The sequence below is a fragment of the Nematostella vectensis genome, chromosome 15 (genome assembly GCF_932526225.1).
Source record: "Nematostella vectensis chromosome 15, jaNemVect1.1, whole genome shotgun sequence".
Taxonomy (NCBI): Eukaryota; Metazoa; Cnidaria; class Anthozoa; order Actiniaria; family Edwardsiidae; genus Nematostella; species Nematostella vectensis.
Genome location: NC_064048.1, coordinates 4,935,332 through 4,997,768, shown reverse-complemented (window position 1 = coordinate 4,997,768; position 62,437 = coordinate 4,935,332). Strand labels below are relative to the sequence as shown.

At 39.2% G+C, this 62,437-nt stretch overlaps 5 protein-coding genes across 9 annotated transcripts; 3 read left to right on the top strand and 2 right to left on the bottom strand.

Moving 5' to 3' along the window:
• Positions 1 to 4,735: 4,735 nt before the first annotated feature.
• Positions 4,736 to 14,226, top strand: LOC5522352 (copine-1). The gene is made up of 7 exons (XM_048722632.1): positions 4,736 to 5,282; positions 6,163 to 6,710; positions 7,504 to 7,732; positions 8,537 to 8,701; positions 11,512 to 11,772; positions 12,164 to 12,286; positions 13,180 to 14,226. Exons 1-7 carry the CDS (start codon positions 5,046 to 5,048, stop codon positions 13,420 to 13,422), a joined length of 1,806 nt encoding a protein of 601 aa, XP_048578589.1. The 5' UTR covers positions 4,736 to 5,045; the 3' UTR covers positions 13,423 to 14,226.
• A 3,060-nt stretch (positions 14,227 to 17,286) lies between these two features.
• Positions 17,287 to 32,503, top strand: LOC5522221 (gamma-aminobutyric acid receptor subunit beta-like). Of its 3 annotated transcripts, none has more exons than XM_048722973.1 (9): positions 17,287 to 17,489; positions 21,688 to 21,832; positions 26,644 to 26,861; positions 27,206 to 27,288; positions 27,433 to 27,561; positions 28,197 to 28,261; positions 29,031 to 29,180; positions 30,113 to 30,274; positions 31,155 to 32,503. In XM_048722973.1, the coding sequence occupies exons 2-9, from the start codon at positions 21,713 to 21,715 to the stop codon at positions 31,452 to 31,454; spliced, it is 1,227 nt and encodes a 408-aa protein (XP_048578930.1). In that variant the 5' UTR covers positions 17,287 to 17,489; positions 21,688 to 21,712; the 3' UTR covers positions 31,455 to 32,503. The 3 variants fall into 3 exon arrangements, with proteins under 3 accessions (XP_048578930.1, XP_032223523.2, XP_032223522.2); XM_032367632.2 differs by lacking the exon at positions 17,287 to 17,489 and adding an exon at positions 17,835 to 18,097 and having other exon boundaries at positions 21,691 to 21,832; XM_032367631.2 differs by lacking the exon at positions 17,287 to 17,489 and adding an exon at positions 17,837 to 18,097.
• Positions 32,504 to 32,892: 389 nt separating this feature from the next.
• Positions 32,893 to 51,090, bottom strand: LOC5522222 (allatostatin-A receptor). Of its 3 annotated transcripts, XM_032367633.2 has the most exons (5): positions 50,686 to 51,090; positions 50,066 to 50,133; positions 37,832 to 38,264; positions 36,508 to 36,815; positions 32,893 to 34,775 (listed from the first exon to the last, which is right to left on the bottom strand). In XM_032367633.2, the coding sequence occupies exons 2-5, from the start codon at positions 50,086 to 50,088 to the stop codon at positions 34,361 to 34,363; spliced, it is 1,179 nt and encodes a 392-aa protein (XP_032223524.2). In that variant the 5' UTR covers positions 50,089 to 50,133; positions 50,686 to 51,090; the 3' UTR covers positions 32,893 to 34,360. The 3 variants fall into 3 exon arrangements, with proteins under 3 accessions (XP_032223524.2, XP_032223525.2, XP_001642107.3); XM_032367634.2 differs by lacking the exons at positions 50,066 to 50,133; positions 50,686 to 51,090 and adding an exon at positions 47,244 to 48,167; XM_001642057.3 differs by lacking the exons at positions 50,066 to 50,133; positions 50,686 to 51,090 and adding an exon at positions 41,292 to 41,963.
• A 1,999-nt stretch (positions 51,091 to 53,089) lies between these two features.
• LOC5522223 (neuropeptide FF receptor 1) lies at positions 53,090 to 55,453 on the top strand. Its single transcript, XM_001641917.3, has one exon. It carries the CDS (start codon positions 53,688 to 53,690, stop codon positions 54,813 to 54,815), a length of 1,128 nt encoding a protein of 375 aa, XP_001641967.1. The 5' UTR covers positions 53,090 to 53,687; the 3' UTR covers positions 54,816 to 55,453.
• Positions 55,454 to 57,493: 2,040 nt separating this feature from the next.
• LOC5522353 (neuropeptide FF receptor 1) lies at positions 57,494 to 60,180 on the bottom strand. Its single transcript, XM_032367720.2, has one exon. It carries the CDS (start codon positions 59,075 to 59,077, stop codon positions 57,905 to 57,907), a length of 1,173 nt encoding a protein of 390 aa, XP_032223611.1. The 5' UTR covers positions 59,078 to 60,180; the 3' UTR covers positions 57,494 to 57,904.
• Between the last annotated feature and the right edge of the window lie 2,257 nt (positions 60,181 to 62,437).

Genomic DNA, 62,437 nt, shown 5'->3' with positions numbered 1-62,437 from the left:
AAAAATGCAATCAGTGGGAGTGTGAGAGTCAAACCCGGGCCGCTTGCGGAGACAAATGTCCGCACAGCTAACACTAACGTGACATTGCTGGATCGAACTCTAGCTAAAATTAGTTTTAATGCTATTGGTATCGTACCGTTCTAAAAGTTTTTGCTTGCATGTCAAATTTCAGCGCATATTCTTTCCGGAAACAAAATAAAATACCCGCAATAATTGATCACGCTACTGTCATATAATGTGTTTTATGCATGTTAACATTCTAGAAAGGCCCAAAATCGTTATTTGATGAATAAGCGAGGGCCATGTGTTTGTACAAATTTTGTTTGATATTTATTTTAGCTGATTGGGAAGAAATAGTGAAAAATTAATTTGTGGAAATCTATCTTCTTCGATTTTATCCTTCTAACAGAGGCTTTTTTTTTATTACCCTGCAGGCTTTTCCCTTGTGTTTCTCGGACTGGAAAGTCGAAACCGGAAGTATACATATGATCTAAGGATCGCTGTGTTGCTAAAGCACAGAAAGACCACAAAAAGTTTACGGATGATCCGAACATCCGACGATCGAGTGACACAGAAATCCCTCCAATAACTCGTAAATGCTTTGCAAGCATTCACAAGTTAAAAAATAACCACGAAAAATATAACTCGAAGTTATAAGTTTTTTATGATGTTTTTTTTGAGGGAGTGCCTCGCACGCCTCATATTTTAAACATTCGCGCAGTCATCATTTTTTTTATTGGACTTCACAAATATTTCAATCCAGTTGTCCGCTATGTGAGGTAAAAATACAGAGATTGTTGAAGGCGGGGCTGTGAAACAGTGTTTGTTTTCTCCGTTACTGAGGAGAACTCTGCTTAGAGGTAAAATTTACAGAGTTTACAGAATTTACAGGTTGTCGGTGTAATGATATTCATATACTGACATAAGGTCTTAAGAGGGTGTCCGCTATATGGAGGGTGTCCGTGTTATGATATTCATACACTAACATCAGGACTGATGGTGTCCGCTATATGGAGGGTGTCCGTCTGTTATTACGTTCATATACTGACATCAGGACTTTAGAAAGTGTCCGATATATTGAGGGTGTCCGTGTTATAGCATTGATTTGTATACTGACATTTGTTTAATAACACTAAAAGACAATCATCAAAACATTGCCTATTATATACAAAATATACCCTGCATTTCAGACATTCAATCGTCCGAAATTATGAACCATCACTGAGGATTAACAAACATAATCAGCACCAAGATTATAACCTATTACGTTCAGTTCACATTCACAATCAGCAAGAAAATGTTTTCTATAATGTGGGCCCCCGCCCCTCGTCCAAACGTGGGTGAAATAGCAGGTTACCTTGACAACTGCTCCCATGGCCTGTTAATAGTAGGATACTGCAAGCACAAAGGTATCCTGAGTAGAAACTTAGTGCATTTCATCTTCAAGGAGTTAACGTAAACTCCTTCTTTTATCATATTTAGACGATCAGGATTGTCTAAATCGGGATATGGATACTCCGTACATTTTTATAGGGGTTAAAAGACCAATGCAAAGAGTAATTAACACATGTATGAAAGTAAGCTCCAAATTGAAATTCCTCTAAAAGCTGTATACGCCAAGCGGCGGTTTCATTTCTTTTAAGATCTTAGAAGGACAATAACGTCGCCAACTGAGAAAAGTTCAATCAAATATCATTAAAAAATTATCAGAATTCAAAATTGTGGATGGTTATTTAGAAGTTTTCTTGTAAATAAATCATTTTATTATGTCTACGATAGTAAGCGCGCTCTTATTGGCTATGGGCAGTTTTTGATAATTTTTTTCGGAGGGGTTTTTGTTTAAATAACCAAGTGACTTGAAAAAAAACAAAAAAAAAAAAAAAAATCAACCCCCCCCCCCCCTCAAAAAAAAAAAAAAGAAAAGAAAAGAAAAGAAACAGGTCTTAGAAGGTCTTAGAATGCTGACAAGATTGTGCAAAAGAAAATGTTGACAAGAGAAAAAAAAAAACAATCTGACGAGCCGGCGAGCGGCACCGATAGCCAAGAAATACAAAGCTCAAATATATATCGACAAACAAACACAAGAATAAATAACCAGGGGAGCAAATACCAAAAAGGGTCTCTTTAAGATACTACAGCTTCTTTGTAAATGCCTTATTTCCGTCAAATCACCATAAAGCAGCACAAAGTGTTTGGAGTTTTCGTTTACATCAAAAGTTTGTTCTCTACATACGATGGAGTTTTCACACCAAATAGTCAAATTATGCCGTGAAGAATGATGACATAAGTAAACCTTTTTGCTTCGCTTTCCATTTATTTGTGCCCACGGATCATTTTCTTCTTTTTACGTCTGAAGGGCTATTAAAAACAACATCTCACACTCCAAAGGTCTATGTGGTATCTTGTCTTCGTCTTAGTTTAATGTTTTCACTCTTTTAGATTTTTTTTATTTGACCATGGTAAGTGTTTCTTGTTTTCCCGCCTTTTTTTTAATCGATCGATATTTGCGCGAAAGCAAAAGTCTCATCATTGTAATTTTTAAAAGCCACATAATAAAACTTTTATTAACCTCGCTTGCTCGGACTGTACGGAGAAATATCAGATCTCAATCTTTCAGCACATATCAAGAAGATTTAGCCAAAAATTGTCGTTTTTTTTCCAGACGCGGTCACTTCGATATAAGAAAACTAATATATTCCTTATTTGGAAAACCTGCATGATTCTTGTCATTTTTGGCTGCCGTACCGCAGGTGCTTCGCAAACTTTATGAATTGTATTCAGAAGAGAAAAAACAGTGACTGTGACCATCTTTACAGTCAATAGAAAAGGCCTCTGAAAAGACACAAAAATGCCTCGGTACTAGGCCCCTAAAACGACAACGGTTTCTTCATATGCGGCCCTCGGCCTGTGGCCTTGGGCCCTACATTCAAGACCTCGGTCTGATATTTCTCCATAACAGCCCTTGCGCTCGGTTAATAAGTAGTTAGTATTTTCAATTATATAAACAAGAACAAAGGAGAAGTTGGTCAACATTCTTTATTCCGTTTATCCGTCTTGCGCTTTGTTTTCAAAAACGTAACAACATGTTATTACCAAGAGTACAAAGCATTTTAAGGAAATAATTCTAGCCAAGGCATCACAAAGTGTCTGGCCTTTTCAAGACTGGCGAGGTTCTACCATCGATTGGCGGTAGCATAGCACTTCGTGTTCTTATACAATCGCAGTCATAATGTCTTGGAAGTGCGCGGAGCATGCTTCGCGGCGGAAGAGGCTCCGTTAACCTGATCGCGCGCGGACAGTAACCATACGGCCGCTTGCTCTCGTGGAACTCCAAATAAGGATATGTAGCAGTCACTAAAGTATTGAACCTCTCTCTGTCTGGTCTGGCGATGCAGTCAGAACACAAGTGATCTTCATCTAAGACTTCACAGAAAATCCTTCGCCGAGAACCATTTTTGCAAAGCTGCTTTTGAGGTCGTCTTCTTAATAAATACGATGACGTGCATTTATCCACGGGTTTAATCGAGCTCTGATTGCTTTGTGGACGTGTTGGTAGGACATAGTAACCGCCGGGTTTGAACTCAGGAGAAGGAATTAATTTATAGTCAGGATCGTTTTCTTTTCTAAGCAGTTCGAGGAAATTTGAAGTCGGAGTAGTTACGTGGTTACTACGAAGTCTTTTATCTTCCCAAGTGTGTGTATAGAGACACAAACTCCCTGTTCGAATTGCACTCACCTGTCTTCCTCTTTCCTTCTCTCTTTTAAATGGATTACCTTCGCTGCCTGTTCGCTCCATAGCAAATTGATCCGTTCCATTGAGGCAGCGACTTTCAATCTCTCTCCGTTTAGACGCTAATGTTTAATTTTGGTTTTCAATTTTTGACTTGGATTTTCTGAATGGTGATTTTCTGTTTGCTCAGGATGCTTTATTTTTTGTTGCTAGGATTCTCATAAAGGCTAACACAAATCACCTGTCGCCACATGTCACTTTAAATAACTCTCGATTCCTCATTAGCAAGTCAAATGTTTCAGTCTCACAGAAATCCCCTAGGCCCTATGAGAACCGTAAATTTTATGGGATTTTATAGAAAAGCCATTTTCACAGGATTTTACATTTTATAAGATGATTGCTCAGGGTTTTTTTGTTACAATTTTGGAAGTTTATGTTGGCGAGAATAATATTATAGTGGGATTTAGAAAAGCCATTTTTACCGTAGTTTACAAATAGAATACGACGATTGCTCAGCATTTTTGGTAACAATTTCGGCTGCTTGCATGGGATAGCCTGGTTTAATTCGCCAAGTTTTCCCGTATTTATCGCTTTGTTGATTCGGTGTCTTTTGCTGTGGCTAGCCTGTGTTTTACGCTTTGCGCCGAGTTGTGGTCGCCATTCCCGCGCACATCGGGATACCTGTGGCGTTTTTTGATGAGGTATTGTGATTTAAGATGAGTATCCAAACAATGGCAGCGCTGTGCAAATGAACCGACATTTCCGAATAGTAAAGTCACCTTATAATTAAGGAGTCTATTATATGTTCATTCAAATCTTTTATTGTACAAAATCTTTAAATTTGCACATGAAAAGAATACGCTTCATGCCTTCTTGATTCGTTGTTCTAAAAGCTTTGTTGTTTATATTGATTAATAAATTGCAAGATTTTTTAACATTTCTTTAAAATAACATATTACGTGTTTTATTGAAATCTAATTTAGTTCAAATGTTTTAGCATCTAAATACAAGGTATTAGATATTTGTGAAAGTGCCCTGAGATGTAGAGTAATTAAGAAGGAAAGTCGCAAAGTTGTGACAGAAAATGCACCCTTAATCTCACGGCATGAGTTAATGAGTAGCTTATAATAAGTCAAATTTCAGCCAAGCACGAGATTATAGCCGAAGAGATTTGGTTTCCAAAGCGACAGGGGATTGCTTTAAGGATGTTTGCATTAAACCCCCTTTGAATGGAAACGGGAGCGTCTACAAAACAATGTTTGGTTTAGCAAATATACATCAGAACTTCAAGCCTTCGTGAAGCTTGCAAAGCGTTATGAATTTTGTTCAACACTCACTAACCCCTAGTGATGTCAAGCATGCGCCATTGAACAGGAGAAAGACTGCATTCCAAAACAGAAAGAAAATCGAGATCTTTGTGCAATGTACTGACCTGGTTCAGCTCGACAAATTCTCTAAGAGCGACCCATTGTGTGTTTTATCGGTAAAGAAGCTCGGCCACTGGACGGAGTTTGGACGAACGGAATCATTACCAAATAACTTGAGTCCTAAGGTGAGTTGTGTTGCTTGTCAGCTCTACATCAGTAAACAAGATCAAGGCACTTAGCAAGATGAATAGCCTTGATTGATTTGAAACGCAATTCTATCTAGAAAAGAATTTAAAACTGCAGGTCTGTTGATTAGCTGCTTCTAGATGTACTAAGCATATCTTCACGAAATGAGATAGTATGGTTGTGTTTTATAAATATTTTATTGATTTGTCAATCGGCCTGTAATTTATCTAGTTCTTTAAAAGAAGACAATTACACTAACTACTAATTGATTCAGTGTTTTTTTTTTAACTTCTTGCTTATGATGACTCGTTGATATTATTATCATCATTTGTTTGTCTTTTCCAAACTGATGGACTCGTACTTTCTCCTCAGTTTTTCAAGTGTTTATTAGTAATAAAGGTAATGAGAATCTGATAATAATGAACTACGTCGCTCAATTAGTAAACCGCGTTTTGTTTTTGTTTTTAAAAGTTCGACCATAATTAATGTGTGGCCATCTTTTCTTTTTATCAGTCTTTGACCTGTGCTTTTATTGTATTCTTATTTACCGTAATTTTTGTTTTTGATTATTTTGTTTTGTCTCGAAGAAGGGGCTTATTATTGAGGGGCTTATTTTCAAATTAGCCGTTGAAGGTAGAATGATGGTAATGTCGATTATAATATAATGATGATGATAACGATGATAATGATCGATGATGAATATGAGAAGATGGATATAACAATGATATATTGATCGGAACAATTCACCCTATAACAGTTTTTGATCCCTCACTTTGTCCCGGATTTCGCTCAGTCTCTTTAGCCTTTCATGCTATCTTTCTCATCCCATGGCTACCGACTGAAATTCTTGTTATTTATTACTGTATTCCTCCCTTGAAGTTCGTCGAGTCGTTTGTCTTGGAGCCCTCAGCCTCGCTCTACCCTCGTCTCCGCTTCTCACTCTACGACCTTGCCAACTTCACCTCAAAGGACCTCCGCAAACACGACTTCATCGGCTGCACCGAAATTGACATAGATTCTTTACTGTCAGCGGAGTCGCCCTATGTGCGCACACTCCGAGTTCCCGGTGACATACAAACACGTGGTTTTATCAAACTTTTCTACGAAGAAGTTCATACAAGTCTTACGAACGTGCGCTTTCAAATAAGCGGAGTTAACTTGGAGAAGAGAAGCTTACTCAGTAAATGGGATGTCTTCTTTGAACTGGAACGATTACTTCCAGGTGGTTTCTATCACCCTGTCTACAGATCAGAAATAGTGGCGCGGACGTTGGACCCGAGGTGGTCTCCTTTTGATATTTATTTACAAAAGCTATGTAATGAAGAAGTGACAAGAGAAGCAGTGATATCATGCTGGCATTATAGCAGTAGTGGTGCGAATACCCTTATCGCGAGTGCGCGGTGTCCTGTGGAACATTTAATTAACAGGTACTCGCAAATGCCCTATGTACAAGCGCGTACATAAGGGGGGGGGGGGGGGGGGGGCGCAGGGTGAGTGTGCTTCCTCCCCCCCCCCCCCCCCATTGGCGGCCAAAAAGTCATTTCTTATTGAGAATTATCCAAATACTATGCTTTTTCTAATGATACCTATCACTGCGTTACCTCCCCGCCAATCCTGGTGCACCCTGGGTTCCAGGTTGTTTTTGATTATTTTGTTTTGTCTCGAAGAAGGGGCTTATTATTGAGGGGCTTATTTTCCAGGAATTTTACTTATTAAGTAAATCAGTGTTTTTGTTATCATATGCTTTTCACTAACACGATAGAGAAACGCTGTACAACTAGGTATGCTGCGTAGTAGAACAGGTACCAGCCCCTCCCCCCACCCCCCTTTCACTTTTATTAGTAAAAAATACACCAAATGCATGAGACATTTTATCTAAAACACAGGGTAAAATGCCTTGAAAGGACTTTTTGGGCCTCCTCCTGTTAAAACTCCTGGCTACGCCACTCTGGCTTTAAATGGTCTGTGGGCTAAAAAAAACATCAATTTCCATCTGCTGATTTTGGGAAGCTACTGCCATTTTTTATGGATTTAGTAACAATTATTTCAAATATTGAAGGAAAATCATTAGGACGTTTGACCAATAAGGGCTGTTCATTTATTGTATGACTAAAGAAACATAGGTGCAATGTTTTGTCATAATTCCGTACACGTATGGTCGTGGCTTTAAATTCCGTCGCTTATTACATATCTATGTTTTACCTCCGTAACCTCTGTTAGGAGTATCAAAGTGCTTCAACTAGTCAAACCACAAAAAACCCAGAAGGCTCGTCGCGCCGGCACCGCGGGCTCACTGCGGATTGACCACTGTCACGTGGACAAACACTTCAGTCTCGTGGACTATATTAGAGGCGGATGTGACGTTACAATTGCATGCGCAATAGACTTTACGTTGTCTAATGGAGACCCTTCATGTCGGAGCTCACTTCACAGTCTAGGCCATGAACATGTATGTAACGTTATTGCTTACTTATATATACTTCCGTGATCAAGGGGGCCTGGAATCCAATAGGGGACTTGCGCTAAGAGATCACGTGACTGTTGTGTTGGGCAAACTAGCGGCCTCTCAGGCTTTTAGCGGCAAAAAAAAGCAAAAAAAAAACAGCAACTTATTCAGCGCTTACGAAAATAAACCAGAATTCTTTAATTCTTCTAATCTTTAAATTTTTAGAGATTCTACTTCTCCGTCGTTCTCTGGTGTGACGGGCGCATTCATTTCTGATTTTTTTGTTTGATAATGTTGTTTTGAATTTGCCACCCAAAAAGGTCATGTGATCTCAAAGCGCCAGTCCCCTATCCTTTTCAAGGGTAGCTTGGGATTTTATCAGATGCGTCAAAGACGCTTCAGTTACGCCGTGTGCAACTGGTCCGTACGTTGGCTTTGGGTTGGGAGAGTGGGATGTTGGGGGTATTTTGTTTATATAACCCGCGTTTTCTACAGTTTCCACTTGAATCCGCCAAAAAAACGGCGCTTATCCTGTATAACTATGGGTGTGGACATGACGGAAAAACATGACATGACGCCCATACACAGCGCAAGGATGATCAAGGAAAAAATATCTTAAAAAGCAAAAATCTGGGTATGCGCATTTCGGCCTCACGTTATTTGTGTTTCAAAAATCAGTCCGGAATACAAGGAACCGATGGTCATTGTAACAAATTGTGTCTTCCTTCGCTATCTAGAATTGCGTATTTGCCAGGTTTTTTCCGTCATGTCATGGGTGTGAAGAAAGCCTTATCTTGTCTTTATCAGAATGAGTATATTGGCGCCCTTCGAGCTCTCGGCCCTGTTTTGATGCATTATGACGACGACAAGCAAATACCCACGTTTGCATTTGGCGCCAAAAGTAAACACGGAATCCCATACTGCTTTGCTCTGAATGGTGACGAAAGTGAGCCTGAGATATCCAGCATAGAGGTGAGTCAGCGGTTAAATATGCAGAGAGAGACATTCGGATTAACCTAATGCAAGAGCGGCACATTTGGAAACATTGCTCGCCGCAATAAACGCACTTCTTAGTGCCATAATTTCTCGACAATTCTTATGTGTTTTGGTCAACAAATCAATCGGACTATTTCTAGTTGTAAGTACTCGGCTGTCCCACATCGGATACTACTATGGATTTTCATATATCCAATTTACAGTTTACTGTGCGAATTATTATTAGTTCTATTAGCAAGTTTTCAAAATGAGGATTTACTTGAAAACAATTCGACATTGGATTTGACTTACTTTTTTTATTTTATTTTTTGAAAAAATAACCCTCAGCCCTTAGTTATATTCATCCTTAATAATTCTAAACCTCTCCAAGACACACTTCTTTTGTAGACCAAAACATCCTAATTATTTACTTAAAAACGTCACTACCTCAATTATGCGGGAGTCTGTTGTTAAGATTATGAGAGGTATTCAATGACAGTGTTTTTGTAAAGGTTTTTTTGTTGCTAAAATTTTTTACCCATGCGAAGAAAATTTGACATGTAATAACTCAAGAACAACTTTGAACTTCATATGCAGGAAAAATATATAATATATATATATTTTTATTTTTTTATTTTTTTAATCAAAGAATTAAGTCAGAAGACAGGTATTCATCGAAAGGCTAGTTTCTGTATGCGGAATTCGCATGGTAAAACAAAACATTTGTTAATTCTCAAGAAGTCACACATGTCAGTCAGATCAGTGAATGATGCCTATCAAAAGTTGAATTAGAATGGTTTGAGGAGCGTTTGCGGTTGTATTTAACGCTAAAACAATAGTGCACTGAAGGGGACGATTGATTCATAATTCAAATTGCCCTTGGAGATGAAGTTGAGAAATCATCACAACAAGTAACACTTCCATAAATGTTTTTGCTAAAAACTCTAAACGGAGGCAAGGAATAATCAAGGAAAGTTCAAACTGATGTTAGAGGGAATTGACAATCACGTTTCAGGACTCCCGCGAATTGAAACGAAGAAAATATGTCAAACAATAAGAAGTTCTGCCAAACTTACTGTACTTGAGAGACAGTTGTCAAAACACATTCAGTATCAATGGTCGGATAAATTAATCAGTACAGAAAAGTCTGACGATAGCGCCCTCGATGATTCTGGGACCGACTATTGCAGCTTAGACGTTGAAATTGGTGAACTTAAATTTCCAGCTGTCGCCGTCAAAAACGGTGTTGAATGTAACAAAGAAGTTAAAACAGAGAAGTATTTGATTGAGAAAGAAACGAAGCCTCTGAAGACTTTGTCGATGAATAATAGGAACGGAATAGAGTTGAGACTTTTACCTCAAAATAGGAAAAACGGAAAAAAAGTAAACATATCGGTAGAAGATAAGACAAGCGGGAATATATTGAAAATCTCGTCAATCGACAAAAATGCAAGTAAAGAGGAAGAACCTTTAAAAATTTGGCAATGTATCTCATCCATCCATCAAGCCAAACCTACAAACACTACGGCGTTGACAAGCAAAAGTAAAATCCGTAAAGGGTTTGGTATTGCAAGAGGAACATTTAAAGGGAGTTCTATAAATGGAAACAAGCAAACTCATCATAAAAAAGGTGACTGGCTTTTGATCAATGGCAAAGAAGTAGCGAAAAAGAAACCTGTTGAGGCTGTTGACAGGAAGAGGGCCCGGTCCAAGAAAGCGCACAGCAGGGCGCCAAGCACTGACCAGGAAATGAAGAGGGTGTCGACCCCTTGTTTGTGCGTGGAAGGGGTGTGCGGGTGCGGAATGAAGGGTAGTGCTGCTGACATTGATGATTACGTCATATCGATGGTGAGGCTATACAACTGCCAAGGGAAGACTTCGATAGATGATAAGGGCATGGATGCTACCAAGTTCTACATGGGACTTTTCTAGCAGGCGACTCATATACCTACCAGGTTGAACATTCAGTATGGGTTTTAAAGACATGGGAGAAATTCCCCATGCTGTCAAGCAAATGTCCACATGTATCTTACATGATTAAGCAATCTATCTTTGGCCATTGATTTGCTTGCTTTTCTCGGTGCAAATGACGAATGGTAAATGGTAGCCTAAGACAAATCACGGCTTGTAGGTATATCGAAAGGGTTATTCGCATTTTCCTGCTTTCAGTAAAAAAGGAGCCCCTTGGTAATTTTTGATGGTAGCACTGCCATTTGGCAATTGCCATTTGCCACTTCTGCTTACAATGTATTTTGAAATAAGTGTATTTATCCTTTGTATGTGTCGCTCGATCAGCATCTATTAAAATGTAGATATCATTCTACAGTTAAGCATTAGTCTGACATATCCTTTGTACGCAGTTCATGTGAAACATGAAATGTAACATTAATATTAATGCATTGATTTGTTAATTTAAAAAATGCTCAATAAATTTCTTCCTGTGGATGATTTATTTCAATTGATTGATTGATTTTTTGTCTGATTGCATAGTGCTTTTGTTATCATGGGGTTTGAGCCGACGACATCTCAAAATGCAAGTCCAATGCTTCCAATGCCTTGATTGGTTTATTGATTGGCTGTCTGACTGACTGAAATATGCTTCTTTTTTTAATTTTTTTATTTTTTTAAATATAAATTTACCCAATTTTGGAACTAAAATAACCATCATGCATTTGGCTGAAACCAATAATTCTCAGGGCCGAAGCGGATGGGATATAAGGAGAGGGGGGGGGGGTCACTGCCACGCCTTTCTGTTTATTGCCTTATCATTTAAAAAAAAATGATTTCGATTATTACCCCTGTTTCAGACTTTAATCGACACCTATACAAGATCATTAACTACCATAAAACTTGGGGGTCCAACATATCTTGTGCCCGTGATCAAGCGGCTAGCGGACTACGCAACTCGAGAGCTATCCCAGGATTCCCAGCATTACTTGGTTGCCATGGTGATCATGGATGGAGTAGCCAATGATTTGGATGACACAAAGGAGCAGATTATTCAAGTTAGCGGTTTACCGCTGTCCATCGTCGTCGTGGGAGTAGGTCCAGCTGATTTCACTGCGATGGTTCGTATGTTTCATTCGTCTGTTTTTTTTTTGTCTAGTCCCTTGTGCAACCTAATTAAAAAAACTATTACATTATTTAAATCCCAATTTTAGCTTAGATTTTTCGAGTTTTATATAAGTAGTTGTCTACCATTCCGTCTTTTTTTGTTTACTACGCTTTATTTCTCATGGTGTATTTATTACAGCATAATTATCGAAGTTTTCGTTTTCTTGCTTTATATTTTTGTTATGAAATAAAATAAAAAAATATCATACTATTCATCTTCGTTACGTACCGTGTTTGAAGATTTATAATATTTTAAATCACCTGTATGCTCCTTGCTTTTAAATTTTCAAAACTTTTCAGTTGCGACATTTGAAGAAGCGAATTTTGAAATTTCCTCATTTTCAGGAAGAATTGCTAATCATCCAGAGAAAGCCACTTAAAACAAGGGACGGGAGCCTGAGCCGAAAAAACACTTACTTTGTCTCACTAAGACAGCACGGGGAAAACCGTGACAGGCAAGCCGCGGTGGTAAGTTTCATAATAATTATGCGTGGATAATGGGAACTAGTCATGCAAGAAAACGTTCATAAATATATTTCATAATAAAGTTGCACCCGGAGAATATGTAACCGTAAGCCGCAGTGCTTCATGGGTACCAAATGAACAGATGAGCGTAAATAAATAGATCTCCAGAAAATTGTAGTATTTGTGTTTATGTAGCTTCACCCATTTATACTTTACCCATGAGACACTGCAGGCTACGGCACATGGGTATTTGGATTCCCGAGGTAACGTCATTTGCCTCCAGATCAATCCTAATAAGGAAATCATCGCCTCTCCTGCCTCTGTCCGAGCCATTTGCACCTTTCAACCAGCCATGGTCAGGTCTAATGTAAAAAATCTATTATTGTGTTAAGGGTCGATCTTCTTTCCTTCTTTTATGCGAAACATATCTTATATTTTTTGGATTTTGTGGCAGCTGTTTTGACTAGGCCCATTAGCAGGTCTTATGTTGCGCGGGTGTTTGGGTCAAATAAACAAACAGCATGGCGGCGTAAACATATTGATGCGACAACTGTGACATCGTCAATATTGTAATACAATACCCCTGCTACTCCTAACATGGCGTCGAATTATTTACACGCATGCACGCACTGCCATTTTTTTTTTCAAATAAACAAGCATTCTCTTTTTCAGAAAGCACCCCGAAAATAGTTCTTAATTTTGTGAGCAGACGAGCGAATAATGGGGAATAGTCACAAACTGACTCCCGCCCTCTGTCGTAGTCAGCTCCAATAAGTAATCAAAGTGGAGAAATGAAAAATATCGGTATTTTCTGACCAGGTTTCTCTATGAAGATCTGTATTATGTAGTCGACAGGACGAAAGCCTTAAAAATACTCTCTTTCCCTTGTTTTGTAGGCACGTGAAGTCTTCGCACATGTATCAAGGCAAATTGTCACTTATTTCAAATCAAGGAATATAGAACCCAATCGTCCACGGAAAAATAAAGCTAAGGCAGCCTGGGACGAGCCTCAACGAGCAGCAGACGATATAAGGCGTCGACCTGCATCACCGCGCACACGTACAGCATCTTCGGCCCAGGCTCCCCGCTGTCCTACCTGTGGATCTGCGATCGAAAATAATAATTTGCTTGAATTATGATAAAGGATTTTTGGAAGATTTTTTCACCTTCATCCACGGGAATGTTCCAACTGCCATTCACTTTGTTTATTACTGACAAGCCCTATTCTTTGTGTTATTCTCAATCGTTTCCGTCACTCTACCTTTGAAAGGTCAGGCCCGTACCCAGGGTTTTTCTTGGAAGGGGGGTGCCAAATCTGAAAAAGTGGACCTCATTTTCCAGGGAGCGGGAGAAGAGGGGGAGTGAGTTCTCTGATAGAATCTGACCACTCCCGAAAAAACAAATACGGATTTTTTTTATGTCTTTGCAGTATATCCACGGGGCGTTTTTTGTCTTCTCTCGGATAAGGCTACATACCTGAGTGATCTAGCTTATGCTTTATAGTTTTGTCTACAATTAGCACATCTATTGAGAACCGAAAGTGGACCTTCGGCCGTTGTGGGGGGGGGGGGGGGGGCTGCGTTCGCACCCCCTGCACCCCCCTCCCCCCTGGGTGTACTGGCCTGAAGTTATACATGGAACGGCATAAAAAAGTATCGATGATGAGCTTTATTACTTACATTCCTTCATTCCTACATTTCTCTATTAAATCATAAATTATTAATACTTTCTTAAGGAGAGCTTTGAATTTATTTTTCCTCTTCCATTTTAGCAAGACAAATAAAAACAAAGTAAGAACCAATTGAGCAGAAGGAAGTTATGACGTCTAAAGACGACATTATTATTTATGTTAAAATAATTAAATACCTATTTAAGAACCTAAATAGCGTTTATTTCAATAAAAAGCTAAAAGTATCTTACCAATTAAAACCATATGAAGAAAACATTGTCGTTTTGGGGTCCATATGTGGACGACAAACCAGTGAATTCACTTTAAGTTTGATAGTCGTCCATTTTGGAGCCATACTGGAGACCAATCTGGTATGTGAGATATGAAAATCCTTGTTTAAGATATGACATATTTTACATTTTGTTTCCCCATACTGACATCCGTCAATGAAGTGAAATCTTCGCCGCCATTTTAAGCTCCTTTGAGCCGTACAAAACATCCATTTCCACACATCGTCAATAACGTTCCAAACTCCATTTCCAAATTTAAATAAAAACAACATTGGCAGCGACCTGGTTGACGCATTACGTCCTCTACTAGATGATGATGACTCCTATGATTTCCAACAGCTCAAAAGTCTTCTAGAAGCCAAAAAAAATTAGTAGTTTTAAATTATTGAGGGGTTTGCTTTCTTCGAAAACTACATAAACGCGATGTATTATTTTAAAGGGCTTCAGTGTGGACGTGTATCTCGCCCAAAGATGGATTGACAATCGACTAAAACACTCATTGTCGAATTCCATCGTACTGTCCGGCGGAAATTCTCGAAAGATCTTGCTACCGGACACCTATGCTGTGAATAAAGAAAAGAGGGAGTTGATCACTGTCCCAGCTGAGAACAATGATGTCCGTATTGCGAGCAACGTCGACATGCTTTGGAGCAAAAAGGTGAGGTAGGATAGATGAAGGCTAATCACGGCGCCATATTATGGTCCCGCTTAAATGGCGAGTCGCACAAAACATCCATTTCCCTCAAAGCTCACTCAAGCAAGTAAGCTAAGTTTCATTTAAATATCGTCAATAACATATCAGATAACAACCAAAGGAGTGGTTGATCGACCACAAAGAATCAATCTCTATCGGCTATATTTTGAAAAGTTATTTTTGGTTCAATTTCAATCATTCTTTCGCTATTTTATCGCTCTAGAGCTTTAAAAGTCAAGAATTTCCACGTAGACTTGCAGGAATTCGTGTTTACTACGATTTTGCTGGCAGCCATCTTGGAAATTGAGCCTAGTCCCTAACGTTTTAGTATATTAAAGATCTCCTGGGCGCTCGCCCCAGGCTCTTTTAGACAATTCAGTAAAACAAAAGCCATTGATTGATATGTAAGAAAGGACCAACTTTTTGCCGGTCGGGGGGAGGGGGGGGGGGGGGGGGGCGCTCACCCTGTGCACCCTTTTGTACGCACCTGCTCAGTCCTAAAGTTAGGTGTGATTATTCTGACCAGTACCAAATCATTGACATCAATATTTCTTTCTCTTTCTCTTTTGCTTTTCATTTTCTCGGTAGCAGTAAGATGTTTAAAAAGAGGGGTCTTTTTAAAAAGGGCTGTCTAAAAAAAAAAATAACAACATAACGATTAAAAGGGTCGAGGATAAAAATATTATCCCGGAGGAGGTAAGGGAGGGGGAGAATTATCGTCATTATCATCATAATTTTCATCATAATTATCATTATCATTTTAATTAATCATCATCGTCGTTACCATCATAATCATTAGTATAACTCGTCAAAAATCAAAGTCGCCGAATACGTGGGGCTTACCCTTAAGTTTCTTGCCATCATCAACATCGTCAAAGATGGCCATGTGACTTTTTTTTTCTAGATAATCTTAAAGCGCCTGGGGAGAGCGCGCGGAAAAACTTGTGATATTTTAAAACGTTTTGGTCCAGGGAGACCAGAATTATAGTAGTCTATACACACAAAACAAAAATGAGATTAAAGCGATTATCTGAGATTATCTAATATGTAATTGACGATATTTGATTGAAAATATCATAGTTACTTGCTTGAATTTTCCGATGGAAATGCATGCTTTGTGTGACTCTCCATTGAGCGGGAGTATAAAATTATGAAAACCATGTCACGTGAGTATGATGACGTCTTGTGAAAACGATACGCCTGTTGTTACATGAGCCGTAAACATAAAATGTTTTTTAGAACTTCATGTGCACAGTTATTCGGAACACCAATTCGACATAAAACATTGCATTAAAACGAACCCTTACGAACCCCTACGTAACTAGCACCGAATTAATCCCTGGAATACGTAGATTAATGATCGTGTAGTTATTTTTGTGCGATTTCAGTGACGCGGCTAAGATTAGCGATTCTTTCACGCCGCTCCGAGACCGTTGTGTCTCCAGGGAAAGCTCCAGGAAAACTCTTACGACGTTACTAAGAAACGTTACTACGAAACTCCACAGGAAACCTGAAGTCCAGGGACATAATTCACGTATTTTTGTTTTAAAGCTTTGCATCTGTTTCTGTTTCTTTCTTCATATGCTTTTAGGGGCCACCACGACCGTAAAGGAACCTCTAGGTCCATTTAAAGTTATTGTAAAGATGCAGCACAGTTTGGCGAGATTTTGATATTTTTGACGACACTTTTTTACTTGATTTAAGCCGATTTCACGGAAATGGGAGACTGTTTGAAATACTATGATAAATGTTTGCGAGTGTTTCTATTATAATTTATTGTGAATCTTAACTGTGATTTATTCAGTAAAGTTGTTATCCAGCCTATGTTATTAATTGTGCATTCTCTACTAAAATCTTCGAACTGTATAAAGCAGATTGCTCTCCTTATACCTCTTCTTATACCTCCCTCCATAAAAAGAATTTCATTCCTTAATTAAAAAAATGAAGCTAAACTAAATTTATTAAAAAAAAACATTACTTGCCGTATTCTTATATAAGAACTCAAGTTACCTTGGAAATTCAAATTCAAAGTTTTTTGCTGCATGAGCTTACCTTTATTTATTAAAAACATCCCCCACGATCTTTGCAATCATACAAAACACAAAAGTTGTCGTGGTCAGCAGAGAGAAGCCTCAATGAAATATTAAATAAAGCCGTCAAACTTTAATTAAAACTTCCAAATTAAACCTAGATACTTCAATAAGGGGGAAGTCAATCTACGAAATAAATCGTCCTTTTACCAAATAAACATTACGATGTAAAAATGTGTGGTCGAATACCGCAGATATAAGCATGGTGTAGAGTCTAAAGCAGTGATGTAGGTGATAGGAGCGCTTGTAGAGAAGCGAACTTTGTCTTCAACTAAGAGATTGTCCCCCTGTCCTACGAATTTGATTAAAAAAATGCTTATTTGCTTCAAAGCAGCGGTGCAATTGACGTTCAGAAAACGCAGACTCGGTGTTTATATTACTTTTCTTTTCTTTTCTCGTATCACTCCCTTTGGATGATTCTGAATTTTAAATCTATAAACACGGCGTATCTCTTATAAAAAAGGTGAGCGGATATAATTCCAGAATGGAGCTGCATTTAGGCATTTAAAAATGTTTGAATTGTGATGTTGCCAGCAACTACGTTGGCAATACTTTTTGCATATACATGTCGTGTATAACCCATTTGTTATTCTTTGGTGTGGTATTAAATATGTCTGGATATCCTCGATAGCTAAACAAATTAAACAGGTTGCTGTCAAACTATTTTTAAGGAATAATAATTTGCTATTTATTACTATATGTATCTCTGCATTTCTATATAGACATCCCGTATCACCAAAAAGGGTAAATTATATTAAATGAAATATGTCCACCCTTATCTTTCATTTTCGTGTTCTTATTTGATATATTTAAGCCCAAACTGATGATTTTTTTAAAGGCAAGACATCAGACAGCAAGACATCTCAAGTTTGCTTATCGTCAATTATTTATGCATTCCCAATCATTTCGGACTTTATGCTCATAAGACATTCTTCATTCAGCCCGTGCCATAAAACGTAAGCCTGCGGTTACATGTATTCGAGATACCGTCAACATGAGAAATCTGCTGTACCTGGTGCCCTTAGCGATACTTCTACAAGGATCTCAAACTAACTTAGCATCAGGAAATAGGTGAGAGGTGATAAACTCTGCAAACAAAATGCTATTTTAAAACAGATCTAAAGTGTGTCTGTGTATTGTATAGTTTATACGCTTGCAACAAATTGTTTGTTTTATATTACTTTTCGCCCTACATTTTTTAGCGAATTTAACTAACCGTTGTCACAGTATATATCGTGTTTTGTTCAGCAAACCTAGTGTGTGTTTTTTTCTGTTTTCTTTTCTGCTTTCTGCTGATGCGGCAATTGAGATGAATGCATTAAATGAGGAAGAATACTGAAAATGCTGTAAAATAGAGCACCATGAGTTTAGGCTTCAATAGCGAACCACAGTAATCAAAAGTATAGACTTTCTATATAAGAAACTTTAACTAATATCAAAGCCGAACAAGTCTATATAAAACATATAAAATTATTGAACAGCTTTATTAGACAGGTCAAGCAGGTCAAGCAGGTCAAGCATTATGAGACTAGATTTGCACTTGGAAAATAAACAGACCCACGGTGTCTTATTAAAGTAGATTAATAAAACAGAGAAAGCCCTCGACGACGCTTTTTTAGGAATACAAAACTAAGAGATGCTTCAGCAAATGGATTTTGCAAAGTTTTGTCTAACATTGCCCTGAGGCCCGTAAAATCCCCCCCCCAAATAATTTTCCGTTTAAATGCTTTTTTTACAAAACTGGTTGTAGGCCATTATCCTAAGTGCACTGCATATCGGCTCCTTTGATAACATTATTTTGATAACATGTCTATGAATGATATTAAAAATACTCTATAAAATCTTAGACGAGCCTCTCTATCTAAACTTGTGTAAATGTCATGTCGATATTTCACAAACAAGAGGCCAATATAAATTCCAATTTTTATCCAAAGTTTTTAAAAAAGGCTTAAAGATTTTATTAAGAGAATGAAATATATTACTGTCAATTTGTTCTTGGAGAGAGCTTTTCAAACGAACTTTCATTTATTATTAATTATATTTTTCCAATCATCATGAGCACGGTTTTCGGGGCGTCGCACTTGAATGGGCGAAGAAGGTATTCACTAGAGCGTCTCCAATTGCCTAATATAGGAGCTACTGTTTTAAACTTGACTTATTTCAATTTCTATGATGGATTAAATGTTGTACCGATAGTCCCATGTATATATAGATATTTTAATAGGTTTATTCTTTCCAAAGTTAATTTTCTTTTATTAGCTTATCACAAACGAGTTATAAGTTGTCTTGTCACAACTTATCTTTATAAGGCGTTCCTCCACTAAAAGCCTCTAGGAACTCCTCGTCAATACTTGATAACTATATAACATGATAATGGAATGTATAAATTACCTTTTTTGAGGCCCGTGAAATTGGGGTGCTTTATGTCAATAAATAGTAGCGCAATGTGAAATTTATAAAACAAAAAAACCTTTTTTGTTTTTGGAAGATATTTTATTTTTTAAAAAGTAGATTCACAAGTTTTCCGCTTGCGTAAAAAATATTGATTGTACCGCTGCACAAATCGAAAGGGTTATAAGTTTGAAGTCACATGAGTAAAAAAACATGGGGGGGGGGGAGCTCTCCAGAAACATAACATATCAAAATTTGGGTGTCCTTCATACCCACTCGGCCGACCTCTTGGGAGCCTGGGTCTAAGGGCTTTTAAAGATCAGTGAGAGAAAAGATTTGACCAAGCGATCAAGGTTGTCTAACAAATTTTGGCCGCAAGTCTCAAATTGACATGAATCAGCATATTTTCACCATGTTTTCTGGAGATCAGGGAACGGGAAAACTGTAGCTCCTCTAAATATGGGCATCAATGCCCATATAAGGCAATACATACGAAGGACACTATGTGGGGGATATGTTTGATATGGATGTTCTCCAGACGAGCCCCTCTATCTAAACTTATGAAAATGTCATAAAAAACAGAGGCCGATGCTCGATATTTCACAAACAAGAGGCCAATATAAATTCCAATTCTTATCCAAAGTTTTTAAAAAAATCTTAAAGATTTTATCAAGAAAATGATAAATATATTACTGTAAATTTGTTCTTGGAGAGAGCTTTTCAAATGAACTTTCATTTATTATTAATTATATTTTCCAATCATCATGAGCACGGTTTTCGGGGCGTCGCACTTGAATAGGCGAAGAAGGTATTCAATAGAGCGTCTCCAATTGCCTAATATAGGACCTACTGTTTTAAACTTGACTTATTTCAATTTTTATGATGGATAAAATGTTGTACCGATAGTCCCATGCATATATAGATATAAGATATTTTATTAGGTTTATTCTTTCCAAAGTTCATTTTCTTTTAGCTTATCATAAACGAGTTATAAGTTGTCTTGTCATAACTTATCTTTATAAGGCGTTCCCTCCACTAAAAGCCTCTGGGAGCCCCTTGTCAGTACTTGATAAAAATAACATGATTATGGAATACATAAACTACCTTTTTTGAGGCCCGTGAAATTGAGTTTTTTTTATGTCAATAAATAGTAGCGCAATGCGAAACTTGTAAAACAAAAAAAGTTTTTTGTTTTTGGAAGATTGTTTATTTTTTAAAAGTAGATTCACGAGTTGTCCGCTTGCTTTAAAAATATTGATTGTACCGCTGCACAAATCGACAGCGTTATGAGTTTGAAGTTACATGAGTTAAACATGTTTAACGAGTCAATTTTTCACACACCTTGCAATGCAACGATGACGAATAAAATATTCTACTTGTACAAAGTACAAATAAGGAATATATTAGTTTCCTTATATGGAAGAGACTGCGTTTTGCAAAATCGACAATTTTTGGCTAAATTTTCTTGATATGAAAAGTAGAGGAGGGGGGGGGAGGGTGATCGCCACATCTTTTAGGGTATAAAATTCGACCTACTGCGGTTCCTAAGGGAAAGTTTCACGTTTTTTTGTTCCAATTCTATTATCTATTAGGGTAAAACTTTCCTCCACCACACCCAATTTGCTATCTCTCATGGGTAAGAATTTCTGTTGACCATGCCCATAAGTGCCATCCCATAAGTGCCATAGGGTTAAAATCAATTTTGCCGACAAATACCCCTCTCTGTTTTTTTTTATTCTTTCCTTCCAACCCCCCCCCCCCCCCCCCCCCCCCCCCGGGTCTTAACTGTTAACCTTGCTTCGAACTTATTACAAGGCGAGAGGGCGGATCTTGACGGGTTGACTTACAATAAGCCGTCAAATAACCGAGATTTCAACAAACACACTGTGTAACGTAATGTAATATGATTAATATGATGATAATAATGGTAATAACAATTATGATTATTTATGATAACAATGACGATAATGATAACGATAACGATGACGATGACGATGACGATGATAATAATTTTATTATTTATATAGCACATAATTTATTTTCTATATGATCTAAATATATTATATATAAAGACGATAATAAAATAAATGAAATATATGATGAAATATTATAATATTATTTAATATTTCTTAAGCGAATATAAGCAAAGATTTGGTTGTTTGGAGCTTCGATTTTAGGCAATGCCCGAATCTATATTATTAGGTCCTTGCTGAAAACTTATAACCCCCGCTTTCCGAATATTCACAAATGCTATTTCCGACTCCTTCCAGCAGATACAAACAGGCAACAGAAGCCATGAATAACTTACTTCGCAACTACGACAAGAGAATCAGACCGTATTCGAACACGGACAAACTTAATATCACCGTCCAGCTGGCAGTGGAGAGATTTGGGGATATCAGGGAGAAAGAAATGGTGAGAATACTTTATCTTTTTCTAAGACTATGGGAGCCAAGAGGATCCCGGTACTAGTAGCGTACAACTGTGATATAGGTACCATGAGTGAGCACATCACTAGTAACGTACAACTGTGATATAGGTACTATGAGTGAGCCCATTACTAGGAGCGTACAACTGTGATATAGGTACTATGAGTGAGCCCAACACTAGGAGCGTACAACTGTAATATACTATGAATGAGCCCATCACTAGGGGCGTACAACTGTGATATAGGTTCTATGAGTGAGCCCATCAATAGGAGCGTACAACTGTGATATAGGTACTATGAGTGAGCCCATCACTAGGAGCGTACAACTGTGATATGGGTACTATGAGTGAGTCCATCACTAGGAGTGTACAACTGTGATATAGGTACTATGAGTAAGCCCATCGCTAGAAGCGTACAACTGTGATATAGGTACTATGAGTGAGCCAATCACTAGAAGTGTACAACTGTGATATAGGTACTATGAGTGAGCCCATCACTAGGAGCGTACAACTGTGATATAGGTACTATGAGTGAACCCATCACTAGGAGCGTACAACTGTGATATAGGTACTATGAGTGAACCCATCACTAGGAGCGTACAACTGTGATATAGGTACTATGAGTGAGCCAATCACTAGGAGTGTACAACTGTAATATACTATGAGTGAGCCCATCACTAGGGGCGTACAACTGTGATATAGGTTCTATGAGTGAGCCCATCAATAGGAGCGTACAACTGTGATATAGGTACTATGAGTGAGCCCATCACTAGGAGCGTACAACTGTGATATGGGTACTATGAGTGAGTCCATCACTAGGAGTGTACAACCGTGATATAGGTACTATGAGTAAGCCCATCGCTAGAAGCGTACAACTGTGATATAGGTACTATGAGTGAGCCAATCACTAGAAGTGTACAACTGTGATATAGGTACTATGAGTGAGCCCATCACTAGGAGCGTACAACTGTGATATAGGTACTATGAGTGAACCCATCACTAGGAGCGTACAACTGTGATATAGGTACTATGAGTGAACCCATCACTAGGAGCGTACAACTGTGATATAGGTACTATGAGTGAGCCAATCACTAGGAGTGTACAACTGTGATATAGGTACTATGAGTGAGCCCATCACTAGTAGCGTACAGCTGTGATATAGGTACTATGAGTGAGTATGAGTGAGCCCATCACTAGTAGCGTACAGCTGTGATATAGGTACTATGAGTGAGGCTATCACTAGGAGCGTACAACTGTGATATAGGTACTATGAGTGAGCCCATCACTAGGAGCGTACAGCTGTAATATAGGTACTATGAGTGAGGCTATCACTAGGAGTGTACAACTGTGATATAGGTATTACGAGTGAGGCTATCACTAGGAGCGTAAAACTGTGATATAGGTACTATGAGTGAGCCTATCACTAGGAGCGTATAACTGTGATATAGGTACTATGAGTGAGCCAATCACTAGGAGTGTACAACTGTGATATAGGTACTATGAGTGAGCCCATCACTAGGAGCGTACAGCTGTGATATAGGTACTATGAGTGAGGCTATCACTAGGAGCGTACAACTGTGATATAGGTACTATGAGTGAGCCCATCACTAGGAGCGTACAGCTGTAATATAGGTACTATGAGTGAGGCTATCACTAGGAGTGTACAACTGTGATATAGGTATTACGAGTGAGGCTATCACTAGGAGCGTACAACTGTGATATAGGTACTATGAGTGAGCCCATCACTAGGAGCATACAACTGTGATATAGGTACTATGAGTGAGCCAATCACTAGAAGTGTACAACTGTGATATAGGTACTATGAGTAAACCCATCACTAGAAGTGTACAACTGTGATATAGGTACTATGAGTGAGTCCATCACTAGGAGTGTACAACTGTGATATAGGTACTATGAGTGAGTCCATCACTAGGAGTGTACAACTGTGATATAGGTACTATGAGTGAGCCCATCACTAGGAGCGTACAACTGTGATATAGGTACTATGAGTAAGCCTATCACTAGGAGCGTACAACTGTGATATAGGTACTATGAGTGAGCCCATCACTAGGAGTGTACAACTGTGATATTAGTACTATGAGTGAGGCTATCACTAGGAGCGTACAACTGTGATATAGGTACTATGAGTGAGCCCATCACTAGGAGCGTACAGCTGTAATATAGGTACTATGAGTGAGGCTATCACTAGGAGTGTACAACTGTGATATAGGTATTACGAGTGAGGCTATCACTAGGAGCGTACAACTGTGATATAGGTACTATGAGTGAGCCCATCACTAGGAGCATACAACTGTGATATAGGTACTATGAGTGAGCCAATCACTAGAAGTGTACAACTGTGATATAGGTACTATGAGTAAACCCATCACTAGAAGTGTACAACTGTGATATAGGTACTATGAGTGAGCCCATCACTAGGAGCGTACAACTGTGATATAGGTACTATGAGTGAGCCAATCACTAGGAGCGTACAACTGTGCTATAGGTACTATGAGTAAACCCATCACTAGAAGTGTACAACTGTGATATAGGTACTATGAGTGAGGCTATCACTAGGAGTGTACAACTGTGATATAGGTACTATGAGTAAACCCATCGCTAGAAGCGTACAACTGTGATACAGGTACTATTAGTGGGCCAATCACTAGAAGCGTACAACTGTGATATAGGTGCTATGAGTGAGCCCATTGCTAGGAGCGTACAACTGTGATATAGGTACTATGAGTGAGCCCATCACTAGGAGCGTACACCTGTGATATAGGTACTATGAGTGAGCCCATCACTAGGAGTGTACAACTGTGATATAGGTACTATGAGTAAACCCATCGCTAGAAGCGTACAACTGTGATACAGGTACTATTAGTGGGCCAATCACTAGAAGCGTACAACTGTGATATAGGTGCTATGAGTGAGCCCATTGCTAGGAGCGTACAACTGTGATATAGGTACTATGAGTGAGCCCATCACTAGGAGCGTACACCTGTGATATAGGTACTATGAGTGAGCCTATCACTAGAAGTGTGCAACTGTGATATAGGTACTATGAGTGAGCCCATCACTAGGAGCGTACAACTGTGATATAGGTACTATGAGTAAACCCATCGCTAGAAGCGTACAACTGTGATATAGGTACTATGAGTGAGTCCATCACTAGGAGCGTACAACTGTGATATAGGTACTATGAGTGAGCCCATTGCTAGGAGCGTACAACTGTGATACAGGTACTATTAGTGGGCCAATCACTAGAAGCGTACAACTGTAATATAGGTACTATGAGTGAGCCCATCACTAGGAGCGTACAACTGTGATATAGGTACAATGAGTAAACCCATCACTAGGGCAGTGACCAAACCCTCTGGCAGTGACCACCCCCAGTGACAGTGCTTAAAAACCCAGCCAACAATCCTCAAATGTGAGGGGCAGGCTGTATTGGTAAATAAATAAATAAAGGAGTGTACAACTGTGATATAGGTACTATGAGTGAGTCCACACTAGGAGCGTACAACTGTGATATAGGTACTATGAGTGAGCCCATCACTAGGGGCGTACAACTGTGATATAGGTTCTATGAGTGAGCCCATCAATAGGAGCGTACAACTGTGATATAGGTACTATGAGTGAGCCCATCACTAGGAGTGTACAACTGTGATATAGGTACTATGATGAGTGAGCCCATTGCTAGGAGCGTACAGCTGTAATATATGTACTATGAGTGAGCCCATCACTAGGAGCGTACAACTGTGATATAAGTACTATGAGTGAGCCCATCACTAGGAGCGTACAGCTGTGATATAGGTACTATGAGTGAGCCCATCACTAGGAGCGTACAACTGTGATATAGGTACTATGAGTGAGCCCATCACTAGGAGCGTACAACTGTGATATAGGTACTATGAGTGAGCCCATCACTAGGAGCGTACACCTGTGATATAGGTACTATGAGTGAGCCCATCACTAGGAGTGTACAACTGTGATATAGGTACTATGAGTAAACCCATCGCTAGAAGCGTACAACTGTGATACAGGTACTATTAGTGGGCCAATCACTAGAAGCGTACAACTGTGATATAGGTACTATTAGTGAGCCAATCACTAGAAGCGTACAACTGTAATATAGGTACTATGAGTGAGCCCATCACTAGGAGCGTACAACTGTGATATAGGTACTATGAGTAAGCCCATCACTAGGAGTGTACAACTGTGATATAGGTACTATGAGTGAGCCCATCACTAGGAGTGTACAACTGTGATATTAGTACTATGAGTGAGGCTATCACTAGGAGTGTACAACTGTGATATAGGTATTACGAGTGAGGCTATCACTAGGAGCGTAAAACTGTGATATAGGTACTATGAGTGAGCCTATCACTAGGAGCGTACAACTGTGATATAGGTACCATGAGTGAGCCCATCACTAGGAGCGTACAACTGTGATATAGGTACTATGAGTGAGCCCATCACTAGGAGTGTACAACTGTGATATTAGTACTATGAGTGAGGCTATCACTAGGAGTGTACAACTGTGATATTAGTACTATGAGTGAGGCTATCACTAGGAGCGTACAACTGTGATATAGGTACTATGAGTGAGCCAATCACTAGAAGCGTACAACTGTGATATAGGTACCACAAGTGAGCCCATCGCTATACAACACTGATACAGTTACTATGAGTGAGCCCATCACTGGAAGGTGCAGATATAGGTACCACGAGGAGCGTACAACTGTGCTTTATGCGTGTATGCGATGCTTTCATCAACATGTTTCTGTTCTTTTAAGGATTTTTCCCTGGACGTCTATTTGAATCAGACATGGCACGACGACCGTCTGAACCACACCCTAGACCATCCCATTATCCTTAGCGGCGAGTTTAAAGGATCCGTATGGCAGCCGGACACTATAATATTGTATGTCCGAAGCTTAACTGTCTACAATTCTCTAAGTGAGCCGTCCAGTATTACAATTTATTCCGATGGAACCGTTCGTAGTACCGTGAGGTAGGAAAATCTAATAGTAAGTTTTACATTTTTTTTCTGCCGAGGGCGTTAACGAATTCTGCGTTCTGACTGTTTTCTTAGACTATGTGCACAAAAATATTTTTTTTCCAATCTAAAACTCTATTCATTTAAAGGAGTTTTTTACACGCATATGCCAAGAAATTGTGATAAACCTTGTAAATGATTTATATATAAGTACGATTTTGGCTGTTTTTGAAGTACTAAAACCACTGTTTAGCCGTGCTAGCGACCCTTTTAAGCCCAAGTTTGGGGGAGGGGGGGATGGAGATTCGAGAAAAACATCAAATGCTTACGCTGGTCTCATTCTTTTATCTTTTAACCAGACTGGCGTTGGTGATCAACTGCCTAATGGACCTACGTGACTACCCGCTGGATGAGCAGGAATGCAGTCTCGCCATGCTCAGCTGTAATTTGACTGTGAATTCTCATAATAACTATAAAATGCTTGTAGTGTATGCAAAAATGTGAGGAGGCTATTGCCCACAGAAAACTCATGGAATTTCCCCTACTTTTTCTTTATTTTTTTTCAAATAAATCAATTCCTTTGCAGATACCCACCAATATGAAGATATTGTCTATAAATGGAGTCAAAAACCCATCAGCATCTACGATCACTTTATGGATGAGTTTTCCATCGAGTCTTACAAGGCGTCGAGGGAGATCGCCCGTTATACGTCAGGTAAGGCCTGGGGTACTAGGTAAAAATACATTTGGGTAGCATTTCTGTATCATCGCAAGCATCTACGTAGGCATACTTACCTACCTTCGCATACATCCGACAACCCATCAGTTGAGATACACAGCAGCATATATTTTGTGAATAAGCAAGATCAAAATTTGTCGGCCCATCCCCTATACCAACTTGTGTGTACTAATAACAAAATAACGTTATTACAAAAATTCAAACAATCTTAACTTTGTCTTACCTTACAGTGCTGAAGAACGTATGCTCGTGCGCGTGTTTTGGCGAAAACAAACGAAATCTCAGTTGAATCGTTTGAGTAAAGGTACGAAAGGCTGACTTCGGTCGCTGTTTTGACTTACTGTACAGCATTAAAACCGTACTGTACAAAAGATGACAAATTTGTTTGATAATGAGGGAGTCATATAGAAAATTTTAGCCTTAGGTTTGATCTAGTTTCCTTAGCATTCGCCAAAATGTGACAGTTCGCCAGGTAAAACGCCGCCATTTCAAAACAAAAAGGCTGGCTTAACCGCGCGATACTGGAACTAGTATTGCGTTTTTCAGCACTGTCGTTTTACCTAGAATATCAATTTATAAAAGCTTGTCATTGAACAGTGTACTGTTTGTAGGTAACTGGAGCCGTGTGACTACTACGTTTTTATTTAAGCGTCAGATTGAGTACGCTCTCCTGCAGGTAATAAACAGCCTAGTTCTGGGCATCCTTTTTCGGGTTTCCTGTGGTGCTTCGGACTTCCTGTGGTTGATGAAGTGACGTCATCGGAAACCCTCCAATTTCTGGGTTTATTATCCCAAGCCCCTCTTCCCGGGAGCGAGGGCGGAGGGGGTGGGGGACGAACTCTGATAAAATCAGGCGTGGATGATCGTCGGCAAAATTTCCCCAAGGGATAGCACTTTGGTTGTGGTTAACAGGAATTCTTAACCTAAAGAGATAGCAAATTGGGTGTGGTCGAAGGAACTTTTAACCCTATTTACAATGTTCGCAAGTTTTAAAGCTTGACAGAAAACAAACAACCAAGGCATCCCTTTTAACGGCCAACAGCTTTCAAGCATACAGATTTTTTAAATGTTTATTTGTGTCAAAGCATCTCAAATCCTACGTTACTAACATGGAGAGTGCACATTCTCGGGTACTTTGGTGCTCCGCCACAGGTTATAAGCCAAATATATTAGGCAAGTTATTCCTATAAGAAACATCACCAAGATTTTTTAACTCGTGTTGCAAATTTATGCAACCACCACAGGCGGGTACCCAGGATTGGCTGAGCGGGGTGCGATGTCATAGGTATCATACGGGAAAGACATTAGTAACTGTAGATTCATTAGTAAGAAATGACCCCCACATTTTGGCCGCCAAGGGGGGGGGGGGGGGGCTTGTGCGCGCCTGCACCATGCTCATTGTGTCTTTACCGTTGCTTTACCAAGGTTTTAAACTCGTGTTGCAGATTTATGCTCCCACCATGCTCATTGTGTCTCTGTCATGGCTTTCGTTCTGGATCTCCAAGGAGGCCGTCCCAGCGCGCGTGACGCTTGGCGTGACAACTATACTCACCATCGTCACGCTGATTGGCTCCTTTAGATTCCAGTTTCCAAAGGTACAAATAGCGCAAGTCTAATGTTAGGCGCGCTTCTTAAACAGTGCAACAAACAGGGGTCCTATAAACAAGTATCCTTTCTGCGATGTTTAAATATTCTTGTAGTAATTAACTGCTGAACTTCCTTTTCTTGCTCCGTCTTTCAACGGGTTTATCTTTGGTCATATTTGATTGGTTAGTTGCTTGAGGAAAGGTGGAGCGGTTTGAACCCTTTTCAATAGAAACGATTTAGTTGCTTGAGGAAAGGTTGAGCGATTTGAACCCTTTTCAATAGAAACGGTTTAAGGGGTTTGAAGAACAAAATGTAACAGGCGCGATTTATTTTTTGGAGTCCAAAAACCGCAGTAAAATGGGTCTGGCGTTTCCCTCCATTATCATGAAATTGATCGCCACTTGATTGCCTTCGTCTGATTTAAAAGTCTCTTAACTTGGTTTGTTATTAATGTTCTTAAGCGGGTCCAAAATACGGTTCATGAGCCCAAAGCGTGTTATGAAATCTACTTTATTCCGTGGTGTCTTACACTCTGGCAATCGACTGGTTTTCCATCGCTACTTGTTATCCTGACCAAGTTTACAAACTTCTTAGGTGTCCTACGTTATGGGAATCGACTGATTCTTCATCGCTACCTTTAATGCTGACCAGTTTACAAACTTCTAAGGTGTCTTACACTATGGCAATCGACTGATTCTCCATCGCTACCTATTATTCTGACCAAGTTTACAAACTTTTTAGGTGTCCTACGTTATATGGCAATCGACTGGTTTTTTATCGCTACTTATTATGCTGACCAAGTTTACAAACTTCTTAGGTGTCTTACATAAGGGCAATTGACTGGTTCTTCATCGCTGCTTGTTATGCTAACCAAGATAACTGGCTTCTTAGGTGTTAATTATGATTTAAACTCAAGTATACTTTTCTCTTTGCTCTCTAGGTGTCTTACATTAAGGCAATCGACTGGTTCTTCATTGTTTCCTTCGTGTTCGTGTTTGGTGCTCAGATCGAATTCATTGCAGTACTTCTGCACAGCGTGTACAAACAACAAGTTTCCATGGCTGTCCCAGATGTCGAGAATGGTGTAGCGGAATCTCCTCGGGTAAAGCCAGGGGCGGAGGGACAAGCCCCCCCCCCCCCTTTCCACGAAAGAACAATGGATTCCCCTTTTTTAAACCTTTGCTTCAGCCCCCCCCCCCCCCTCCCCCTTGGAACTCCTAGATCGGTCCCTGCTTACTGTCGAATCCGTTGTATCGCGACCCGCGTTTTCAAAACCCGATTTGTTTTGGTTTTCTGTGCCGTTAGTAAAACCATTCTGAGCCAATCTGTGCACTTCCCTGGCTATCCTCTGGACAAAAACCAGACAGTGTCGCGACAGAAAACCAGGCAACCACTAGGCGAGAAATGGCAAGAATCTGATTGGCTTAGCATAATTGGACTGGCGGAACAGAAAATCCCAAAAACAAATCGATGTTTTGAAAATGCAGCGTCGCGATGCAACGGATTCGACAGTAAAGCCATGATTGCTTATTTGTGATTGAATGGATTGAAAGTCAAGGTTAAAAGTCAAAAACGGGATTTCCCAAACACTAAAATCTATAAGAATAACAATTTCTATCAAGTTTCAATGATTAAGTCTATTTCATGAACTCCATCTTTATGGCTTGGGTTCGACTGGAAAGCAACTATTATGTGCTTTCAACAGTATTTTATTTAAATTTCAGGCCATATCTCGGCTGACGTTGTTAATAGTTTCTTTGAAGCAACATGGCCAATACACTGATCGAGTGTCGTAGCTCCACTTTTAAGCAGTGATACTATATCTACTATGAATTTCATTGTGTTTGAGACAGTTTCGACGTATTTGTATACAATATAAAATCAAATTCCTTTTATATCATAATGGTTGCTTTTTCTTCATAATTCAGTTTCTTATTGTTCAATACTTGATAATTCTGACTCATACCTCTGTTTCTTTATAGGATTTCTCCGAGGTAGACACACAAACTGAATCCACAAACCAACAAAATGACAACAAAGAAAGATCAAACAGCGTCGCCCAATCCTCGCTCCGACAAAGGAAACCCAATACGTCACTAAGGAAAACAAAGAGTGCTTTGAAGTTTGCGTTTGTCGAGAACGACTGTGACGTGATTGATAAAATTTCCAGGGTGCTATTTCCTGTGGGGTACGGTTTATTTCACGTGACGTACTGGTTTTATTTCGAATATGTCAAATTCCTTCGGCCCCTTTCCTCCCATGGCACCACTTCTTCCGTTTGAAAGAATTTTTCCGAAGGAAAGAGGGCGCATCGTACGTCACCCCAAGTAACTTTCCTATCAAATAATTTGTGTCTTGAAAACCGTCATTTTTTTTGTGATTTTCCTCTTATAGCATAGTGTCATAGTGTAATCGAGAAACTCTATGGAAATGATTTTCCTGGTCGCTATCTTGAAGCAGGTCTGGAAATTTCAGCTGACGCCATCGCCCCAGGCTCTTTGACTATTTACAGCTGTTGATCTATATAAATTTATACCTATCGAAACTAGAAAATAGCTTTTGCGCGTTGTATGAAAATTTAATAACATATCACACGCCAGAGTGAAAAAGGTCACGACCAATTTGTCTTAGCTAATACTTTCAAATATAAAAATGTATCTTAAGAAGGTGAATTGTTAAGCACGAGAAAATAAAATAATGCAGTTTTTATGTTTTTTTCGAACTCCCATCGACAATGTCCAACTGATAAATCTTCTTCCATTCAAACTTCTCGAAGCGTTTTCATTGGACAGCACTGAAATGGTTTCCAATCACACCACCTTGCCGTTAGGCGCAGACCAATCAGAAAGCACCAAATAAAATTCTATTTAAATAAAATGAAAGCCAGAAAAATTTTCAGCAGTTGGACATTGTTGATGAGAGTTTATAAACAAATGGCCGTAAACCTTCCTTCGATCCACATCATCGGCTAGGACCTTTTTGGCACCGCCTCGAATGTGAAAGTCGATATGGAAACGTCTGTAAAATTTAAAACTATTTTCTAGGTTATAATGGACTTTTTTGGGAAACTCTTAACTGTGGAAATTTAAAGCGCTGTAAATAATTTGCTGACAATTTTGTGATATCCAGTCAATCTTGGCATGACTTTATGATCACGCGCCAGTGTATGAACAAACTCGTGGAAGCAAAACGTTTCCCTCCCATCCCCACCCTAGCCAAGTTTGTGCAACCTAGTGAGGTTTACGGTGCCCTCACCTTGTAAAAAGTGTATCAATTGTACTCATTAAATCGGCTATCCGTGCTCCGTGGCAAGTGGCCATTAGAACCTCAATCTGTGTCCTACTGCCCTTGCGAACAAGCTCGCTAAATCAATCCTATTGCACGTATGTCAAGCAAGTAAGGAAGGGAAAGCAAAAAGTCGTGTAAATTTTTTTTTTAATAATGTCATGGAATTCTTCGGCTCGCTCGGCTATTCAGAGTGAATATTCCTTGGGATGCTGTCGAGAGCATTAACAAGGGCAGAGGGAAAAGAGTTCGCTAGGCTAAACTCTGAAGATAATTAAATCACAAAATCCCCTCTTAATAACTTGAAAACCCGGCCAAAGGACGCTGAGAAATCTAAGTTGCTACCCCATGATTCTGCGATGCCCAATCAGATTCAGATGAGCTAACATGCTACTCCCGCCCTTGCATTTACCTTCATATAAGACGAAAACATTGTACCGAGCATGGCATATACTTTTTGGACGTGTAATTAAATGTACAATTAAAACAAAATGTTGGTTTGACATAGCTTCATCTGCATCATCCAAACTGTTTGTAAGTGATAATACTACATAATGTATTAGAGCAAAGACTATATGAAATATACAGTTTGTCCTTTTCGCCTGATCGACCAAGCTTTGTTTACAAAAATGGATAGTGTTGGGAATGAAGTAAAATACTTTGAAAAGTACGCTTTATGATTACGATGCTGTCGCCGTATGGTTAAAATAACCATGTTTGTAAACAAAGAAGGGCATCCGTCGCGCAAAAGGAAACGTAGCCTGAGTATCAGGCTCAAGGAAACGAATTGAGCGGATGTATTGGCTTATTACACTAGGTTAAGTTTGCTAATCAATAGTATCGACGCAACTAATTGATAAAACTTAATATTGGCACTAGATTATTATCAGTTGATATAAAAACGACAATTGATAGAAATTGATAACATTGATAATCAAAATTATGATCTTATTGATGATAATTGATTTTAACCGTGGTATCAATTATGATCAATTTATCAACTACCTTTTTATTATCAAGTTTTATCAGTTACGTTGGATACATAGTAATCCATGTTTAGAACCCATCCCCCTTTTATTATGTTTACAAAATTCACTTAACAGCGCAGCCTGGCGTATATATATATACTGCTGCTACAAAAAATTCTTATTTTGTACTGCGCTGCTATACTCTGAATTGGAGATATTGTACAATTCTTCATGGGCGACGAACATTTCAAAATGACCCCATCCCCCTGATTTAAGGTTTGCTTCGCCGACCGTGTCGTTCTAGTGAACCATGCGATATTGAAGTTTTAATAATTATGTGATGAAATCTTAAAATAACCATCTATTTACAAATCTATGCAACTGAATACGTGACCTGTTGGTCATAGCATAACATGTTTCTTAAACGTTGCTTTATGATTAGCTCTTGCATAGCACTATACATTTCTTTGCAGGATTCCTTTGACAATCGTGTTACACAGTAATAACGCTGAGTACAGCAAATATCCTATTACTCATTAAAGGATGTCGACAACAACCTAATTTACTAAGGTTAATAACCATTGCAAGAAAACTTTAAACAACCATCCACAATTAAATGGTTGAACATTGTCAGTTATTCTCTATTGAATTAGATGATATATGGCTTCGTATGACTTGTTGTTGCGCGGGGAAGGGAAAATAGAAGAGGGGGCTGCGTGTCCTGATCTATCAATAATCTTTGTTTTTCGAGGGTAGCATTATATTTAACCGAATATAACAGTTTTCTAAAATACGGCCCTCGGTTTGTAAGCACTGTCACTGGGGGTGGTCACTGCCAGTGCGTCCCCAGTGGTTCTTTCGGTTCAGGTTACTGTAGTGCAGCTACGGGACCTCCAATTTAGGCACACTGGCCACCCGTGCTTCCTGATTTCTTCTTAAACTCTCGTTGGCTTTTGGTTATTTGCGGAATCAAGCTCAGCACTGCTTGGTAGCTTGTTGCTTATCCTTGTTGCGATGGCACCAGTGTGAAAACTCGAGCTTCGACTATGTCCAACGCCCATGGGCAGCGAGAAAACAGCCATAGGGCGCTCATACCACGGCAGTAAACCCTTCAACCCGTTCCTGTAATTCTCATTGAATATGAAGTATATGTAAGGTGTGATAGCGTTGTTAGAAAACGCAAGAATGTAGACTGCTATTTCAACATCGAAGTACGGGATCCAACATGGGATGTTAAATTCCCAGATGTAGATGATGATGACGGCGTAGGTCTTGGAAGGCGTCCAGCAAATAAAGAATGCAAGAACGACAGTCATCACCATACGAAATGTGCTTACGATTCGCCTTTGCCTGTGAAAGAAAAATTTAATGAATAATGTCAGGCGCGATGTTGAGGTACACCTTGCAGGCCCGTAGCCAGGATTTTGAGCTGGAAGGTTCGATAACCCATTTAGCGGACCATTTTCTAGCTCGCAGTGGTACTCAGTTTTCCTTCTTTAGAGCGGACCTTCAAGACCTTCCTTCTTTCGAACCCCACGAAATCCCTAGCAACGGGCCTTCCTTGTGTGTGATATAAAATGAAATGTTTGAAATGTTTGTCATTTGTATAGCGCACTTTAACATACGAAATGATCAAATGCGCTTCACATGTGACTGACTTTACTCGTCAGTGTGTAGATACGGACTGCTCCACGCAGTTTACAATCATGAGTGAGTTAGTGTGTAAGCATTGTCACCGAAGATGGTACCACGGGCCAGCGTTCCCAGCGGTTCTTTTAGGTCCCCCAATACAGGTTAATGATGTGCGATGAGAGACGGGACCTCCAGCTTAACGTCCTTATCCGAGAAGACGAGGGATTTACAGCCCTCAATGTAGAGAGCCAGGTCTATTACACCTCTGAAAAAAATCCCAAATAGATCTGAACGGGTTCGAACCCCGGCCCTCTTGCTTGAGAAGCGAAGCTCGTACCACTAAGCTATCTCGCCACTCTCTTGATGAGAGCGTTCTAAAGAAATGGTCAATAAACTAAAGCTAAAAGATTTTGTAAGCTCGTACGAGCAAATTTCAATCGCCGGCTGAAAATCACTAGGTCTGTCTCCTTCAGCGACGGCAAATTCTCCTCGCGATTTTGATCGCCGAGACCAGCGATCGAAATCGCCGATATCTAGACATGTCAGATACTGACGACCAAATTCGCTAAAAATCGGCTGTCAATCGTGCTGTGTGTCCGCTCAGGCGAAAATAAAAGCGTGAAAATATCACAATATCCACTGACATTTCATGGTTTTACCACGTGACTTTTAACACTTTTCAAAATGGCTGAATTTGAAGTGGACGGAGGAAAAGAAGGACCAGCTGCTCCAAATGTGGTCTGAAAATCCACGTCTTTTCGACATTCACATACATGGCGTGATCTTCTAGCCTCAGCTCACTTATTAAATTTTCTTACACTCTGTGTGTTTCTCTTCGCAAAATCCATTCTTTGGACCAGGTGTGTCTGTTGTCCCATCTCTTTGGTCTTTTTTCTCTCGAATGCAATATATACAACGCAAAAGCGCAAAAAGCAACTTTTTTTTGTTTGTTTACATAGGGCGCCATATTGGATTGGCTTGACAAACCGCTGTGCGTTAGCTCCCGGGCGCAGAATATTGGCTGACGAGTCGCCAGGTGTGACCGCGCAAGCGACGATTAAAATTCGCTGGCGAATTTATCTGGCGATCGCCGGCGATTGAAATTCGCTCGTACGAGCGTACAAAATCGCCAGGTGTGTCGTAGGCTTTACGCCAATACTCCATGCCGACATGAGAAATGACCGTGATTTCTTCTGCATTCAAAAAAGGGGAGCTGAGCACAACTCATGTCATCAGACTCATGCACGGTAAGGATGGACATAGTGAATGTTATTGTTTAAAAACATATATATCATAAAAATACTTATGTTATTTATAAATGTCTCACCTGCTGTTAATCATTTTCAGTTAGTCTAGAGTGATAACCCTATTTGCATTCTCTAAATGTCTCAACTGTTGATACTAACTATACTCAGCCTAGAGCCCTATTGGCCTTTTCTACATGTCTCACCTGTTGACAATCATATTTCCGTAGCGCGTTCCTGGGATCTTCTGCTGCTTTAATTTCAGGATAATGATACAATACAGCACGCTTATGGAGACCAAAGGAATGAAGTAGAATATCATTAATATAGGGATGAAGGTCTTTCTCGTGACGTCTCTTGAGTCGTACAGGGGCTCCCAAGTGTAGATGCAGTAGAAGTCACCCCCATGCGGCACTAGCTTCAGGCAGTAGAAATAGTTGCCGTGAAATAATATGGCGAGTAACCATGTGGCTACTATGATTGAGACGCAGCGTCTCATGTTACGAATCGCAGCCTTTAAGGATAAAACATTAATGGATTAGAAACAATTTTATAATGGTTAAACTTGAATAAAAACATGTCTAAAATCAATATCAATCAATGGCTCCCTGCCGTGTTTCGCCTGGGCGAGCACGCAGGAAACCTGTGGATGCCTATAATGTTAGGGAGTAGCTTTTTTTCAAGATTGCTTGGCCAGCAACATAATAGTAGTCATCATGAATTACTGCAAGGCAATGTGAGATTTCTAACCTTACATAGTTTAAAGCAACGAGAAAGCGATGTTATGTAATGTTCTAATAAGCAAAGCCGTAGCCGGCCACGCAAGATTGGAGGGGGCCAAGGGCATATCATGGTCTCTTGAAGTCACTTATAAGGCCACTATAATTTTTTTTAACATTGGAGGGGGGGGGGGGGGGGGACATACCCCAGTGCCCCACTGCCCTTTAAGGAACTGTTCGAGTAAGCTAGAAAAATGTCCAGCCATGAATCAACACAAGGTTGAACAAGTATGTTATATACGCCTATATAAAACAGAGCAGTTGTGTACGTCTTCTTGTGTTGTTTCACTGCTTGTCTACACAACGCCTGCGCCTACGCTGTAGCGTTTTTGCTACAGCTTGTTTTTAGCCTTTCTAGGTATACCATATAGAAAAACGACTGCCTCGCTCTTGTGCACAAGTTGCACATCTGGCGAACTTGTCTTGCAAACTGTCGTTTTTTCTAGCTCGCTCGGTCATTTCATTATTAGGCATTACATACCATATTTGAGAGCCCGCTTCAATCATTTTTTCGCTTTTTTTTTTCGCTCTAGAGCTTTGTGAGTCGAGAATTTCCATGAATTCGTGTTTCCATGAGAATTTTCTAGAAATTCGTGTTAATAACTACGTTAATAACTTTTTTCTTGGGAAAGGAGCCTAGTCCCTAACGATTTAGAATATCACAGGTCTCCCGCGCGCCCGCTCCAGGCTCTCTTAGAACATTAAAAAAAAAAACGACAGGCATTGATTGATATAAGCTCACCATCCTTACCTTCATTGGCCGCACGACCGCACAGAAACGTTCAAAAGCCACCAGTACCAGGCTATGGATGGAGACCATCAGACAGACATCATACATAAACGGTGTGACTTTACACAGAACGAGACCAATCGTACCTCCGAACAGCCACCGGCCATTACCCAGAAACACTTGCGTCAGAACACGTGGTACCAAGAAAATAGGCACGAGAAGGTCGGCGAAGGCCATGTTAGCAATGAAATAATTGGCCGGTGTTCTCATGGAACGGTTCTTGTAAACGATGATCAAGACGACGGAGTTTCCAAGAACTCCGAAGAAAAGAATGAGCGAGTAGATGATGGCTTCTCCGATCTTAATCCCCATGGATCTCTCACGAAGAGCACACACGTCTGTGTCATTGCTTATATTCGCGAAGACCTGCATTGTATATTCTAGGTTCGCTCGCCTGGAAGATTAAATTAAAACAAAATATCAAAGAGGCTTCTCTAATGTCTTCACCTACATGTTATATACCACAATGATCATAAGAAAATGGAAAATTGTCCAAGAGGCTTGATTAAAAAATTGGTTTTTGTGTAATGTGTTTACTCACTATGTAGACTACTTACTATTAAGACTTACTGAAAACTGAATGGCTACACTAACTGTTAACGGACGTACACAACAGTTGTGCCAATTGGTGACATTTGTTGCCAATTTTTCCATTTTCTGGTAGTCATACAAAATTTGACTTACAATGTTGTTTTCTTCTATAAAAATATGTGTTCATTTAATACATTCATAGGCTTCATGCAAATTAATAGCTGCACCCCTCATTTTCCAATATCAAAATTAATATTAAATCTTATTTGATATTTGTGATGAAAATGCAAGCCAATAATTGTCTCCTAAAGCCGTTATAAGTGAATTATGTTCATTAAGTGAGGTAAGTTATTTTACAGTACGTTCAGGCCTAGACTTGCTTTGAGTCGTTTTACATATCAACAATTATCGCATTGATCACTTCTCAGAGTGGTCAACTTGTGGCAAATCTAGGCCTTGTATAAAATTGAACCTATAGTCTGATAAGTACAAGTCAAATTTGTTTGATACTCATGGTAGGATTTCAACTCTGAGGCTAAGTCAAATGTCGTATTATCCATGAGCCGTATTCAATGCAAATGCATGCAAATGAAGATCAAACAATCGACTTGATTCTTTTGCATGATTTGCAGTGAATACGGCTCATGGATAATACGACGTTTGAACTTATAGCCTTAGTCTTTATCACGAAACAGAAGCAGCAAAGACTGCATGATCTTAAGACCGATTCATATACACGCTTTTGCCGTGCCGAATTTAATTGTTTGGATTGGGCACATGAAAAGTTAAATTAATTAAGAACGGCAGCACTGTCTGGTGTGCTGAATCAAATACCAAATTTATTTAATTTTGTACAAAGAAAACTCCAAATCAACTCAAGTTTGACTTACAAACTGTTGAGCGCAACTCATTAAGTGCGACGTCTGAATCAACGTTGAGCCCAAGGTATTTGTGTCGATACAAATAGACAATTAGATTCGGCACGGCAGGAGCGCGATGAACTAAGTAGGCCTTAAAGACCTTTAGTTAGCCACGCCTTTGTTATTGTTTTCATTCGATATTGAACGGGAAAATTATGCGATGAAGTCTCGAAATAACCATCTAAGAGCAATGTTTTATATTTCAATTACCAAATTCAATTTTAATGTTGTGATAGTTTCCTTAAATCAGCAGATGGAAATGGGTGCTTTATTGGTATTTTGCTAAAATGACAAAATGGCGGCTAAGGAACTCTTTTAAAATACACAAGGTGTCAAGGCTGGTGCGCACAAGCAAATCGAAAAACATGACTTGAAGTTTCCAATAAGTTCATTTCACTTCAAATAAGGCGGAAAATTCCCCTAAGAACTTAGTGAGTAATATCAAACAAAATATCAAATGCGACTTTTTTAAATTGATGCGACTTTTTGTAAAGTGACATTGAAATTTGAGCTTTTCGTCCCTGAGCTCAAACATAGCGCAAGGATGATCAAAGAAAAGATTATCTTAAAAGGCCAAAATCTGGGTATGTGCATTTCAGCCTCACTTTTTTTGTGTTTTGAAAAGGGAAAATCATTCCGGAATACAAGGCACTGATGGCCATTGTAAGAACCTGTGTCTCCTTTTTCCATTTCTCCGAAGTGCTCAATTGTTCAGGGTTTTTCCGTCATGTATCAAGTCATTTTGATGATAGGCCAGAGCCATTGAAATCGCAATCCTGTTTACCTGACCAAAGGAAGAATGGCCTTTACCGTTCAATTTAGGTTTACCCAGGTGCCATCACTTTCCATGAAGGTGTGTGGGTGAGAGCTAAGCAAAGAAAGCCAAGTTTGACAAATAGGGCTCTTGATAAGTAATCTTATACGAAAAATGCCGATTCGTCGGTAAATTAGTAGGAATCATTTTGATGGCGTTGATTATGATATCAATTCGAATTGCCGAATCTGCTAGAATGGTTTTATCGATACGTCGGGGTCCGAGATGGATTGTAAGTACAGGCTCTAGGAAATCCAAAGCCACAGTTTTCTATCTAGGATATTCAAAAGGTATGCATAATGTATAGGCAGTTAACTCGGTTAACCCATCTAAAAGGTTGCTAGGGTTTCTTGTAATCGCGTTATAAAGATACTTTGTCAACACACTTGAGAAAGTGATATTATTGATATTGACTTTAAACCTTATATTAGGACTCCCTCTTGCGTACAGGGAACTTGGGGCCCATTCTTACCTTTTTTTTTTGTTCATCTGAACTCCAATGATTCAAAATCTAGTAAATATGTTTAACTTTCCGTGCCCAACAGAAGGTAATTAAAAGAAAAAAGCAAAACACAGTGTTTCCGGAAAAAACTATAGTGTCTGTAATGTCTTTTATAATTAGTTCAGGCGTCGTTGGTCAGTTTAGAGGCTTTTCGTTTTTTATCATTTCGAGGGCGATCCGCTTTGAAGGCAAATCAAGCAATATCACGTTACACCTTGAGCAAAACAACAAGATTAAGTATACTTTTTTTCTAGAAAAAGGAAATTTAATCAAAGAAGCTTGTATTTCAGGAAAAAGCTTTAATCCTGAAAAAATGAAAAATTGCATTTTTGTTTACAATCCGTCACAATTGTGTATTTTTGCAGAAGGAAAAGACTGTTTTGTGCGTTTTCTAAACGGTCCTTGTTATTTCAAACAACTAACTCTATTAGTTTACAAATATCAAGAAACTTTCAACTCCAATATGCTTCTAAAATGGAAATGACGCCAAAACACCTACAAATATTCAATCGATAAGCTGTCACCAGCTAATGGAAGGTTATAGATAGTTAAATTGAGAACATGTCTCATTTTTGTACAAAAGAAAACAAAAAAAAAAAGAATTCGGTGTTTTATGCAAAATCTGACTAGTGAGTACTTAGCGAATGTACTTACAATTTGAAGAAGATCGAAAGTACAATAGCGAGATGAATCGAACTGAACAGCTCTTTCAGTCGGCGATCGTTGAGAAAAAGCTAATGATCCGTGTCTTACTAGGGCCCCTTGCTGATAAAAGTATTATTTGATTAATTGCTGGAACAATTCCTGTGAAATAGGATTTGCGGCGACGACAGCAGATAATTTCCGATGTAGATTACGTCCATTGGGAGCTGTGCGTACGTCAATGCTAAGTTCTCATTCTTGCGGCGGATGCTTGTCACGCTTTCGTGAGTGCAAACTTTAGAATAGAAAGCAAAAACGTTGTTTTCATTATGATTCACTAGATTTCTTTTGGCTGACTATTCCTTTCTTTTCTAAAACGGCACATTAATTTTTCTGTTCTTTTTCTCTTTTTTCTTAAGTTGGAAGGAATGTTGTCTTGAGATCATTTACGTGACAGCAATTAAAATTGTGTTGATTTTACCCAGGATATTTTTAACTCTAATTGTTGTCTTTTTTTGAAGTGGAAGATAGTTTTAATTAAAAAAAAAAAGCTTTCATTGCTCCCAAAAGCCTTGCATTAAGACACACTAAGACATTTAGGAGATAAATGTCTGGGGTTTTTTTCTTTTTATTTTTATATTGTTTCAGTTTAATCTTTGTTTATAGAGGGTAACATATTCAACCGAATATACAGTTTTCTAACATATGGCCCTCGGTAAGTAAGCACTCTCACTGGGGGTGGTCACTGCCAGAGGGTTAATTGCGTCCCCAGTGGTTCTTTTACGTCCCTTCGGTTCAGGCTAGTGTAGTGCAGCTCGGGACCTCCGGTTTAGTGTCCTTATCCGAGAAGACTGGAAACACGGGAGAATAACTTCAATTTACTTGTGACACAAATTCGAATAAAGGCAGGAACCCGGAAAAAATCCCAAGCTTGAGCAAGGATTCGAACCTTGGCCACAGCGGTGAGAGGCCGTCGCGCTAACACTAGGCCACCAGTGCTTCTAATAAATCTATGATAGGACAATGTAGTTTTGTTCAATAAATAATAGATGAAACAAGAATTGTATGGCTGTTTTTGGTATATTAAATATCGCTAAAGAAATTCACTAAAATACTGGCAATGACAACAGCAGTTTTCGACAGCAACAATAAAGACATGCACCCCAAATCCCCCCCCCCCCCCACCACCTCATCCCAGAAAACAAGGAGAGGGTAAAGCGACACACATGCTCCCACACATACTCTTAGAAATACATGCTCCCTTACTCTTAGAAATACATGCTCCCACACTTACTCTTAGAAATACATGCTTCCACACTTACTCTTAGAAATACATGCTCCCACACATACTCTTAGAAATACATGTTCCCAGACATACTCTTAGAAATACATGCTCCCACACATACTTTTAGAAATACATGCTCCCACCAATACTCTTAGAAATACATGCTCCCACACTTACTCTTGGAAATACATGCTCCCACACTTACTCTTAGAAATACAACAACAACAATATAGCAGTAGTAAACAACTTACTCATACCTTTTATTACAACCAATATCTTAATTATAATGATTGTCGTTTGTTAAACTCGGATGCAAAAAATGTTATTGTTAAGTTATGATGAATGTTTCCAGAACGCCACCAAGATAAATTCCGTAAGATAATAGAGGCAAAACCAGGCAAAAAAACTGCGAAATACTCCGATTACAGATATATTTTCAAGCTACGCTTACTATTCCATGATATATTCTGTTAGCCTTGAGATTGAAGTGTACTCAACACTGGGGTCTTTCTGATGTGTGATAGCGTAGAGAACATACAAGAGAATAATCTCTGGGGGAGGGGGGCAGTACCCATGTCGACCTGATAAGGGGGGTGTTCGTCGTATCTTTAAGGGATCAAAATCGGGCGCTAATCATTTTTAGGGGTATCTGGAAAAAGGCTTTTCTATTTGAAATGCTATTTTTGGGAGAGGGGGCGTTGCAGGATGAGCCGCTGTGAACCAACTCTTTTCTAGATTACAAAGGCGACTTTGACGAGTTGTCACTCGAGACTTTGTGGCGTGCAGGTAATTTTAAAGGCATTGTTTTCATTTCCCGACGGAGGGGAGGGGGGGGGGGGTAATCATGTTCTGCCAAGAAAGTGTGGGCAGTAAAACGACGGGATTAAAAGCAGTAGATTAATGTAGCTTCGATAAGAAAAGAATTGGGAAAATTCGTCGATTGCATTTTCATATAAATCTCAACGTTAATGTCGATAAACCTGGTTGAATGAGAAAATGATATTATCGATACAATCAAATGCTTTTTTTTGCTCCGATATAACATTAAAAATGAATAATCTTCGAGCTATATACGTTGCTTGTAAACAATGCAAAGATGACTGCGTTGAAAATAGCAGGCTTCCCGGAACACACAGATGCTAATAATTTTCTTTTACGACTCTTTTATGGTTAGGAAGCGCGAATTGGTCGCCTGATTAACACTCTTTTAACATGCAATAAAACACGTCGATCTTATAGGTTCCAAACTGAATTTCCATAATCTGTCTGTTTGTGTAAGGATAAGAAAAACATTTTACTAATGGGTGTTTATTTGTCTTCTAGAAGGGATTAAAGTCCCTTGAAGTAAATACGACACGATTGAAAAAGTCGTACTCTGCTCTGTTCGCGTGACATCGTGAGGTCAGTTGGGGTGACAAAGAAATAAAAAGGCAATTAATAACGTTTCCCAGACTAGATGCACGTCTGCTTGTATGTCGTTGTGCGCGGAAAACTTCAACCAGCATAGCCGGTACGCTATATCAGTCATGGGTTCTCGTGTTTATCATTTTGTTGCTGCACTTGAAGATATTTGATTGCGTCCCTTTTGATAGCTAGATCCGATCAAACATCACGTCATCTGGTGCAACTAGAAGGTTCTATGTTGATACTGGTCAGGTGCGTGGATTATTTCTGCACACCGAATGTCCTAAACAAAGATTTTCTTTCTATGGCAAGCAGATTTTGTACCTTTTTCCTTGATAGTCTAGTTTCTCCTTTATCATCTCTCGCGCCTTTAAATAGCTTTTCCTATTTAATCGTGCATTTTCAATCAATCATTCTTGTTACTTGTCATTGTTTTTTTTGTAATATTGTTTTCATAACAAAATCGTGATATGCACCTACTTTAGCTTGTATACTCTAATTTCCAAGTCCTTTACGGCTCTTTTGGGAACCTTAGAATGTTGTAATGCACCAGGTCATAACATACAGTTAATTCACTCGGGGCTATAACATCGTAAAAATACAACTGACATAAAAGTAATATTCAGAGCTAAGACTTTAATTACACACTTATATAAAAGGATTATAATATATTACCATATATAAGAATATAATATCCAATGAATAATTAGAAAGAGAATTACACCAATGATCAATAGCAATAATATAGTTTTTTTTACAATGAGCACAATTTGATTCTGCCATTCAGAACGCATCAGAACTAAAAAAGAAAAAAAAACATTCTGCTATCTGAGCCTCTTAAAATTTGGTGAAATCTAAGCCTGGACGTTCTTATAAAAAGAGCCTTTTAAAAAAAGGCTGTATTGTAAAAAAAAAAAAAAAAAAAAAAAGAGTGTATTGTAAAAAAAAAGAAACCTGTACAAATTTCCACTTGACCCGGGGTATCAGAGGCTACCATCCTCGGGGACCCAGGGCGTCGCGGAGATCGGGCACACAGGGAGCGCTTGAAAAAGAAAGAGCACTGAAAGAGCCTGTTTCTTTTTCGCGCCACGCTCCCTGTGTGCCCGATATCCGCGACGCCCTGGGTCCCCGAGAATGAGAGGCTCCAGACTTCTCTCGCTCAGCGACGCTTACTCAATCTGAGCTTCACTAGACGAAAGTTGTCTGGAGGCTCTGGTACCCAGGGTACTTTCCACTATCTTTTCCATCGAAAATTTGTGAATCCAAATGGATTACACTCTTTTTTTAGAGAGTCTAATGTCCAGTTGAGGCTGGGCCGTTCTAATATTTCGAGCAAGGTTGAAGATATTCCCAGACTTCTGTGTACCCTGTACCCTACCCCCTTAGCAATTACTGGGTACTCGCCTATCAACAACAACAACAACAACAACAATAGCAACAACAACAACAATAGCAACAACAATTAAGACACTCATCTCATTATATATTCATATCACACGCATCTTATCTTATATAACACATATTTATTGTGTTATTATATTATCAAATAGATTTAACATAGATTTAAAAAAAAAGTATTTGCATTAGCATCTTTCATGATATTCAGAGATAAGGAATAGCCAACAACGTTAGTACGCGATTATTTATGCTCGTGATTATAAAAACATATATAAAAACCTAGCCCTCATTTTAACTACATAGTAATGATTACGTCTAAGCCCCTTAATAAAAAAAAGTATTCCCAAGAAAGAATTCTAATAATTGGAAAAAGCAAAAAAAATCTCAATTTGAATTAATTGATGGTGACGATGATATCAACATCGTCACCATCCGCCATCATCTCTATTGCACATTATTGTAATAATCAAATTCATCATCTTTGCAACCTTGGACATAATTAATGACCATTGTTACTCGGCGGCGTAGCCAGGATTTTTAACACCTCCACAAGCATCTCCAGGGTCATATAAAACTACTACAACTACTACTAATATCGATGAGATATCAATGAATAACATGACAGTCGACAAATCAATTTTAAATTGTTTTATTCGATTTTAGTCTCGAAATTGGTCGGGCGGTTTTAGCATTTGCGGCGCGGTAAAAGAATACCCGCCGCTCCAATAGGACCGCCCGAACGCTTAATAATGCGGGCAAATGAAATTAATCCTTCGTCCTGCAAATAGAGCACCATATTACTTGCTGTGTAGAGAGAAAAATGATTAGAGAGACAAATGTACATAACCTTCTGGAAAATGCGATAAAAATACGAATTTTCCTCATTTGTACAAACATTAAACATCACATTTCATCTTGCAAAGTGAGTTATGACGTTTTTTTTTCAACTTAGAATTGTTATTTTCAGCTACCATTTTCTTTCTTTTTTTTCTGCCAAAGCACACCGCTTAACTTGCTACTTATTAATTAGAAATACATTTGTATACATATAGCTTATGGAAAACTGCGACATTATGCTGTTTTTACCACAAATTACCGATGGCGGGACATTTTCAGGAGGGGAGGATGTCTTTTTCATCCTAGAATCGTTATTGACTTCCTTTCCCCCTCTTCTGCAGTAACATACCGCGTCTTGATAAAAACACTTACACATCAATCTTAAAGAAAAATTAGAAAAAGATACGATAAAAATATATTTTTTCTAAAACTTTGCTACACATCGTCGATGGAATTTTTATTGTGAGTTGTTTTTTCTAGACTAAAAAGTCAATGGAAGGCTGCTTTTGCACCTGCTTTCATGTATTTCTACAGTAAAAATTTTACATAAAACGTTCTTGTTGAACAAAAACTCAAAAAGAGCATTTTCTGAGAGCTGTACCATGGGAACGGTTTCAAGGGGAAAAATCATTAAAATAATTACTCATTTCTCAGAGGTTTCTTTGGGGTGGTATTGGCGATCTAGTAAATATCCCCATACATGGTTGGTTAAGTCTACAAGTTTTTTAAAACAACAAAATAAGCAAAATTAGTCTTGATATTCAATGCGGATAGACCTGCCAACAGTTCTCACATCACCTAGGAGACCAAATTACACAAAAACTACCGTGGTTCAGGGAATATCTTACCACGCCAGAACCCACGACATTTCATGCCCATAGTTGTTTACGACTTGATTGGGAAGATTGTTTTGTTTTCTACATTAGAAAGGTCAAAGACCCACTATGTTATTATTGAAACCTTTTATTGGGACCGCTTGGTGTCTGCCGTTTTTTTAAGCAAAATATCGAGCTCTTAACTAAAAAACATGTCTCACTCACCTTGGATATCTTTTGATTTTAACATTTCAGAGCTGTCTTTTTTAGGTTAAGTTGTTGCGAATGCAAGGTTTTTACCCAGATCCGGAGGTTTGTGGCAACTCAATGATTATCAGCGGTCTTTCTATTACTAATCAAGTTATCGTTAGCCAATCAGCGCTGCTTAACAGCTAGATATCCAATCAGCAAAAAGATTAAAACCGCGTCACAAACGGCGCCAAATTGTGATGTCTTTTAGTTTAACCCAAGTGCTGCTTATGCACTTGTAATTCTGAGAATAAACGCGAATAAATGACTGGCACACGAGGATTAAGAGTGCAATTTGCTCCTTTTCTTGGAAAATCATTGTTACGCCGCCTGTCGTTTTGCGATGCATCGAAAAAGGCGTTTTATAACTTTGAATTTTTCGCGAATTTTTGCCTTCTTTTTTAATATTAAGGGTGTTTCTCGCAATATCTCTTTATTGTTAATCCTTCGAGAATGCCTTATGTATTGGTCGATTTACACTGTTTAGTGATCTACCTTAAACAGATGCCAGCCCTCAAAACTGTCACAAAGACAATACCACAAATTTATCATGGTACAATCTAGAGTCTAACAAATGTTTCTTGATCAGGAAACGCATGTGTCTGTTAACTGAGATGTCCTGGAAAGCTCGTGCCTTATCTGCTGTCCGTTTCTTTCTTGTCACGAGAAAACTCGGCTTTCCGTATTGTCTTCGCGGTCTTAGTTTGCCTTGCGAAACAGGTTTGGTTAAATTAATGTTATTTAGGTGAATTTAAACGTGATTTGTTAGTTAACGGGAGGAAGTTGTGCAAGCGAGGACTAAGTACTTTTCTAGCCCCTCCATTTTATGATGAGAGCGATTGGTGGCAATGCCAAGGAGAACGACGTTAATGAGAGCAGACCGACCGTTCTTATTTTTGGAGCAATTTAAGGCTAAATTCTTAACGATGTTCTTCAACTTTAGTGTTTATGAGAATACAATACCCAATGAATTAGTGTGAAGAGAATTACACAAATGATCCATAGAAATAATATTTAAGGGTGTATTATGAACAAAATTCGATTCTGCATTTTATAACACATCACCCAAACAAAACCTAACATTTTACTGCTATTTCAGTTTCTACATGTTTTTAGCACGAGATTTGGTGAAATCTCACGCTGGACGTTCTTATACAAAAGGTTATTATAAAAAAAAGCATGTCCGTCTCTCCGGCACCATTTACCGAACGCGGTCATGAAAACCCAGCGGCTTCAGGAATGCCCTTCAAGAACATCCTTCGAAAATAAAATCGCATTTTCTTCTAATTATTAAACTAGAAATATAATCAAAATGTCTGGGGGTTGACCACGAAGTGATCAAAAACACTACTGGGACGTGCCTCCTGTACCTTATCACTTGGCGGATACAAACTCATAAAAGAAGGGGGGAACTAGAAAAGTAACCTGTAAAAAATACCTGAAATTAATGCAAATAAAGAGTGAATAGCCAACATACCCCCCTCCCCTCTTGGATTTGTTTCTTTTATGAGAAAGATGTCTGACCTAAAAGAAAACGAAGAAAAAAGGAAAAAATAATGTGCTTAAATGAAAGTTGCACGTCTTTCGCATTTAGCCAAACATTTCACTATGTTTTTCCAGAAGGCGCAATACTGCAAAATAAGCGCTGATGTCATTTCCTCGAACAGGAGATGGCGCGCGCCATCCTCAATCGATTGCTTCAAAAGATCAGACGCACTATTTCAATCTTCAGGCCTGATTATTGAAACGTCGCGCTCCTGCCGTGCCGAATCTAATTGTCTATATTTGTATCGACACAAATACATTGGGTTCAACGTTGACCCAAACGTCACACTAAATAAGTCGCGCTCAATAGCTTGTGAGTTGTTATAGTTGACTTGATGCGGAGTTTCTGTTGTACAAAATGAATATAAAAATACGGTATTTGATTCGACACATCGAAGCTCGACGTTTTAATCGATGTCGTGCTTTTGCAGTGCAGCACGACTAGTGATGAAGCCGCACCGTGCCGTGCCGAACTGAATTGATTCAGACGTCGAACTGCTAATGGCAGAGGCGCGACGTATGAATCGGTTCTCAAAATGCCATAGGCCGTGCAGATAAGTCCAAGGTCTGATATTTCTCCGTACATGCCTCGCTTTCCAGCAAAGCGCGCGTTAATTGATGATGAATTATTTTCTCTATTTGTATCGCTTTCTCACATTTTAGTATCATTCTGTCCAAAAGTCCCCTATTCTATTGACAAGGTGCAGATAGTCTTAAGTTTGGTTATTAGAGCAAATAATTATATTTATTTTTAGATGTTGAAATGCTTCACAACGAGATTTTATAAAGTCTTGTTTCCTCTAAAACTCAACAAACTCGCGGTAATTATCGCTCTAATGCAAGCAAAACACGCCATTTTAAAACCGAAAATCATGTGACCATTCTCAATTTAATGTAAAATTACTTTAAATGTAATTACAAACTTTTATCTTTATAAAAGACATTAGCATGAATCAAGCCTGAATTAAGAATTAAGAATAAATTAATGTTATTAAGGCTGATTTAGACATCACGATTTAGTTGTACAATTCGTAGTTGTAACAACTCGAGTCGTAAAGTGTAAAAACGCAGTCTAAGTCGTAGTGTGTGATTCAGGGCTAAGACATGTCGTAGGCAGGTCGCATACGACTTAAAATCGTGCTGTCTGAATCAGCCTTTACAGTTTTATGATTTTTTGCTAAACATCGCTAATAAAGAAACTTATTTAATCAAAGAGCTGATGGCTTAATACTTGACTTAGTTTGCTGACTTACTGTCCGAGTGCTTCGTCCCCCATAATCGGGCCTCCGGCATCCCTCTACTGACACCAAATTACACTTTCCTACAAAATACAACTTTAATAAGAAACGTTTTATATTATAGAGAAAAGATCTAGTTTCTAGACAAAATAATGGAAAGGCCGGCGACAGGGTTGTTCAAATTGTAATTATCTTATTCTGGAAAAAGTGCTCCCGAAAAGAATATTGAATTATATTACACAAAAGAGGAAGGTTTAAAAATGAAAATAAAAACAACAGGATTTTTAAATTGCGTAAAAGCTCGAAAGGCAGAGAAAAGTACTTTATATAATATTTTAACACTCTACTTTATATATTTTTTTGGTCATTTCTTTTTAAGTTCCAGGTAAGGCTTTCTTTGTATATAGCTATTATGTACCTGCTTTTTATGAAAAAAAATATAATATTTACTGGTGGTAGCTTTGACCAAGTTTTTACAAAAACGAAATAGGTGTCACCCCCTAAGTTAGATTTTAATTCACTGATTGAAAATCAAGCGGAAAACGTACTTCTTAAGGACCACTTCTTGAACCACACTTCAAAAGAAATGTAAAATCGAAAGCAAAAGCAATAAGTACTAAACAAAAATGGCTTACTTGAGATTGCTAGGAGACGGTACCGACCCCCTGAAGTACTCCTCTTTACAAAGATAACGGTGGTTTTCCTCCGTGCTCATCCGTGCGTTTTGAGTGCAGGTGCAGCAAATTCTAGTCTGTTCAATTTGAAGGTCAGAACTCGTTACAAGCTATGACTATAAAGGAAGATTATATATAAACCATTGTAGGTCGAGTCATTCACAGTTACCGGGGCATTCTTTGTAGCGCCATGGGGTTCCCTAAAAGCAATTGTATCAAGATGTGTAATTAGTGCATGTTTTTGTTGCGGGAAAATGGTCTAAGAAGTCGCTGTTAATGAAAACGGTAATTTTGTTTGAAGTCGTGCAATTGTGAGGATGTGAATGTAAAAGTACTGCACTGCAAGTTATTATTTGAATGAATAAACTTCAGTAGTTTGAATTGGATATTGCCTCTTATGTCTTATTGTGTTTTCGTTGCCGCGCATACTTCTGTCACGTTTTGAGAACCTTAAAGAATGTCAATCACTCATCCTTTGTTATTAAAAATACAACGATTTATTCGCATGGAAACTTCAAAATTACTTTCTACAAATGAAGTCTGATATCTTATTGAGAATATTGAAAATATCTTGGTTACTTGCTTGAATTAACCGATGGAAATGGATGCTTTGTGTGACTCGCCATTGAGCGGGAGCATAAAATGTCGGCGTGATTGGCTTTCTTTAAAGTAAAAGAAAAGCGGCGCCAGGTAGCACGTTCAAATCGGTCTGGAGTTCACCTTGGCGCATGCTGATAGAATATGCACTTTTATATTTCCTTACACAATATTACTGTATGACACCTTCCTTCACGGCAATTGTGCCCATTTAAAAAACTTAATATTTTGCAGTGTATATTTTCAATGTGCAGGCGTATTAAGAAAGCAACACTATTATGTTTAATTTCACAGCAAAATGTATACTTCCGAGGTGTTTTTGAATGTCAAATCTAACGCATATGGTTTCAGCTGGCTTTTAGGGCTAAGATTTTACTAGTTCAGGCTGCTTTACATGGAAAGTGTCTAAGCTCTTCTTCTATGGAGGGTGCGAAGTCCGAAAATGTGGACCTAATTTTTTCAGGAGGTGGGGTTTGGGGTTTTTAATAAGAAAATCTGACCAACCGCGAAATAACAAAAAAGGGACGTTTTATTTCATTGCAGTATCTTCACGGAAAATTTATTATTGGATTTGGCTACAAACGGCATACAAGGGGGATACGCACCCCCTGCACCCCCCCCCCCCCCCCCTTAGGTACGGCTTGAAGCTTGTCGGGCTCTCGTCTTTGTTAGGGCGAAGAGGAGGTGCCATAGAGGAAGGGAATTGTTGATAAGACACTGAAAGAGACAATCTGTAACTTCCCTGATCTAGTATAGTATATTACCACATGCCTGATTTTACTTAAAGGCGTTGTAAGATCTCTAGGAGCCAATCACTTTAGCATAACGTCTCTATCTTTTTCTGTTCTATTTCGGAAAATTTAATTTTAATATTTATCTTCTGAAAGTCCTTTTCAATGTCTATACATATATTGGGAATTTATTCAGATGTGACACTGTCGCACCTTAATCCCTCTCACATGTCACCGTTTTCCTCAAACAAAGCTTAATGACAAGTCCCTACCCTATATTTTGTGTGCTTACGAATTGCGCAAATTAGCAGTCACCTTATAAGTAATATTTGTATCCTGGGTACCAGAGGCTCTAAGCTTCGCGGCTAAAACGTTTTCGCTCAAATCGTTCTCGCCGCCAAGCTCGGAGCTTCTGGTAACCAGGGTATATTTGGCGATCGTGCGAAAATTATTGCATCTCTTATGTTATGACAATCCCTTTTGAATCACCTTCTATTTTTGTTGTTATTAGTGCAAAAAGCCTTGCTTAGTAAAGTGAAACATATTTTTAAGAGCAAAATAAAAGAATAAAAAGGTAAAAAACTAAAAAAAAAGTTAGTAGACGATGGATTACGTGAAGTAGAAAAGAAGAATAGAATAAAAAAGTGAGATATGCAAATCGATGGGTTAAGCCATGAAGCACATCGTTTTGTCAATAGCAAAATAGATTGCTTATGATAGTTAAAAAGCACTCTCGAATCTCCAAAAATACATAAGCACTAGCAATGTAGCCCGTAACAACGTAAGTATCAAATCTCCTTGTCTAGATGATAAACAGCAATCACGTTGAAAAACATTAAACCAACATTAATGATATCGATATATAAGCAATTGTAGCGTATTTGGTGTTTAGGGAAAAATAATTTTATCAACAAGAATAGCTGTTGTATAAGCTATTAACACAAGAAGACTTTATCACTCAATAGAACACACACTCAAAAGGCACAATAGGACCAGTCTAATTGCTTTGAAGGAGTATGACAGCTTAAAACGACAAAAAGAGCTTACCATATATGGCTCAGGGTTTATAATAAGAAGTGGGGACAACATTTGCGTGTTTATTCGTATCCCGACGTTTTAACGCAGTGCTATCTATCTCGAAGACGGCTTTCGATTAGCAGTGTTCTCGTCGAAAGCTGTTACAATACAGCTGTTTTAAGTTGAAAAACAACCCAATGCAAGTGTAATTAATAAGATCTTTTATCATTTGCGTCCCAAAGGACTTCAAGAAAGTGATTGAGGAAGACGATTGTTATTTGAATGTAGCTGTTTCCAAGCAAATAACATACAATGGTAAACGTTTGACTTGATATCCCTAAGTCAATATCTTAAGGAGGAAATAATTCGCGTTTGAAATTGTTAAGCCTAAAAAAAAAAACATAACCGCGGCAAATAAACAAGCGAGAAAAAAAAAGAAGCCGACAACTTCAAGAGGAATTTATCGTTCTTATGGAACTTTTCTGCCATCATATGTAAGGAAAACTGCATCCCACATGGAAAACTGACCTCGTTCGATCCTTATTTATACAGTAAACAAAAGAAAGTACATGAACCGACATAAAGCCCAAATAAAACAAATAAAGGACACGTTTTGCAATGGAGAATTCAACTGAAGCCAGCGATTCAAATGACGGTCACTTATCCACCTTGGATATATTTCTCGCCGTGGGATATATCGTCATATTCGTGTGCTCTGCGGTGGGAAACAGCCTCGTGATGGCTGTTATCTGGAAAAATAGACGCAAAAAGATGCGCTCTGTTAGCAGTAACTTTATTTTTAGTATGGCAGCCGCGGATCTAGTCATGACCGTTGGAAATCTACCAGAAAGGGTAGTCCGCGCGTTGTCCCGAGATCAGTGGCTAGTTGCGGGACTTCTTGGGATTATTATTTGTAAGGTTGTGAACTTTGTTGAAAAGGTATCCATCATTGTTTCGATATCAAACCTGACTTCAATCGCAACGGATCGCTTCTTCAATGTCTTTTTCCCTCATAAAAGAATCATAACAATCAAGCGATGTCATATAATCATCGTTTTGATCTGGACACTCGCGTCGCTGTATTGTTCCCCGATAATCTACTATGCGAATGTTATCACTAAGGAAAGTAAGCTTCAATGCAAGACAAGAACCCTGTTCCCTGCGTATGCAGACTGGTTCCTCCTTTTTCTTTCAGTTCTCATCATCTCATTAGTCACCGTAATAGTACTCTACACTGCTATTTGTATAAGACTTCTGACTCGGAAGGTCCCCGGAAACCGAACTAATGCCGAGAACTCGCCGACTGCACGAGTCAATAGTAAGGTCCTGCGGATGGTTACAGTGATAGTGATCGTTTTCTATGTGTGCTTCACTCCGTATTGGCTTAGTTGGATATTCTGCGCTTATCCGTATTCACCGAAGCTTTGTACACCGCAGTATACGACTCTAGCGGTATTGTTCTCTTATATCAACATCGCTCTCAATCCGATCATTTATGTATCATTCAGCGGCAGCTTTCGTGAGGGAGTCAAATCTCTATTCAGAAAAGGCGGAAAAGTTCGTCCCGCGTCCAACAACGCGCACACAATTTTGGCAGGAATCGGGATGAAAAACTTTGCAGTGCCAAACAATCAAATGGAAGCGAGTGGGGCTGTGGAAAGCGGGCTGCGAGACACTGGGGAGAGTGAGCATAACATAATGGAGCAAAGGAGAAAGTACATTGATCCTGAGTTAACCCCAGATTGATTCGACCACTCGCGGCAAAAAAAAAAAAAAAAAACAGAATCCACATCAACTCGAGCGCATGTTTCGTTTATCAGGGGCGGTTATAATTGTTGTTTTCGTGATCCACGAACGTTCTTTTTTGTTTATCGTCAATCGTGATAGAATGAACTGAAATCCGTGATTGCTACCTTCGCCGTGATTCGCGAATGGCGAAATTTGATCTGCGTGAATCGAGACCTATGCTCTTTAAAATCCGTGAATCGTGATTTCCAAGTAAAGATAGATCCCTGTCGTCACCTTATCCAGATTATCGTGAAACGTGATGATTTCCGATTTTTAAAACTCGTGATACGTGCAGGAACATCTTACTGCCCCTTATTTATATTGGCAATAAAAGTGTGATGTAGCATGTATGTCGTCAATAAAAGAGAGGCGATTAAGTGTCAAGTGAAATGGCACCGATGACTCGGGGGAGTTTAGAATTTTGAAATTCATGTGGCATGCACTAGCTACGGTTCACACTTTTTAAAGGGCCCTTGTCGGCCATATATTTGTTGTTGTTGTTATTGTTGTTGTTGTCTTCATCCAATATTATAAGAAGAAACATCAACCACCTATCTGTCGACAAAAAATAAAATCGTATGCTTTATTTGCCAAAATAGAAAATATCGTAGTAGCTTCCCCAAATCAGCCGATGGAAAAATGCTTTCTTACATGGTACTTTGGCGTGTGAAAGAGACTATTTAATTTAACGATGATGTTAACATAACCTTGATCAATGCCACTAGAATGTGGGGCTTGGAGAGAGCCATCAAAGACGGTCTAAGCGAAGGAGGAACCACAGTATGAGTATCAACACAAGGTTAAAATGGTATGTTTTACGACTCTGTAAAACAGAGCTCGGTGACGTAGCTCCGATGAAACGTCAACAAAACTACTCCAGAAAGAGGCGTAAATGATACTTTTTAATCTTGTGTATATTTATTTCTCTGATTCCAGCTCGCTTTCCCAGACCACCGAGTTATATTCTACAGCTTGTCTGTTGTTACCGTCTAATAATACTTAAAATTTAAATCTCACAATTTTAACATCGATATATAATCAAATGCGCATAAACATCCTTAGGGGGCGGTGACAATAAAGCATGCAGTCGTCGCAGGGGGAGGGGGGAGAAAAAAGGGGAGGGGCTAAACCAGCTGGATCTGCCATCCGCGAAGTATGAACATTTTTGTAAGACAGCAGTACATAAAATGAAAATGCATAACATGCCGTAGCAGGCCTAGATATATTAGAGAGCTTAAGCAAGTCAACACGAACGGCATCAAAAACGGCGCTCGCACTCGCGAATAGCTAAAAAACGGCGTTGACGTCCGTGACCGCGCGCGTGTAACGTAAAAATAGGGAAAATGCCGTTCGAGATTTCTTGTCACGGACGTCAACGACGTCTTTCAGCAATTCGTGAGCGCGCGCGCTGTTTTTGATGCCGTTCGTGTTGACTTGCTTAAGCTCTCTATTGGGGGTGCGGGGGGGGGGATGGCGGTGGGGGTGGGGGGCACGATAATGAAATATTAAGAAAATACTGGAGGGCACAGCCATGTCCTTACTCGCCATTTCCTTAAAATGATTCTTTGCGAAGGAACACCAAGTGTTGTCAAGCAATCATCCGAATTTTCGGAGATAGCTCTATATCTGCAACCATACGGAAGTGGCTTATCGAGTATTTACACGCCATCGCTCGCTATATGATTTTTGCCCGTTATCTTGGACGAGACTTGAACCGCTTGTTTGGTACTCTAATGGCTTTGACTGTAAGCGCTTTTATTTGTACAAGCCGCATGTTTTGTTTACTGTGGTAGGTTCACAATTCTGTAAAGTTTATGTGCAATTTATATAGTTAGTGGTTATGTTGTTATGGGTTTCCATGGCATTATTATATCAGACTCGTAAGTAACCACGATGACCGTAAAATGTGTCCTAGTCCGCTTAATGGAGATATGGCTGGGACATTTCTCTGAGGCCCGTTGCTAAGGAAACTTTGAAACGCTATAAACCCGCCAAATATTTGTGAAATAAAATGAATTTAGGCATGGCATCATTGTTTATCAATGTTTAAATCTTGATGACGTCATCAGGCGATGACTTACATTACATTACGTCACAACAGAAAAATTCTATAATCTTAGCTGTTGAAGTATCTGCAATGATCAAATAGTGCATTTCTGCACGCCGCTTAGAGTGTATCAGTTGCACTTCGATTAACGGCTTTTATACGAAGAATCCTCAATTAACAACTAGTTCCAAAATTGCTGAGAATGACACGCAATAGGCAAATTGCACCAAGGAATAACGTAACTCTCGCGCGTTCGGGTTTTTCGAGGCCAAATAACAAAAACAAAAGCAATTTGCTTTTCAGCACTTACGAACCGGGCATAGATTTTCTACGCCAGATGGGACTCATTTTCACTGAAATGCTTTATTTTGTCGCTTTCTGGGAGCACTTCATCCAGACTAAGATAATTATAATTTGAACAACCCTGCCGCCGGCCTTTCCATTATTTTATAAGAGCCTCTATAATTGACATGATACTTGAAGTGTCCCAGAAGGCCACTTAAGGGGAAAGGAGCCGGGTGTTTAGAGGGGTGGGGGGGGGGGGGGGGGGGGGGGGGGAGGGGGAGGGTTCGAAATTTACTCTTCCTTGCTATGATAATGCTTTTAATTTGTGGTAGTTAGAGTTAGCTTTTAACACTCTCCTCAGCGAAATATAGAACAATAATGTTACTCAATCAAGAAAATGACAGCAACTTCTCTAAGCAGTAAGGATGTAGTGCTTTAAACCGGTCTTAATCCTGCTAATATGCATCCTGCGTAGCGAGCGTTACTGTAGGGTTTTAGTGTGTAATGGAGAGCTAGGGAAGGTTATGATCGCCAAATGATTGGCAAAGGGGGAAGGAAACCTTCGCCTTTTCGCTCTCCAAATACTTCATCCCCATTCTCCGCTCAGTCATACTCTCCTCGTTCCCCATTTCCGCTTAAACTCTACAGAAACGCTCGCTAAGCAAATAAAGTTTCCGAAAAGCAGGTTTGTCGATTGAAATCATAAATATGACGGTCAGATCGAGTTGTTTATATCGGAGTCCGAAGTCTGTACAGAATTGAGCAGCGATCTCGTTGTTGCGCTTCCTGGAGTCACGTGGTTCGAGGGCGGGGAGGGTTGTAGCATGTTTTCAGTGGGGGAAGCTGGAGTATCTGCCAAACTCGTATCTCGTTTACGAGATGAATTCCGCTTAATGAACGTAACAGCGGAAGAGTTGGACATCTGCCTTGCAGCGTTTCTTCCTCTGCTTCGAAATGCAATACACCTGCGTAAAATCCTCCGATATCCTTGTCTGAAATACTCATCCAGCGCGCCATAAATGATAGGATTGGAGCAGCTTGCCACCCATATTAGCAGATACATATATTTAAGCGTGATCTCGAAGTAACGAAATGACTTTGCGTGACCGAAATCTAACGCGATAAACATACTATGCTGAGGTAGATAGCTGATGGCGAATATCATAACCACTGCCATTAGCACACGCAGACTTCGCCAGCGGGCTTTGCGATCGCTGTTATTAAACGAGTGTGAACGCTTCAGGGTGATTATCATCTTTACATAGGCGGGAAAGATGATAAGAAGCGGGACAAGGTACGTGCAGGAGAATAGAACCATAGTATAGATCTGGCGGTGTATTGGTTGTGGCCAGTACTCGTTACACGGGAGATGCTCCGTCGTGTTCTGCGCCAGTTGGAACGCGAAAATCTCCGGTGATCCCGTCACGAAAGCCGCAAGCCACGCAGAGACTAGCATAATAAACACTTTACGCCGCGTAATCTGTGCCTTCATAGGGCGAACTATCGCCTGATAGCGCTCATATGTCATGACAGTTAGAGTAAAAATTGACGCACTGACGCTTGTTACTTGTAATGTAGGCACCATTTTGCAGATCGCCGCCCCGAATGGCCAGACACCAGTCTCGTAGTAGACTATCGTGAAAGGAATGCAAAGTAAAGCGACGCACAAATCCGCACAGGCTAAACTCATCAAGTAGTATCCATTATAAAACCTCTGAAAACTGCGAAGTTTTTTGTTTTTTAAAACTACGATACATACCATAATATTCCCTCCTACCGTTAGTATAAATACAACGGCGTAAAGGATCAGTCTTATAGCTCTTGATTCTCGTGGCTCTGCAACTTGGGCTACAAGCGTGTCGCTTGATGGAACAAACGTCGAATTCATTGTGCATTATCCGCTAACCAAAAGAGGAGTCCAAGCATTACAAGGGAAATAGCGTACAGTGCTGTTTTCGATTGGCGTCTCTTTACTCGGGAGTACAGCTTTCGTGTGAGTCAACGGAACAGGTACTTGTAATCTAAGACATTCACGAGGCTTAGGCGAAGCTTAAGGCGCAAAGATAAACCTCAAATCGGAGTAGGAATGTCTCTTATATATCCTGCAACGAAAGGACAAGACCGCAACTTGTTTGCATCTCTGAAGCTGCGCTTCCTCAACAAACACGTCTTTCTATGATGAACTGAAGTGCGTATTAAGTTTGGCAGATTTTTTAGAAGCACTGACCCCTTGGCAAAGCTGGAACGACTTGGTAAAGGCCTCAATTACAAGCCATTTCACTCATTCATCTATGCGACCCCGAACGCTGTTTCTATTCGCTCTCACTAATTCCTAAAGAGACTAATTGAACTAATAAGAAAACAAAAAAACTGCACCATAAATAAAGGATGTAAGGCAGTCAACAGTAATTCATCGAAAAATAAATCAACTGAATTTGGCATTATATGGGTGATATCCACTTGATTAGCAATATTACTTTTTGACACTAATAGTAGCTTTTCAAGTGGGACGTAAGAACTAAGTGCAATCTGCCATATGCTATCTCATCAAAGCAATAAGTATTTCTCAGAATGGCTTGAATTGCTCTTTTGCCTTTGGTCTTGCAAATGAAATTCGCAGGATTTAATAATACGTAATGTTAATACGTTTGGTAGGATGTATTGGGTTAGTGTATGTAATACTTATCGCAGATGAGCGGGCTTATGGATCGGTGGCATAATCCCGCCTCTGGCGAAAAATCTGTCGTGTTGTTTTCGATTTAGTTCTTACAATGGGATGATATACACCCTATTTTATAAGAACCTTTTGTATATGAACGCCCAGCCTGAGATTTCACCAAATTTTAATGCTGAGGCTCGGAGAGCAACAAAATATTTTTCTACTAAAGTGATGCTTTCTTAAAAAACGAAGAATCAAATTGGGTTCATTCTTGCCAACTTATATAATACTAATGTTACATGTGATTTATGTAAGTCTGTTTTAAAAGCTTTTTTGGTATCATTATCTCTTTATAAAATAGGTGGTGTGTATATATCAGGCTGCAATGTCACTGAATGTTTTTTAGAACATCCATAAGAATAAAGTTTCCGGCCTTAAAATTCTATAAAAAAAAAAAAACAAGAACAGCACGGCCTTAACCAAAAATAGACTTTCTTATAAAAAAACTATTGATGCTCTTCTTCCTTTTAAAAATGGCGTACAATACATGTATTTTCAATTAAGCCAATTGGATACTCTTTTTGCGGTTTTTTAAAGTTAAAATTACAGAATAGAATAAAATTGCAAAGTAAACAACTTGTTGAGCTGTTCTTTCAAATCACACAAACTACGGCTGAATGTTTTTGTCACGAATCCCAAGGATTTTTCTTCATATATAGTATTTCTTGTGTCTGTGAATAAAAAAACTTAATCCCTTAATATGTGACTCCGTAGCCCCACTTACAGGATTACAGTGGGAGTGAGTTTGTGAGTAATAACAACACTAATACATCCGCCCACGATTATACTTTATTAGACACACTACCTGCCCCTGTGCCATATGCCATACGTGATGTATAGAATTTTCCTCTCTCCCTTGGCGTTTTCTTATTCGATTTTACAGGGAATATGCTCTGTCGATAGCGCAGCCACCCCCCACCCCCCCTCCGGGTTGTCGTTTTTGTTCTGTTATTGTTCTTTTTGGGAAGGGTGGGGGGGGGGGGGGTGAGATTTCTTACAGACAGGCAGGCAAGCAGACAGACTGACGGTTTATAAACAAAATAGTTGTAAAAATTGATCGGCAGACAGAAGACAGTCAAAGAGAAAGACGATTTTTTGAAAGACTAAACAAACAAGCAAGACAGACACATATAGACAGACAGTTTGTCAGACAGACAGAAGGAAAGTTAGATGGATAGGCAGACAGGCAGTCGGACAGGAAAGAAGACAGAAGGACGGACAAACAAGGCCAATAGACAGTAAAGCAGACAGACGGACGGGCCGACAAGCAAAATAGTACAGATCAGTTCCCAACGACGTTCAAACTTACGCTCCCATAGACGTGAAAGGCTTGCGATGTGCAGCAAATCTCAGCGCAAGGTCAACTAGATAAAAAAGTATCAGCTCACAGCATAAAGCTTCCTTAAAGAACACTGTATGTGAACTATTAGCCTGCTTGCAGGCGGTACTCGGTTATCATCGCGGAAAACCCTCTCCGTTCGATGATCGGGCGCCATATTGTATTCTAAGCCGCACGGTTCCTGGGGGCGAGCGAACCGTGCGGCTTAGAATACAATATGGCCCCCGGTCATCGAACGGAGAGGGTTTTCCGTGATGATAACCGAGTACCGCCTGCAAGCAGGCTAGTAAACTATTTGCTTCTGGGTATCCTGTGTAGCTGTGCTGTTTAAGATCGAGAACCAACTGCAATGTTAGCTCTGAGGTACATGACAAAAGAGCTACACCAGACCGTTTGGGGATATTCTTGGTCACGTGTGTGGCCGTATATTTAACATAAATAATAAATAATAATGTACATAACATTTTAGCAAAGGAGAGGACACAAAACCAGTCGAGCCGGGTCAGAGAAAGGTCGTTGAAGGGGCGGAAGGCGGGAACGCAGCTCGATTTGAACTATGGGATTGCACTCGAGCGCTAGCCAGAAGAGGCGCGTGACCTGTCCCAGTATTTTGTGACGTCACAATTGGCAGACAATCTTTCCCCACAGAGGGTAACACAACTATCAATTAGCAATCGGACCACAGGCATAAAACCATTTATTCCCCTTCGTGTAATAGATATAATTTATTGGGTAATATAATTATTGCATTGTTTTGAGCAACATGCAGATTACAATTGTTTTGTTCAAATACATTATATGAAATTTTAATGAATATATATATATATATATATATATATATATATATATATATATATATATATATATATATATATATATATATATATATATATATATATATATATATATATATATATATATATATATACACGTGTCAAAACGAACAGAAGGAGGAATATGAAACAAAAGAAAGAGAGAGGTAACCAGAGGCATTACCCGAGATTCAACATAACTTCAACAAGGATCCAACTACCGTTATCGTCATTTTCCTCTTTAGAAATGATTAAGTGCTTATGTATTTTTATTTCTTCTGTGTGAAATTTCATATGATTAAGGGCCCATCTTACCCACGATACACTAACCCACGAATGAGATTTTTGCCTTCAGTAATCACATGTTAAATCTATCTC

Coding starts and splice junctions, on each gene's coding strand:
- LOC5522221 (XM_032367631.2), top strand. CDS start 18,021: ATGAGAAATCTGCTGTACCTGGTGCCCTTAGCGATACTTCTACAAGGA. Junction 26,862..27,205: donor ACCGTTCGTAGTACCGTGAG/GTAGGAAAATCT, acceptor TCTTTTAACCAG/ACTGGCGTTGGTGATCAACT. Junction 30,275..31,154: donor GTGTAGCGGAATCTCCTCGG/GTAAAGCCAGGG, acceptor GTTTCTTTATAG/GATTTCTCCGAGGTAGACAC.
- LOC5522352 (XM_048722632.1), top strand. CDS start 5,046: ATGAATTTTGTTCAACACTCACTAACCCCTAGTGATGTCAAGCATGCG. Junction 6,711..7,503: donor GTGGAACATTTAATTAACAG/GTACTCGCAAAT, acceptor AACCTCTGTTAG/GAGTATCAAAGTGCTTCAAC. Junction 11,773..12,163: donor CAGCTGATTTCACTGCGATG/GTTCGTATGTTT, acceptor CCTCATTTTCAG/GAAGAATTGCTAATCATCCA.
- LOC5522222 (XM_032367633.2), bottom strand. CDS start 50,088: ATGGGGGACGAAGCACTCGGACA. Junction 36,816..37,831: donor CGGTCGTGCGGCCAATGAAG/GTAAGGATGGTG, acceptor TTATCCTTAAAG/GCTGCGATTCGTAACATGAG. Junction 34,776..36,507: donor GGAAATATGATTGTCAACAG/GTGAGACATGTA, acceptor TTTCTTTCACAG/GCAAAGGCGAATCGTAAGCA.
- LOC5522223 (XM_001641917.3), top strand. CDS start 53,688: ATGGAGAATTCAACTGAAGCCAGCGATTCAAATGACGGTCACTTATCC.
- LOC5522353 (XM_032367720.2), bottom strand. CDS start 59,077: ATGAATTCGACGTTTGTTCCATCAAGCGACACGCTTGTAGCCCAAGTT.